The following is a 72,089-nucleotide window of genomic DNA, read 5'->3' as shown; positions in this document are numbered from 1 at the left end:
CGTCAAATCCTCCTTTGGCTGGGTGATCAGCTACATATGTCTTGCAAAGCTTGTCGAGATCGGGAACAAGCCTCTCTCTCTCTTTGATTATGAATGCAAAGAAGACTCTTATAGCAATCTCTCAGACTTCTGACAGTATCATTCTCCCTATGCTCAAAAAATAGCTTGTCAAATGCACCAGAACAAGCTTTTATAGATGGAGGAGGAGGAAGAGATACAATGAATCCAGACATCCATGGGATAAGCATTATCCTTGAAAAGCTATTATGGATAGAGATACGATGAATCTCGACATCCATGAGATTGGCATTATCCTTGAAAAGCCTCATGAGTCGAAAGGAAAAAACTTTCGGGCATGCGTTTGTTAAAAAGCTTTCCCAAACTTGGTTGGCGCGGGTAAGATCGGGGGAAATTCTCTAAAGAGGGCATGCCTGTTGGCGCTCTGTCTCAGAGTCTTACCCGCACCAACCAAGTTTGGGAAAGCTTTTTAACAAACGCACGCCCGAAAGTTTTTTCCTTTCGACTCATGAGGCTTTTCAAGGATAATGCCAATCTCATGGATGTCGAGATTCATCATATCTCTATCCATAATAGCTTTTCGAGGATAATGCTTATCCCATGGATGTCTGCATTCATTGTATCTCTTCCTCCTCCTCCATCTATAAAAGCTTGTTCTGGTGCATTTGACAAGCTAGTTTTTTAGCATAGGGAGAATGATACTGTCATAAGTCTAAGAGATTGTTGTAAGAGTCTTCTTTGCATTCATAATCAAAGAGAGAGAGAGGCTTGTTCCCGATCTCGACAAGCTTTGCAAGACATATGTAGCTGATCACCCAGCCAAAGGAGGATTTGACGTCAGAACTATGGTTGTATACTCCTTTGTTGATTATCAATAATAGATGACTATCATTATGGTTCCATTCTTGTTGTTCATTGTGATGATGTTTGAGTTATATCTTTTCTGACCAATATATAATTGCATCTATTGGATTTTATGCTTGTATTCGTGTCGTTCTTTGCATGTGCAGGTGTCCATTCACGGAGATCGTGAGGATCGTGACCAGCCGGAGCAAAGGAATGGGAGTGTCAACTCTTCTACAACACTAGCGTTGGAATCCAAGTAGGTTCTCATAATCCACCTTTAATTTGCAATTAGGAACTTCTGTGATGGCATTGTTTGATTGTTGCTAGACCCATTTTGGGCTAGTGGGATCGCCTCTATCCACAGAGGGGATTTACCTCTCCAACACCGATAATCAATTATGTCTTTGAATTTGGCCTGTTAAATTCTCTGTTCAGCGCGGCCTGGATATCTGCGTTTCCTGCGTTTGGATGGTCATTAGAACGCTTAATGTACCACATTAGTGCACGATCCTCCAACGCGATTACTAGTGTAACCTTCTTTATATTATCATCCACAACTCCATGTGCTTCCCATACCGCCCTTACTATGAACCAAAATTGATCTGGATCTTCATTCCCTACTCCTCTAAATACAGGCAGTTTGATCGTGCTCGCCATATTGAACTGTGGTGGTGGCGGAGGTGGGGTGGGCAGAGATGGAGGTGAAGATGGTGAGACTGGTGGCGGTGTAGGTGGAGGTGGTAAGCGTGGAATTCGCTACCTTATTAGACTGACCGGGCTTCTCAGAGAAACTTTCGCGAGCTCTTCCTTGCTTTCCCACTGAGGCGAAATCAAGGGGCTATCTTCTATCCTTACGCTACCTTCATTCCTATAGATCCTCGCACTTTGCGTAGCACCAAACATCAATTTATTTGCATAACCCGCTTTTCACACAATAACATCTTAATCCAAGTGTTCAAAGATTTAATGTACTTACCTTGCGGTCCTTTGAGGAAGCGTCATTTCGCCTCGCTGTAGCTGACTGTCGTATCTACCACGAACTCAGTGATAAATCCTCCTATAATTCGATCGAGCCAATGGTCCACAACGTGTGTGACCTTATCTTTCGATGCTTCTAGTTTGTGCACTAATTCTTGAGTCCACATGATTGGTTTGTCGAGCCTACACCTTCCCTGACTGTCTACTAGCTTCGCAATCCACTCATACAACATAGAGGGAAAGGATGCAAAGAAAATTTCATGGATTTCTATATATAAGTAGCACTCCAACCACTGTTCCTTTGATACTCACAGATTCCTGTTTTCCTACAACGCAAACTCGTGAATCTTCTTGTCCAACCACCCTTCAATTTCTTTCTTTATTGGATTCCAGTGACACGACATCAAACATCCCTTATGCATATCCCGGTCTCGACAACGGAACCATTTGTTGGCTTGTTGGGGCCTGACCCAGGTTCAAAGGTGATTTAGTCGAACAAATCCCGATACTACTGGCCCTTTCGACAACAGTCCGTGGAGCACGGACTGAGGTCTCACCCGAAGTAGTATGGGAGGGTGCTAGAACTAGGTTTCCGCACCCTAGGGATGTCCAACGGTATCCAAGTGGTCTGCAGTTTCGCTACGCACATTTATCAGTACCTCACAGCTCGTGATGTTTCCCTCACGCAGCCCTACTCAGGGCCCGAACCGTTTTATTAGCCAAGTTGTTACTCGCAACTCGATACTAGGTGATTAACTGAACTTATTTATACACTTTTAGTTATACTTCACAATATTCACCATTCATATAAGTACGCGCAGTAAATAAACAATATAATTGCAAATGGTATCAAACAGGAAATAACACAAGAACAGATACACGGAATTCAGACAAAACTTCTCTTTATTATTCTTCTTCCTTGGTTACAGACTCGACTCCACCCTACGCACTCAGCTGTAGGGGTCCGCGCACTCAGCTGCAGACTCTACTAGGTCTCTCTCACTCAACTGCAGGGGTCCGTGCACTCAGCTGTGGACTCTACTAGGCCTCTACGCACTCAGCTGCAGAGCCTCTTCCTACTACTATGATCCAAGATACTTAGATTCTTACTCTATGCTTGCTATCTCCTAGACTCCATCTATTTATTCCATTAATCTATTACCTTTTCTTCTTTACAACTTAGAGCCTCACTCTATTTATACAAGCCCATGGTCCGCGGACCATGGGTAGGCCGACACTACATTCAAAAATTAGGGCGGATAGCCCTATGACTCTAACATACAATTGCACTCTGCGCCCGCAATTCGTGGAGTTTTTACAATAATACCAACTCAAAACTTGGGCTTTAACCCCCAAAACATGTTGTTGGGGGGATTCCATGCCCAACACACATAACAACAAATTTAATCTAGGAGTTCACCCTAATATCATGGGCTACGTCTGCTTGAGTTCTTGTCAACCTGACTTGGCTCGTTGAGATTATGGTAAAGCTTTTTTTGCAAGTTCCACACTTAACTCCAAAGGTTTCTGAAATGAACCAATGGGCTTAGAATACCATCTATATCCCTGGTTGTCCTCACTCTGCAAACAAATCTAAGCTTCCTTGGACTTGATTCCTTCAATCAGTGCACTGAGCTGACTTAAGCTTTTGGATGGCACTAACTCCCTCAGAATTCTTCAACTGTCTCTGGAACTTCTTCTTCTGTCTTCAGCACACATCAGACACCTACAATAGACTGATCATTTGATCATTTGCTGTCTGAAACTTCCCTGTAGCTTCTTGGCCCTTAGAAGTCTTCAAATGCTTCTGCAAATCCCTGCAATGGATTCAGAAAGCTCATTACAGTCAGAATTGACTGTTGGATCACTGAGAATGAGCTCTGGTAGCTCCTGCAACTGCCTCCAACCTCTGGTGGCTCTGAACTCCAGAATCAATCTTCTTGGATGGAATTCTCCATGAATATGACTTCTTCAGCTTCAGAAGGCTCTATTTAGTCTAGCAAGCCTCTTGTTTCACTCTCATTGAGTTTCTTTAACTCTCGAGCTCTGCCTCTGTCTCTCTGGACTCCCCTTACTTAAAACTACTCTTTGGGTGCTTTTATGTGATATCTCCACCAATATTGGCGAATGCACCTAACTCCAACTAAACTTAGCGTATCCGCTAAACTTTAGCCACTCCACCAGGCTGACCGTTAGATGTAACTGTTGTCGTAACTGTTGGGCACGTTCATGAAGGGTAAGTCCTTATCGCACTTATATCTGGCGATTAGGGATAATCTTCCATAGAGCTTGCAATCGGGTTAACCCTCAACCGTCGATCTATCCCCGTCCATCCAACGATTGTCGCGTCCTCTGCTGGCCAACTTGCCTGGACGATCTCCGTCGTTGATGTGACCCCACTCAATCCAATGGATGTCGTGCAATCTCACGTAGATTTCATGCACAAAAACCGAGGGCGCACGAGAAAAGAAGTTTTGCTCTGCTACGTGTCGACTGCTGAGTGGAATCACGTGCTCTTGGTAGATTACTGCTTCCAACCTTTCACCCGTGCGATATACCGTTTACTGCTTGGCCGAATATTGCCCACATGCTTAATTCAGAATGTAAATAAAAGGTGCTTTATAAAGGTTTTTGCGCTTAACAAAGGTTTTAGCGCTTAAGGCCAATATTAACCTTTTAACCTCTTAACCTTTGTTCTTAACTGCGGTTAAGGTTCTAGATCAATTTCTGATCACCAGTAAAGACTACATATTAAACCAATGAAGTAGAGTAGGTGTTCATCATAGAGATAGTGAGACTGCATGGTGTTCCAAAGAATATTGTGTCGAACAGGGATGCAAAGTTCACTTCCAAGTTCTTGAAGGAGTTATTTGCAAGCTTGTGTACATAGTTTTCCTTCAATACAACCTGTCATTCATAGACAGATGGACAGGCAAAGAGGGTCAACAAGAACTTGGAGGATATGTTGAGGATGTATGTGATACACCAACAGAGGAAATGGGAGGAGTATCTTCCATTGGTTGAGTTCACATACAACAATGGTTATCAAGAGTCATTGAAGATAAGTCCTTTCAAGGCATTGTATGGGCGGAGTTGTAACACTCCCTTCAGCTGGAGTGATCCAATGAACATGATGCTTATTGTACTGGACATGTTGGCAAAAATGGAGCAGGAAATGCAGGTTCTAAAGAAGAATCTAAAGGCAGCACATGATAGAAAAAATAGTGATGCGGATCAGCATAGGGTGTTCAAGGAGTTTCAGGTTGGGGAGCATGTGTATTTGTGCATCAAGCCCAAGAAAATTTCTTCGAGAATCGGTTCATGTGCCAAGTTGGCACCATGGTATTGTGGGCCTTTTGAGATCCTTGAGAGGATTGGACCAGTGGCATATTGACTTGCACTACCTCCAACAATGAAATTCCATGATGTTTTCCATATTTTATTGCTTAAGAAGTATATAAAGGATGTTGATCATGTTATTGATCTGTTTGTATTGCAGGTGGAGCAAGAAGGAGAGTTCCAGTCAGAGCCTCAGTGCATATTGTAGCAAAAACATCTCATACTCAGGAACAGAGCCATAGAGAAAGTTAAAGTGCAGTGGAAGCAATTTGGGCCTGAAGAAGCTACATGGGAGATGGCGGATCAGATGCGAGCCTTGTATCCTTCATTGTTTGTCAGTTGAGGCAAAGCAGTTTTGGTTTGATGTTGGTATATTTTTGGCATATGTTTTGCTGATGTTTTGGTATATGTATGTATGTATGTGTGTGTGTGTGTGTATATATATATATATATATATGGATGTAAATACTTCCATGAGCTAATTTATAAAGCTCCAATAAGCGATATGGGTGTCATGTTATTATGGTTGTTATATTGTCATGTTGTCATGATGTTTTTCTTTTGAGCAGATCTTTCATTGTAAATACTACAACAAGCTAAGTTATAAAGCTCCATGGGCAGTATGTTTGCTTTTCAGCAGTTTTGCTGAGGTCTTGGCGTGGTTTAATGCTGAGGACGGTGTTCCCCAAGGGGAAGGGTTCTGTAACAACCCTCATGAAAAATTCATTTAATAAAAGTTAATAAAGGAAAAATAAGACCACGGTTAGGGGACACTTATTCCAAGATGAATGTTGGGCAAAGAAATCCTAGTGGGCATCACTAGATGTGTGTTTTGGCTAAGGAAAATTGGAAAAGGCTAAGGAAAACGCATTAAAAGGAAAAAGGCATGTTTGGCACATTTATTTATGAAAATAAAGGAAATTAGGAGAAAAGTAAGGTGAAAGGTCACAAGTTGCATGTGAGGAGGAAATTAAAGGAAAATAATGGAAAATGAAGAAAATAGAGGTCTCATTAATAAAAAGGCTTTTGAGGATCAGTTGGTAACCTTTTTTCAGTTCAAGTTTGGAGCTCTCTCATTATTCTCTCTCTATCTCTCACTCTTGGTCACTTAGAGTTTTCTTGGAGCACTCTAGCTTTGGATCAAGGAAGGAAAAGCAAGAAAAGGGAAAGGAAGGAAAGCAAGGATCAAGGAAAGGAAAGCAGGATCAAGCAACTTCAATGGGAATACTTGCAGGTAACCTTTTGCATGTGTGATTTCCTAGTTGGTTTGGACATGCATGGATTTGCATGTTGTTCTGTGGTTCTCTTGCTATTGGTGGCATGGTTTTTTCGGGTTATAACAATGGTTTTCAACCTAGCCTTGCCTTTTTTCGGATTACATGGTGTTGGGATGTTTATCTCAGGTTGAGATTTGGTTTGCTGGATGTGTTTCGAAATCCGAGGTGGAGGTGGTCTCAAGTTTCATTCCCAAAGGCCTAGGAATCCCTTGATCGGTTTTGGTGGGATACACAGTAAAGCCTGAGGGAGAAGTCTCAGTTTAGGGCCTAGTGATCTGGGTTTGGATTGTGGTAAAGCCTGAGAGACTGGTCTCGGTTTAGGGCCTAGTGATCTGGGATTGGATTGTGGTAAATCTTGAGAGACAAGGAGACGAAAAAGTCCTCAAGGATAGTGATGGATTCCATATGGCATTCCAAGTTCAGTATGGTTGTGATCGGAGAACTAGTTTTGGTGTGATCATGGTTTGGTGAGGGTGGAGGTGGTTTAACCTATGGATTCCCTTGATTGTTATTGGATTGGTTGTTGTATGAGATCTCACATTCATGCTTGGAATATTGCATGAGGGTGATTAGCTGAAAAAGATATTTGGTTTAGCCATGTCTATGGTCGGGTGGTACATTGAAGTCCCGAACCTGGTCGAATTTTCCTATGATTAATAAAAGTTAAGTTCTCTTAATTTTTCACTGGTTTATATGTGGATTTAATGGTTGTCATATCTCTGATATTTATATGGTTTTATGCTGGTTATAAGCATGGTTAAATGACTGGTTCATGTCATGGTTATTTCATGTATTTACTTGTAATTGTTGAATGGATGGATGCAAGACCTAATTGATGATATAATAGTTCAATGGAGAAGGAGGTGATCCTTCTGGTTATGTTTCATAAGTTCTTTCAGTCATTTATGCTTTGTCTTGTATCCTAGACTTGTAGATTGCATTGATGCCAAGTACCTAACAGAAGGTCAGTCCCAGTTGGGGATGCTCAGGCCTAGTCTTAAGGTTGATTTTTGATTTATCAGCATTGTTATCATGTCTTTGATGGATTCTGAAGGTTGTAGCAAGTTTTGGGCAGAGGTCGGGATTCTGGGCTAGAAAAGTGGCTCAAATCTCGGGGTCGCTAGCACAGATCTGTTGATAAAAGTCCACATTCGCTGGCACATAGGCTTATGAGAGTGACTTTGGGTTGCTCGATGTCGTCATTCCTATGACATGAGAGAGACCAAGGGTTAAAAGGCTTAAATCATCAGTGGGACTCAGGGACATCATGTATGAATGGCTGTCATGTATCATGAGGGTGTTGTTGCTAATGTGGATGAGTTTGTTTGATATGTTCAGTCAATTCCATTTCCTTAAGGTCACTAAGGAAGTTGAATCCCTTATAGTAGCCTCTCTCATCGCATGTTTTACCTGGCTGGAAGGTTTCTTGGCTAGACCTGGGAGGAGGGGGCGTTACACATACAATACCTTGTTAGAAAGATTTATCTGAGGATTACAACTTTTGGCTGCAAACCCCTGTTGCATGTAACAAGTTTTCCTATTTAAAAAAAAAAAGCAACATTTAGGGCCTCAAAACAGCGCTGGAAGTTCAAGACCTATAAAACTACCAAAAATAGTAAATTGTGCTATAATTTAGGAAACTGAAAGAAACAATGGTGGGGGTTCAAGTGGAATAGGCAAGTAGCCACTAATATCCACTTAGATTAGTGCACCCCATATGGGGATTGTATGCAAAATTTGTGCCCCTAGGAAGTTGATGTACGAACTAACCACCTTAGGGCCTGAAAACCTTTTGGTGTTTCATCTTGTAGGGTTAGGGTTGTGGACCTCTAGGGTTCTTTCTTTTAGTTAAAAATTCATTCTTTTGACCTCTTGTAATAGATTTTATGAATGTGTATATCCACCATCTCTCTCTCATCCAATATAGCTACCACCATTCTAGCCAGTCTATATTTTATTTAATTTATTAATATAAGTTAGGTTTTCACTATAATATTTTTCTATCTATTATATTTATGTGTGTGTGTGTGTGTGTGTGTGTTTCATTTCCTTTCTTGCATTTGATTTCATTACTTATACAACTTAAATCAATCCCAAAAATAAAATATGATGAAATCGACCAGACTAGAGTTTGATCTCAAAGCATAGGCTTTTAGTAATACATTGCTTTCATGTTGTAAATTGAGCATCATATTTGAAAGTGATAACAAATGGAGACTCAAGTGATGCATTTGGCCCAATTTTGTGATTGACGGGGAAATGTCATGGAACAATTTGAAGTATAGTTGAATTGTGAGGTTAGGTCTAACTTTGAAATCGATGAAGGAATGTAGCAAAAGGGATCACAATAATAAGAGAGAAAGGCTAGATTTGGTAGTAGAAACTACTTTGAGAATCAACAAGATACAGGGAAAAATTTTCATGTTAGGTGGACTAGTTCACAAATTGAACATGATTTTGATATTGGATAACATAAAGAATCAAATGAAATAGAGCATTTGAAAATTAAGCCCAACTTTAAAATCAAATAAACAATTCAAATGGGTTGGTAAAAGAAGACTAATTGCAAAATCAATGCACAATTAATGAAGGGCATAAGAAGCAATTTGACCTGTGATGAAAAGTAGGACCAAGTTATAACAAATCAAAGAAATCGAAAGGGATCCTACATGCTAACCAAACCTAAAGTGGAAGTTTAGAATTGTGAGGTAAATAGAAATCCTAAGTTAATACAATTCTAAAAGAAGCTAAGCACTTGGTCTTAACAAAGAAAAGGGGGTCTCCAAGTTTTACTTAAAACATGGGTCATTGTTTTGTGTTCAACACCTTGTTATCATAATTAATATGTTGATGAGGACATTTGATTACATGTATGTGATTGATATAAAGGTGGGGGTATACTAAAGGTAGGGAGCCTTGGATTTATAGAGATTGTGGAAATCTTCCTAATTAATTCATATGATAACATGTCATGATTGAGTTGGTTAAGAGGTAATAACCATAGTGGATTAGTGTTTACACTCATTTTATGAATTTGAATGCCAAGTATGAGGCCATCCAAGTTTCAAAGTTTCCAATGGTATGTTGTTTTACCTTATCCTTACCCTCAATTATCTTACTTTAACCTTTGTTCTGCAACATAAACTAAGCCTTTCACATATGTTTATGGTTCCTTTCAATGAATTTTTGGATATTGGTTATGTAAGCCTATAATTGATTAAAAAGGTTAAATAGGTTTATGTTTTTCATGTAACTCATTAATCACATTACCTTATGGCTTGACAAGTAATGGTCATTAATTGAAATCAAAGTGGTTGGTACAAGATCTTGATATTCCTGTATTCCCTGCAGTTCCTGCACCAGATTTGGACAACCGACCAATTTGATGAGGATTAGCTCCGAGTGCATTGTGGTTGTCAAGAAGAAATGGCGTGCACTTGTTGTTGAAGACCTGTCTCATTTCCTGTATAGGGTTTGGGGTGTTACGAAGTTTCCAAAGCTGGAGGTCGACTACTAGCTGCTGCGTTTTTCTGTTAGCTATTCAATACGGTCGAGAGCCGATGAAAACATGTATAAGTTAGGGTTCTGCAATAGCATAGGTTAGTGATACTATTGAATACTTTATTAATCTTGTATTTTTGAATATCTGTATTACCACAACACTTTGGGGGTTGGATCCATTGTTTTGTATTGTACACTTGTAGAGACTTTATGTTTTCTTAATAAAAAGGAGTTAATGCTAGTTTTTATATATTGTTCTTATTGTTTATTGTAATGGTAACTCTGCTCATATAAGTTTAGCATTTCCTTAAGAGGGAAACCAGCTGGTTGGCTAGGGCCCAAGCAACCCAGCTCGTTTTCCCAATTTTACAGTTGTGTGTATTAGGTACAGGAATGACTGGTGTGAAGGTTGCTTTTTAATGGTGAGTGTGCAAGATTGGTAATGCTCTTGTGTTTATTTATTTCTCGCCGAGTGATCTCAGATCTGAGGGGTTGCATGTGTTGAGTGTGTTTTAATTTCTGCCAAAGCATTTTTTTTGTATACTTTCTTAAAAGACGACAATATGTCTTTTATGTAAGAAGCTTCCTCTTGAATCGTTTTTGGAGTAATGGTTAGGGTTGCATGGGTTTGATCATTCAAGTTTTATTTAAAGGTCTATTTATTTACAATAAGCATACTCTGATCAAAGCATACATAATGTAACAGTGTAGATTTTTTAATCCTCCTATGTAAACCATTATGTTTAAATCGTATTCCTTGCTTTGATAAATATTTGTAAACTGAAGTTTTAAGTACAAGAATCGTTGGCTATCACTTTTCGGATTTGGTACTGTAAGATAGATTTTTATTTAATGATTGAATTTGTTTATACATATGACATATTCAACACAGTGATCAATGTTTAGAGAGGATATGAGTAAAGAATATTTTAAGTGGTGATCTTTTATTTAAACGTAGGAGTTTACTATTTGAACTAAGATTAATAAAATTTCCCTTTAACTTTTGCAATTAATATTATCGAATTGTAATTTGAATTTGATTTGGGATTTCTTTTGTTATCACATGAGTTGAAGTTTTTGTTTCTATGCTTGTCGATTTCGTGCTTGACAACACAACGTTTTGATTTATAGATTAAGGGATGCAAGATTGTGGAGTGTAGATCTATTCTAGTATAGGAACAGAGTCATACCAATACAGGAACAGAGTGGTTCCAGTGAAGGAACAGACTTGTTCTGAGTACGAGAATAGCATCGTTCCAGTGCAGGAACAAAGTTTTTCTGAGTACGAGAATAGGATAGTTCCAGTACATGAATAAGGGTCTCTTTGGTACATGAAGCAGAATTAATAAAACACGGAACATATACTTACTCCATTTTCTCAATACTAGAACTTAAATACATGAACAAATTTGCTTTCTGAATTATTTCAAGTTTTTATTGAGTGACATGCTTTATTTATTCCAGTAAAGTCTTTTATTATTGTTTGGTTGAATCCAGTTCCTATAGAAATTTTGCAAATTCTCTACAAATGTCGCTCTGAGACCATGTAGAAAATCTGACTGTAGATTAACCCGATAATGCAATATACTAAAGCAAAATACTATAACCTACTTCTACTATCAATTTGCTTTGTGGAAGCTTAAATATTGAGAAAGATCAAGCTGAACACATATAACCAGAAGAAGAAGAATCAATGCACATGAAACACAAAAAATACTCAGGGGAAAGCCTCAGCTAAAAACCCCACTATCTATATTATCATACAAGGTGGAAATACATCAGAATTATACAAAGCCTTAGCTCTCACAGCTAGCCAACTCTCAGTACAATCCTCCTGGATGCTCACAGGCAATCAAAGCTTCTCACAAGCCTTCTCCTTTGCCCTCCAAGCTCCTATTTCCTTGTGTTGTTTCTCCTGGGTGATCCTCCTGTTACCAAGTGGAAAACTCTTAACCAAGTGGAACACTGATCTCACACCCTGTCAGAACTGCGCAATCCTCAAGGAACCTTACCTTGACTGCATGCATGATTTTCCTTTATAGGAAAACACATGCAACTGACAGTACATTGTCCTTGACATTTAGCTCAACTGTGTCTTTCTCAGAATAGACATGCATGAGTTACAGATGAGGGAATATTCAGTTATCTGGAGTACACTAGTTGAGTGCATGCATGCATCAACTGACTGATAACTCACAATTAGTTCCTCAAACAGTTTGGAACTAATTTAACTGGACTTAACTCAGTAAACTGAGTTAACTAATTACAACTCAAATATAACTCAATCTTATCTCCTTAATTAAGGGATAATCTCCTTAATTTAAGGGATAATTGTTGCATGACTTCAAAACGACTTCTAACTTGAATTTCTCCAACTAATTAATCCATAATGAATTAATTAATTATTTCCAAGCAGTTGGTGTGACTAAATTTGATTTTAATTCACAATTTTAATTCAACGACAAATTAAAATTGGAATTTCTGGTTTCTATTTTTATCATTTCTTGTTGCTATTTTCAACAGTTCCAGAGTGGAGTGGTGTCATTTTTTTTGCAAACGCAAGTAAGGATTGAAAGGTTTTCTTGTAATTTATTCTTTCATATTTCGCATGATTTAATTGTAGGAATAGAAGTAGGGTTTGCAGGGTTAAATCCAGAATCTTTTGCATTTCATGTGCTACACCTCAAAGCTTACGTAGCCCTGGTTTGAAAATTAAGTGTTGAGGAATTGAATTGCAATTCTGGCACCCAACATTTTGGCGCCTTTGCCAGGGAGGCATTGAAAGAATTATGGTAAGGCTTGGGTTTGTCTTTTCCTGTAGTATGGGTAAGTCGACTTTAGTTTTTCAAGTGCAGTATGCTTCTATTGCTTGAAGGGATTTCTTTGGAATTGATTTGTGTGTTGTAGACGTATTTTTTAGCTGCAACATTGATTTAGGTTATTACAACAATTTTTTTTTCAATCCTATTTTTATTTTTGGTTGATTTCTTTAAAAAATGTATGACTAGGAGAGGTAGGGGACCGAAGCCCATAAGGGCTAAGGAAACAGTGATAAATTGGAAATATTTCTCATGTTGGGTCTTCTATTGCAAGTAGGAAGTCCAAACAGACGCAAACCCATCTCGCAGGCACTATCCACCTGGACTCAGGAGACAATAGTGCAGGAATTTCACAACTAGCGGGAGGGAAGAAGGAAACTACTTGGGTTACAAAGACAAACTTGAACCAGAATCAAACTTCACACTCTATGGGAAGTGGCTTGTTTAGAGGGAGGAAAATGGCAGATCATGAATACCATGTAGAGGGGACTCGTGAGAATCAGCCAATGGATGAGCAGACTACTTTCAGGTTTCTGATTGTGGATCCACATGCAATAGTCCAAATGAAGAATATTCCACCATATGTCCTTCCACATTTCCATGGTAAAGTGCACGAAGATCCAGATTCCTTTTTATTTGAATTTGATATACTGTGTAGGAGTTATGACTATTCTTCAAATGCCCATAAGCTAAAACTTTTTCCTGCAACTCTCAAGGACTCAGCTTTACTTTGGTTCGTGGGACTAGGAGGGAATACTATAGCTTCTTGGGAACAAATGAAGAGGGTGATTTTAAACCAATATCCATTAGAGGAAATTTTAGCCTAAAAGTCCCTGTAAAATTTTCACGTACATAATATGTAAAGCAATCAAAATCCTTTAAATTTAAAAATATGTACATGTAAATATTTTGGACAAAAAACAAAAAAAACAAAACAAAAATAAAAACAAAAAAACAAAAGAAACAAACAAACAATAACAAGAACAAAACAAAACAAAACAAACAAACAAACTACTTTTTTTAAATGTATTTTTGGCTTATCTCCTTATAGTTTTACTCAAATTTCAAGTGCATACACTCGTTGGATGCGGAATTGAAATCCATTGAAAAAAGTACCCATTGTGTATACCTCTGAGAAGACCCACATTGATAAAAATTGAAGATACATTAAAAAAGTGTGTTCAACATGTTTTTTTAATGTATCTTCAATTTTTATCAATGTCGAAATTCTCAAAAGTATGCACAATGGGTACTCGTTGAATGTGGAATTTAATTATGCATCCAATGAGTGTCTCCACATCAAATTTGAGTAGACCTATAAGGAGATAGGCCAAAATAGAATTTAAAAAGCAGTTTTCTTCTTTTCCATCCAAAACTTAAGACTCTTATTTTATTATTTTCCTATTATTTTATTATTTTTCCATAGGAGGCCACTTTTAGACTAGAATTTCCTCTAATGAGGAATATTGTAAGACAAGAGAAATGCGGGATGAAATTTTCACTATTGCACAAGGAGATGATGAGACCTTAGAAAATTATTTGGAAAGGGTTTTATATATCCTTCAAAGGTCGAAACATAAATTTGATCTAAGCACTATTAGAACCTTGTTTCTACGAGGGCTTATAGATGACTCTAGAAATAATTTGAATTTTTTAGGACAAGAAGACATCGCTCAAAAGACTTTTGATCAAATTTGTGACTTGTGCAAGAAAATTTCATGAAATCAATCTAGATCTCGTAAGGGAATCAGGAACAATTCTAAAAATAGCAAATTTGGATCTATAAATGTTATGATTATTGGTTGGGAAAATAAAATGGATAATATCAAAACTGAAATTATGAATACTGTTAGTAAACAAATAGATCCAAGGAAAATTTTAAGGATGGAAAATTTTCTTCAAGTTTAAAACATTGGCGAATCTCACTAATCCCTAATATGCAAATTATAAATGTTTATTGATATATTTGTAAAATTAATCAAATTTATAATTATTTTATATATAGTCTCTCTATAATGTTGGCGATTTTTAAGGTAAAATAATTTTATATTCTAAAAGTTGGGCGAATCGTCTTTTATAAAATTGGAAATTGGCGAATCTTTTTTGTGGAAAAATCATGGAAAATTAGCCCACTGGGCGAACATTAGCCCCTAAAATTTTCCATGAATAGATCCCTTAAAATTTTAGCAGAAATTAATAGAAGAACAAAAGACATTATCCATTTATTGTCCAAAGTGTAGAAAAAAACATCTTTTACATGAATGTCTTGCAGATTTTAAGAGTGCTAATAATTGTGTAATATGTGCAGGGAAGCATCCTATCGAAGAATACCCTTCTATACTGAGATTAAAAGCAACAATTGAATGAGAGCATTCAGAATCCAAGCCATTGCATGTTATGGGAGTGCGGAAATCATGGCCACAGGTAGGTACAGGTATGATTCCTGAACCTGCACCATATTTTTCTGGTTATAATGCACCACATTATTCCTATCAGAACACAAATTACCCTCAGTCGTAGCAGCATGGGAATCATTTTCAGTATAGGCAATCTCCCCCACCTTGGCAACAAGGATGGAGGGGACCACCACACTCTCATTATTCTTATCCCATGCGTACACAGTCATATCCTACACCATATGCAAAGTATCCGATGACACAACCTACATTGTCAGTAGCTTTACCTCAACAAACTTAGTCTATGCCACCATTTCCATTACCTTGCCTCAACAGACTTAGGTAATGCCACCATTGCCATTACCACCACATTTTTGACCACCTCAATTGCCTACACAACCAATGCCTAACCCAAACAATAAAGTAGTGTAAGTGATTCATTCTATCAAACCACTTCCTTTCCCCATTTATCATATTATGTCAGTTGGGGTCAATGACCTCCAGGTGAGATCGAGAAAGGTAATAAACTAAAAAAAAAACAAAAACAAAAACAATCCATAGTGATCATTAAGGAGAAAACCCCTAATATTTCAAACAATCATGTCACCCTCCAACCTATTCCCACACACTCAGAGCCTTTACCTTCTTCTTCAAACCAACCTCCCTTTCCAGAGAGGTTGGTTATGGATAAAGTTGACCCTCCCCTAAGTATGACTTGACTTCGAAGCTAAGGAATATTTGTATAAATGTCCCTTTTCTATAGGCTATTAAAGAGATTCCCATATGTACCAAGATTGTTAGGAAACTCTGCCTTAAAAAGCCTGGGAGGAAGATAGTTGAACCTCATACTATCGAGTTTGCTGGAAGAGCGGCTAGCTTGATGAAGAGATATGTTCAAATTGAAAAATATACTGATTCCAAAAATTGTTGGCTTGTTGGGGCCTGACCTAGGTTCGGAGTTAATTAGCTAAACGAATCACTGTACTACTGGCCCTTTCGGCAATAGTCCGCGGAGCGCAGACTGAGGTCTCATCCGAAGTAGGATGGAGGGGGTGCTGGAACCAGGTTTCCGCAACCTTGAGATGTCTGAGGGTTTGATTTGGCCCAACTATTAGTCCCTCCGTGCAGGTTACTTCACGCACTTCCCTGTCCCTCACGCCCTGATATACTCGCCTTCACGCAACCCTAACCAGGGGTTGTGGGGTTTCCATGTTGTTGGAGCAGTGCTCTGTACTATTTCCCTAAGTCACACCCGAGATCTTACTTATCTTCTTAAACCAGTTAGTTATCTTCACGTAAATGGGTGCCTTATGTTATATTTATTTATACAACACATTCATATGAGTTCGCGCAACAAATAAATAGTAAAACTTGCAATTCATACCCAATGATACATAAGCTAGGAAAAGATACACAAAAATAAGGTATAACTTATCTTTTATTAATTCTTCCCACAGTTACAAACTCGACCTGCCCTGCACACTCAACTGCAGGGGTCTGCGCACTTAGTTGCAGACTACTAGGCCTCTGTACACTCAGCTGCAGAACCTTCTCCTACTCTACGACCCAAAGACACAACTTACACTTCGACTCAATCACTTCCTTAGACTCATCATGCTATTCTCTTCTTTTCTTCCTTAACTATTTTCTACACTTAGAGCCTCACTCTATTTATACAATCCCATGGTCCGCGGACCATGGGTAGATCTTTCAAACTGACATTACATTACAAAAACAAGGGCAGACAACCCTGTGACTCTATTATGACTTCGCGCTCTGTGCCCACAAATTGCAGAATCTTTACAATGGACTTGGTCAAAACTTGGGCTTTAAGCCCCAAAACATGCCTTGGGGGGGATTCCATGCCCAACAGGCCCCCAACACAAACATCATGACTCACCCTTGAGTCACTCTGTCGGTGCGGAGATCTTCGCGCAGAGTCCTTCCAACTCTGCTCAAACAGCTGCAAGGTCAGCAGTGCACTGAGCAGCTGCCTACTAGATCTCCTGTACCTGTTGTTCTGAGACCGCAATGTCGAAACTACTTCCCTGGATCTGTTCATGCATCCCCTGCATTTATTTAGAGTCCCACGCCTTTTTTTGGCTACTTGGAGTGCGAAGATTGTGCCTCTATCGGTTAGTCAGATAGTCGGGCCACCCGTGTATGGCTTCAATTAGCTGCCATTCACTTTGCCTATGAAAGGTTCTCCATTTAGCTTTACCAGCTGCCCCGCGACTCCATCTGTGACCTCCTTAAAAACATATGGTCCTAGCCAATGCATTCTAAACTTTCCCAGGAATTTATCAAACTTACTATCATATAATAACACTAAATCGTTGACCTTGAAAGTGCGCAAGTTAATATGGTGATCGTGTCAGGCTTTTTCGCACTGCTTTTGTACCTGCTGATGGAAGCCAACCAGGAATCGTTCCTCTTCAAGTTCTTCCAACTGCGCGAGCCTCTCTTTTAGGGCTCTGCAGTCCATCATACCTATGAGCGCTACTATGCACAGACTAGGCACAATATACTCCATTGGCATGAAAACTTCCACACCGTAGACCAATCGGAAAGGTGTATGTCCCGTCAGTTTCTTGCATGTTGTCCTATAAGCCCATAGTACTACAGGAACGCGCAGGTCCCAATCACTCCGCTGCGCATTGCAGACTTTGGTCAACGTAGTCTCCAGTATTTTGTTGAATGCTTCTACTATCCCATTGGCTTGTGGGTGATACGGTGTGCTTTTCTGATGATACACCTGAAACTCTTCTGTTAGCGCGCTGATTGTTTCGTTCAGGAAATGTGTACCACGATCGCTCATCAAGATCTTCGAACATCCAAATCGAGTCAATACGTGTTTGAACAGAAACTTCGCAGCCATGGCGTCCATGCAATCTTTGACCAGTTGCACTTCTTCCCACCGAGTCAGGTACTCTATCGTGGTGATAATATATCTCGTGCCCGTCTTTCCTTAAGGTTTGATAGGTCCTACAAAGTCGATTGCCCACTTTTCAAAGGGTTGTAGCGTCATTTGCAGATTCAAAGGCATCTTGTCCTTTCACGATGGTTTACATGTTCTTTGACATATATCACAAGCCTTATAGTGTGCTTTTGAATCCTGATGAAGGGTTGGACACCACAACCCTGCAAAGAGAATCTTTTGTGTCGTTGCTCACCCTACATAGTGTCCTCCTGCAGTGCCCCCATGTTATTCCACGAGGATTTTACTTCATTCGAATTCAGGTACATACCTTCGCAGTATCTCATCATTACCCATCTTATATAGGTGCCCTGCAATGACAGAAAAATCTGCCGCATGCACCACTAGTTCCTTCTTCTGCTGGACGGAGTTTGCTTTCAACGCAGTTCCCGTCATCAAAAAGTGGATTATATCTTCAAAGTGTCCATTCGCTACGCGCACAACAAAGAGTTCTGCGTCAAGTAATCCTTCCTCTAAACTAGTAGGTTCCTCTCTCGTGTCAATGCACGACAAGTGATCTGGTCCTGCGTTCAGGCGTCCAGGTTTCACAACAACCTCAAAATCATATTCTTGGAACAATAAGAGCCACCTACATATGCCCCCCCCATCGCTTTCCATTGTGGAGTAGTTCTTTTCTGCTTTAGACAACTTGTGACTTGTGAATGCGATAGGGTGATCCAAGCCCTCTCCACCCTCTTGTGTTAGTATCGCGCCCAACACTATACACGATGCGTCAACATGGACATGAAACTCCACATCCCATTTTGGGAAGACCAAGATTGGCGCAAAGGCCAATTTCTCTTTTAGTACATCCAGGCTCTTCATGCAATCATCATTCCAATAGAACGTGACATCCTTTTTCAACAATTTCTCCATCGGCATGGTGATCCGGGCATAACTTTTGATGAATTTCCTGTAATACCCCATATGTCCCTGGGTAACGTGCAGCTGTTTGACACTTCGCGGTGCTTCCAAATTTAGAATTACCACAATCTTTGTTGGGTCTACCATCAGTCCTTGTTTGCAAACCACATGTCCCAACAGGTTCCCAAAGGGAACGGGGAATGTGCACTTCTTGAGGTTCAACGCGATTTGGTGGTGTCAGTAGGTGTCCAGCATCAAATGTAAGCTCGCTACATAGTGCTTAACCAATCCAAATACAATCCAGTAATCTAGATAAACCTATAGGAACTTGTGGATATATTCTTTGAATGCTGCAATAACTATGCGCGAAAAGATGGCCGGCGCGTTCTTCAACCCAAACTGCATAATGGTGTATTGAAAGCAGCCCCATTCAGTCACGAAGTTCGTATTACTCCTATCTTCTGGCGCAATTTTGATCTGATGGTACCTTGAGAATCCGTCAGTGAAAGAATATGCTTCCTGCCCTCTGAAATTTTATAGTACTTCATCTGTGAACATAGTTGGGAATGGGTCATGCATGCATGCATCATTCAATTTTCTGATGTCCATGCATATTCTTATCTCACCCTTCTGCTTCTTTTCTTGTACTACCATAGGGCTTACCCAAAATGATTCTTCTACCGGTTCAATGATTCCAGTTGCGAGCATCTTATCTAGTTCTATGCGGACCTTCTCCTTGTACTTTGGATTCAAGTGGTAAGGCCTCTGCTTAACCGACTTCATGTCAGGCTTTAATGTAATCCACATCATTCCTAAATCTCTAATTATTCCTTTTAAGTCTGTGATCTTGGTGGGGAACAGGTCCTAGTACTCGCGGAGTAACTCAAGGACTTTATCCACCGTCGCGTCATCCCAGTAGTCACCAAGCATTATGTACTAAGGTTTGTCTTCCATACCAATGTTTACCTGCTTTGTTTTTACTGGCGCGGTTATGTCAGGGTCTTCGACCAGTGGCTCTTGAACCTCACGATAGCCTTCAATTTCTAAAATGTTAAATTTCCGCAGATCCTCGTCGTCTTCTTCAATTTTTACGTTATAACACTCCAACGCGCAGCTCAGCTGAGTTTCCCATTCAAGTTGAATCAATTCTATTGGATCCTGGGGTATTTTAAAGATAGATGCTTTTACTGCTTGTAGCACGTCATCAACAGTATCCCACCAATGATCCTCAAATGTGAAGGTTAACAGGAACCCTTCGTGCAAGATATCCCATTCGTTCGTTCCATGGCGAAGCTCCGTCTCTATATACCAGTTCATGGGTATAATATCTAGGGTATGATAGAATAGGTGTACCCACTTAGGTTGTGGTTGATCCCCATAGACCTTTGTCCACTTGGCAAGGTGCGCACACGGATCATCTCGTCTATCATACTTGTCTTTTAATCACATCTGAGGCTTCCCAAACTGCATGCGCATCAATCTCCTACATTTGTGCCAGTCCTCAAAGCTTCCTTAGTGCGTACCCCACCACCTCGAGGGTGTAGCACGCAGTACCCATCTCAAAGCTTCAAATCGTTTCTGCTCCGGCACCTCTTTTTCAAATATGTTTAGGAAGTCATCTACCTCGCTTAACCCATCATATGTAGGTAGATCCCTTACCTCCGTTGATATGCAATGCAACAATCTCATCATCATGTTACAGTTCAGGGTGGTTACCTCGTGTAACCGGTTCTGCCATTGCTCTATTTCTTTGTCAGAATCTGATGTACAGGAGCTTCCGCACTCCCATGAGATTCATCCATCCACGGTTGGATTTACCCAGTCTTGCTCTCACGTGATTATCTTGTAGATGTAGTCCAAGTCGTCATCGCTTTCATAGTCACGCACTGGCTCCGTGTAGAGTGATCCTTCTGCAAGGTCCAACGGTACAACTACGCGCAGAGATTTTTTCTCAAAAATCATCTTGTGCTTCTTCAGATTTATCACCCCATTCATGTCAATGGCCCAATCGATTCCTAATAGCGCAGGGAAGGGATTGTTGTCATCAACAATCTCTATCACTTCAAAATCTGCCATCGTGCTCGCCCCTTCAATATCCACTATGATCCCCTGTAATCTTCCCATAGGTAGGATCTTTTGTTGGTTCACCATTCATAGTTGGATAGGATACCATTGCAGCGTAGGCCTCCCCATGCACTCCCATGTCTGCTTTGGCAAAACATTCGCGTCAGATCCTAGGTCCAGAATCACTCGGTCCATCTCATATTCTCCAATTTGGACGATCAATCACATCTCCCTTCCCATCCTCGTCGCGTGCTTTCCGGTCTTCCGGACTACGCACGATTATCCTGGTGCAGTCCCATCGCATCTATTTATAAGTTCATGCAGTCCCTTTACGACCTTGCTGTCACGCGACAGCTTCATACATGTTTCCAGGAACATCGTGAGCATCGATGGGTCCATTTTCGGCTGTGGTCTGTCTTTACTTCTTGAAGTGGAGGCATTAGCGAAGCTCTTCCTAGCTTCCATGAAGGTTTCCTTAGCACGCTCCAAATCAAACTCTGGTTCTTTCATCGAAGCCTTGCGAACCCAAGTACTATCTTCAGGTTGCTTGCCTTTGTCATCCCCTGTCGTAATTCCACTTCGGAGCACAATATTCACATTAGGGTCTTCCTCGCGTGGCTCAGACCTCATCATTTGCAGGTTCTGAGTCGGGGGAGGTTGGAGCGCTCCTTTATCGCACAGTCGCGCTATTAGTGTGGGGAAATCCTCTGTCTCATGATCAAATAATGTACAATATAGGCATGATGAATGCGTTAGATTCGTACAATCACAGACATAATGTCCCGGCCCTTCGCAATTGTAATATATTAGTTATCCGCGACCTCATCCAGGTCCTCCTCCACCTCGGCCTTGTCCGCGCCCCTGAAATTCGGTTCGCGCCATCCCTGCGTTCTGGTCAAGGGGCCACGTTTCAGCCTGAACTCTGTAGGTGGGAGTCCTATCCATCATCAGTTCATAACTCCTACAGGTTCACTCATCATGTCCCACTGATCTATAGAAATTACAGAACAACTGTTGTGAATTCTGCGTGTATTTCTGTAATAGATGGCAGTTGTTTGTAGCATGTTTTCCCCCTATTTGACAAATAGCGCACCATAATGCAAGCGTCGCGCTAGGTCCTGCTTGTGCCTCTAGTCTCAACAACATTGGTCTTCCTCCCATGAGGTAATTTGCGAACACCGAGCAATGGTCCTTGTCATGTCCCTGACCCTTGCACTTTATGCACCGTACCTCATCACGCACTTTTGGGCGAGTTGTCCTGTCTTATTTCAAACTCTGCATCTCAAGGCACAAGTTTTTCAACTGTGCACGAATCTGCTGAACTCCCAGGTTAGGATACTATATCAAGGTCTCGTGTAGACTCATCGCAATCTCCAAGGCCTTGGCCTAAGTTGTTAGCCTCTGTTGTGAAAGCGCTTTCCTTAGATGCAGCGTTAACGATGCTACAAACCATTCGCGGTGTTGTCCATCCATCAACGTCATGTTAGCTTCGTGAATTGTGCACTTCAGTCTCTGATCCAACTCCCACCGGGTCTTGCCTGGTAGCATTGTGATTTCCTTGAACCCAATGATCAACTGCACCTCTGACTTCGGCCTGCTAAATTCTTTGTTTAGCGCAGTTTGGATATCCGCGATCCCCGCATTCGGATTGTCATTGGAATTATTAATGTACTAGGTCAGCGCGCTATCCTACAGAGCACTGACCAATGTTGCTTTCTTTATATTGTCATCTGTAACTCCATACGCTTCCCATACAACTTTTATCACAAACCAAAACTGATCCGGATCTTCATTTCCTACTCCCTTGAACACTAGTAGCTTTATCGCGCTTGCCATATTAACTTGCGGTGGTGACAGAGGTGGTATGGGTGAAGATGGGGGTGAGGATGGTGAAACTGGTGGTGGTGTGGGTGGGGGTGGTATGCGCGGAATCCTCCGTATTATCAAATTGATTGCACTTCTTGGTGAGACCTTCGCGAGCTCTTCTTCATCCCCTCGCGGAGGTGGAATCAAGGGGCTAGTTTCTAGTTCTGCACTATCTTCATTTTTGTAAATTCTCCCACTTCGCGTAGCCCCAAACATCAATTTATTCGCATAACCTACTTTTCACACAGTAACATTTTAATCCAGATGTTCAAAGACTTAACGTACTTACCTCGCAATCCTTTGAGGAAGCGTCGCTCTGCCTTGCTATAGTTGATTCAAGTATCTACCACAAACTCGGTGATGAATCCTCCTATAATTCGATCGAGCCAGTGGTCAACAGCATGCGCGATCTTATCCTCTGATGCTTCCAATCTGCGCACCAATTCTAGGGTCCAAACAATAGGCTTGTCAAGCTTGCACCTTCCTTTGCTATCTTCTAGCTTCGCGATCCACTCGTATAGCTCAATAGGGAAAGATGCGAAGAATATTTCGTGGATCTCTGTGTACAAGTAGCAGTCTAACCACTCTTCTTTTGATAGTCACGGATTCCTATTTTCCTGTGCCGTGAACTCGTGAATCTTCCTATCCAACTAATCTTAAATTCCTTTATTAGTTGGATTCCAGTGATACGACATCAGACATCTCTATGCAAATCCCGGTCCCAACAATGGAACCATTTGTTGGCTTGTTGGGGCTTGACCCAGGTTCATAGTTAATTAGCCAAACAAATCCCTGTACTACTGGCCCTTTCAGCAACATTCCACGGAGCGCAGACTAAGGTCTCACCCGAAGTAGTATGGGGGGGGATGCTGGAACCAGGTTTCCACACCCTTGAGATCTCTGAGGGTTTGATTTGGTCCAATTGTTGGTCCCTTCGTGCAGGTTACTTCGCGCACTTCCCTATCCCTCGCACCCTGATATACTCGCCTTCGTGCAACCCTAACCAGGGGTTGTGGGGCTTCCACGATACTGGAGCAATGCTCTGTACTATTTCCCTAAGTCACACCTAAGATCTTACTTATCTTCCTACACCAGTTAATTATCTTCGCATAAATGGGTGCCTTATGTTATATTTATTTATACAACACATTCATATGAGTTCGCGCAACAAATAAATAGTAAAACATGCAATTCATACCCAATGATACATAAGACAGGAAAAGATACATAGAAATCGGGTATAACTTCTCTTTTATTAGTTCTTCCCATGGTTACAGACTCGACCTGCCCTGTGCACTCAGCTGCAAACTACTAGGCCTCTGCACACTCAGCTGCAAAGCCTTCTCCTACTCTACGACCCAAAGACACAACTTACACTTCGACTCAATAACTTCCTTAGACTCATCATGCTTTTCTCTTCTTTTATTCCTTAACTATTTTCTACACTTATGGGTAGATCTTTCAAACTGAAATTACATTACAAAACAAGGGCGGACAACCCTATGACTCTATTATGACTTCGCGTTCTGCGCCCACAAATCGTGGAGTCTTTACAATGGACTTGGTCAAAACTTGGGCTTTAAGCCCCAAAACATGCCATGGGGGGATTCCACGCCCAACAAAAACCCAGTTGTCTTTGTTCAAATAAGTGATGTCCTTGTCCCCACTGTGTTGATAGATCTTCAAACGACCATCAATGTTATGAATAAATAGGCAAACCATGGAGCAACTTCGATTGAATCACATTCGTCCTACCCCCATTGTGTTTGAACTTGCTGATAGATCTAAAATTAAGCCAGATGGTGTGTTAGATGATGTAGTTGTCTCGATTGATTCATGGGAGTACCCCGCAGATTTTATTATGTTACAACCAAAGAATCCTATTGGGGGGCACCCTTTGATCTTGGGACGACTGTGGCTTGCCACAACAAATGCTTATATAGGATGCGACTAAGGTGATATGTATATTTCCCATGGGAATTTTAGGAAAAATGTCACCTTGTATCCACTTGCTAGATCTATCTAGGAGCTTCGAGATACTTTGTGGTTGGATTACGATAGAAGTGATGAAGAGACTTAGTCTCTTTCTTCAATCCATCAATATACAGAGTCAACTAAGGAGGGTGAGATCCAAGATTTCCTGAACAACCTAGACATTATGTAGAATTTTGAGTCACTTCATCAAACCTTTAATCCAGGTCTTTAGGAAAATTGTGATCCCCTATCCTTATCTTCATCACTACAAAGTTTAGTATCCACCACAAGTATTATCGAGTTTGATACCACTCTTGTTGAGATTAGTCCAAGAAAATATTTACACATTAGCTCAGACTTGGACCCATCCCAGCAAGAGCAGCTTGTGAGCTTGTTACGAGACCATCTTGGTGCCTTTGCATGGAGTTATAAAGACATGAGGGGCATCCCTCCTGAAACCTGTAATCATAATATCTATATTCTGGAAGGTGCCCAACCTATCCGACAACCTCAAAGGTGAATGAATCCTGCACTACAAAAAATCATTAAAGAAGAATTACAAAAGCTCTTAGATGTCAATTGTATCTATCATGTATCTGATAGTCAGTGGGTCTCTCCATTGGTGATAGTCCCAAATAAGGATGGGAGATGACATATTTGTATTGATTATAGAGAATTAAACAAAACCAATGTCAAGGACTACTTCCCTCTTTCCTTCATCGATCAGGGGCTAGATACCCTTGCCGGTAAAAAGTATTTTTCATTTTTAGATGGCTTTAGTGGTTATAACCAAATAAAAATCTCATCTGAGGATCAAGACAATACCACCTTCACTTGTCCATGGGGGACATTCACTTACTGAGTACTCCCTTTTGGACTTTGTAATGCTCCATCTACCTTTCAGAGGGCAGTCTTGGCAATTTTCTTGACCTTGAGTGTGTAGAAGTTTACATGGATGATTTTTCAGTATTTGGTGATTATTTTCAGGAATTCTTCCAAAATTTAAAGAAAGTACTCACTCAGTTTCAAGAAGCCTACCTCGCTTTGAGTGATAAAGAATACAGATTGATGTGCAAATCGAGGGTGGTTCTTGGCCATCTTATTTCTGATAAGGGTATCCAAGTAGATCGATCCAAAAGAGAAGTTATTTTACATCTTTTTGCACCTAAAACACAAAGGGAAGTAAGAGGATTCCTTGGACATGCGGGTTATTACCGAAGATTCATTAAAAAAATTTCTAGGATAGTGGCCCCTCTTTTTCGATTATTAGCTAAGGAGAGAAAATTCTCTTGGATTGAGGCTTGCCAAAGGGATTTTGAGAATTTGAAGGAAAAATTAGTACAGACACTAGTCTTGAGGGGGCCTAATTGGTCCCTTCCATTTCATATTTCCTCATATGCCTCAAACACTACTATTGGCACAACCTTAGGAGAAGAAAACCAACAATCCTATGCTATTTACTTCATTAGTAAAAACTTGTCATCTACTGAATTGAATTATATAGTAACTAAGAAAGAGTTTCTAGCTGTAGATTTTGCTATTAATAAATTCAAACACTACATTACAGGTAATGAATTATTTATATATACATATCATTCCACCATAAAATATTTGATGAACAAACCTTTGACTAGCGGTAGGATAACTAGATGGCTTCTTTTACTATAGGAATCCAATATTACTATAATCGATAGGCCATGAAAATCAAATGTTGTAGCTGATTATCTTTCTAGATTAGATAATCTTAGCAAAGTAATTCATGTAGATGATTCTTTTCCCAACGAACATCTTTTTGTTGTTTCAAAAAAATTCTCCTTGGTTTGTTGATAAGATAATTATCTTGTCACATGGAAAACACCACTACACCTATCCTCTCTAGAGAGGTGAAAATCATTCAAAAAACTACTTCGTATTCCTGGATTCAGGGAGACCTCTTCTACATAGGACCCGACCTTATTATCCATAGATGTGTGAGAGAAGAGGAAGTGTTTGATATTTTTAAAGTTTCCCATGATAAACCTTGTGGGTGCCATTTTTCTGACAAAAGAACAACATATAAAATTCTCCACGCTGGCTACTTTTGGCCTTCCCTGTTTAGAGATGCCAAACAATATGTTAAGCATTGTGATAGTTGTCAGCGAATGGGCCAACCCGGTCAAACCAATGAAATGCCTTTGTGTCCCCAAGTCATGTTAGAACCCTTTGAAAAATGGGCCATTGATTTTGTAGGACCTATAGCTCCAACATCTTTAAACAAAAGACATATCTTGGTTTGCACATATTTTGTAACAAAATGGGTAGAAGCTAGAGTTGTTCCTTTTGCTACTGAAAACGTTGTTGTTGATTTTTTATTTAATGAAATTTTTACTCGATTTGGTGTTCCAAGGGAAATTGTTACTGATAATGGACCTCAATTTGTTTCTAATATGGTGAAAGGAATTATCGATCAATACAAGATTCAACACAGGAAATCAACACCATACCACCCGCAGGCAAATGGGCAAGTAGAATCCACCAATAAGGTGATCAAGTCCATTCTTACCAAAACAATGAATCTTCATAAGAAAGATTGGGCAAATAGATTACCAAAAGCATTGTGGGCTTACAGAACTACCTGGAGGAATAGCACGGGTCACACACCTTATGATCTGGTGTACGGGAAGCAGGTCCTATTACCGATTGAATTCCAGATTAAAACTTTTAGAACTGCAGTCCAGCTGGGTTTGGATCTCTCAGAAGCACAACAACAACATCTTTTGCAATTGAATGAACTTGATGAAATCAGGAGAGATGTTGTTCAACAAACTATATTGATGTAGCAACATCGTAGAAAATGGAGCAACAATTTAATAAAAAGAAGCAATTCCAGCCAAGTAACGGGGTACTCCTTTATGATTCAAAGTTTAAAATTTTTAAGGGGAAACTTTATACACGTTGGATGGGGCCATATGAGGTAGTTAAAGTTTTCGAGAATGGAGCAGTAGAAATTAAGACCATTGATGGACATGAAGTCGTTTACTTAGTGAATGGGCATAAACTTAAAATATATTTTCAGCCCACCACTAGGGAATATTTCATACAACAGGTTCCGCAACAACCGGATTTGAAGATGGTAGGTGGCGATACTAGCCTACTGTGAATTTTGATTTTCTCTTTTCCTAATAAATAAAAAAATAATTAGAATAAAAGAGGAAAAATAGTAAACACATGACTGTGAAAATTAGCTTGCTAGCGCAATCATGTAAGGGTCTACTTGAAAACCAACTTGTTGGCAGGTGGATCAGTTTTTAAAAAATAAAATGGGACGTTACTTTATCATGATAGATGACTAATTTTTCATTGAGAAGAAGCAGGTTTCCCAAGGACTTCTGGTGGTAGCAAAAAAAACTAGAAGAAATTGAGCCCTTACTAAGTTCAGGGAAAATAGTATGACACATTTTATTCAAGTAACATTGGACTCCCACTACAACTAATTCATCTAGGATACAACATTATTTGGTGGAGACATTTACTGTCTAAGGTAAATACTTTGTCTTTCTTCTCATTCCCTTTTCTTAATTTTCCCTCTAATTCTTCTCTAATTTCCCAAATTGAATGTCCTACCTATTCTTCATAGAATTTCCTGTCCTGATTTCTTTTTTCCCTCTTACCCCTGAAAGATTGTTTCCCTTATTCCCTTGTTCCTATATACCTTTGATGACAATTTACCTTAATATAAGAATCATTAATGACTATCCTTCCCTTTCTTTACAAATACCCCTGTCCCACTTCTTTTTTTTCCCTCATATATTTTTTAGGATCTGATAAATTCTTGGAAACCTTATATGATCAGATCTAGAAATAGGGTGACACCTAAACCTGGCAATAAAAGAACTCCTTAAATTCTGCAATCAATTTGTATGTAATCCAACCTGTTCTTAACAGAGATAATTTCAGAATGAAATTGTTTTATCATAAGTACAAGAATCCTCTCGTGTAATACAAGAATCACATTACAGGAACTACAATGTTTTAGCAGGAATCCCAGTATCCTAGTACAGGAACACATGAATCATGTTGCAATACGATAATTTTATTATGATGTTTAAAGGACCAAATTGGCTTCAATTCTTGTTAGAAATATGATGGTCATATGTGGAAACAATGGCCTCTATATTTATGTTTATATAAAATGACATTATTGTTTCAGCCTAGAAGGAATGATTCGTTAAAGTGCAGGAATTAATATAGGCCTAGGTAACCTTATTATAACAGGTAATACCATTTCCAATAAATTTCATGATGAGGACCGAGTGCATGTGTGAAGGTCATTCCACTCCTTGCCATTTAATTTGAGCCTTTTCTATCCTTTAAACGATTTTACCTCCACCATTTGCGATTTTTCCATCCATTTCTTGAAATCATAATCGTCACAGCCACCACTCCCAATCATCCTTACCCACTTGCCTTGAAGATTATGCTAAATCCATGGCCCTCCTAACTGGATTTTTGTACTGTCAGAGTGACAGTTACCTTAATGGGTGACATAGATTAGATGGGATGTTGTCAGACCGTGAAATGAGTAGTTGAATGCATGTAGTCCGAATTATCAGTTAATTCAGAGATCGTGGGGCATCCAAAAAAATACATCATGCACTTCCCAAACACCAGAGATTATATGTTGTGAGAAGTTTCTTCGGAATTCTCCGATTGAAGGTTTGAATAAGCTAGGGAAATGTAAGTAGGGATAGTGTTTTAATTTCATGGCGCCGGTTCAAATCAAGTCCTGATCTGTAAAATAATTAGAGGGGATGGTGGAATATGAAGGTAGTTTACCCATGTTACAGGAAAATGGATTTCTTTCTTTTCTATATAAATTCGATGGCTACGATTCTACCATTGCTCAAGAATTTTCACTACGCTTTGACAGGAAAACGACCATTGTGTGCTCTCTGCAATTCCAAGTAACAGAGCACTATATCTCACAGGCTACTAAGCTACCAACTACATGGAAAAAGTGGTTTAAGAAAGGTGAGGTAGAGAAGAGTGCATGGTGCAAAATTTTGATAGAAGAAGATTGTGTGGTGGATTGGAAGGTAGAGGTACATGGAAATGAAGTGATCGAGAAGTGGCGACACCTATTGTATATTCTCCATAAATTTCTTACATGCGAAGGGAGGTATTCTTTAACTTACGTGTACCACATCCGATTGCGATGCATTTTGAATCAGGTAAATTAATTAACTTTCCTTACTTTCCATTGGAGAGTTTAGATCAAATGTCCAAGAGTGTACAAAAAAGCCAAAAATATCAAATAGGCTTTAAGCTTTGTCATTATGGCTTGATTAAAATCCTAGTTAAGAAAGGGTTAAAGGACAGGGGAACTATATGGAAAGAATTTATGAAGTCATTCTAAAGTGGGAATACTGTAAAAAGGGCTCAAAGCAGGAGTCAAAAAGAGAGGGGATGTAAAGGGGCCGCTAAATCCAAGGATACCCAACGTCAAGAGGAGAAGCAGATGCCCTTAGGAGGTGACAAGGATGAGAAATCCAAGGCCACTAAACCCCAACCCTCGAAGTAGAAGATGAAATCTAAGACTAGTAAACCCCAGTCAAAGAAGCATAAATTGAAAAAGGATGAAGAGGATAAAATTGAAATGCCAAAACTATCTCGGAGGTTTACACTGGGTATGCTGAAGGGTCAGCATGCTTCTTTGAGCAAAAAGCCACTTACATCGTCTATTGTAGTTGAGGTAATTGAAGACTTTGAGTCTTCTCAGAAAGATTGTGCCTCTCCCGAGAACCCTCTAATGGATACTTTTGAATAAAACACGTTAGTAAAGGATAACCTTTCGATGTTGGTAAAGGCAATAACATTGGGTGCTTCAATTTTTAGCCCAGAATATAAAGAGGATGAGGATGATGTTCCTCGAGCATTTTTTATGAATAAGGTTAAAAAGCAGAAAGTGACTCATGGACAAGAGGTGGAGCAGGAAGTGATGAAAGAATAGATAGAAGAAAACACATGAGGACAATATTCCTCCGGGTCCAGGTGAACAAACTCAGGAACTGGAGAAGGAAGAGAGGAATGATGATGTCCTCCATACATCAGTGGCAGAAGAGATAATAGTGCAAGAAGAGGAAAAAGGAAAATAATAGTGAAGGATTATATCCCTGGTAAGAGGATGAGTCGAACTCAAAAATTAAAGTAACAGGCTTATGAATTGGAAGTCCTAAACATATGCATATTAGACCAAAACACTACATTGAAGAACATGGATGGAGAATTAATAGTGGCAGTGTCCGAATTGAAAATACAAGTAAGGGAATGGAAGTTCCACGCGGTCCACCTGAGAGTTCGTGTTAAGAAGTTGGTCAAGCGCATAAGGAAGGTTTGAGTGAAGAAAGTGAAAGCAAAAGTTTCAGAGATCAACATCCAAATTCAGAAGTGACGATTTTTGGCAAAGGTTAGTGGTTGTGTGAGGACACACAACAAAATGAGTTTGGGGGAATGTTGGTCATTGAAATTGGTTTGTTCTACCTTATCCTTACCCTCAATTATCTTACTTTTACCTCTATTCTACAACCTGAACTAAGCCTTTCACATATGTTTTTGGTTCCTTTTAATGAATTTTTGGATATTGGTTATGTAAGATTATCATTGGTTAAAATGTTAAATAGGTTTATATTTTTTCATGTAATTCATTATTCACATTACCTTATGGCTTGACAAGTAATGGTAATTAATCGAAGTCAAAGTGGTTTGTACATGATCTTGATATTCCTATACTCCCTATGGTTCCTGCACCAGATTCAGACAACCAATTGATTTGATCAGGATTAGCTTCGAGTGCATTGTGGTTGTCAAGAGGAAATGGTGCACACCTGCCATTAAAGACCTGTCTCATTTCCTGTATAGGGTTTGGGGTCTTATGAAGTTTCCAAAGATGGAGGTCGGCTACCAGCTGCTATGTTTTTTTGTTAGCTATTCAATACAGTCGAGAGCTGATGAAAACATGTATAAGTTAGGGTTATGCAATAACATAGGTTAGTGACACTACAGAAGACTTTGGTACTCTTGCATTTTTGAATATTGTATCACCACAACCCTATGGGGGATGGATCCATCGTTTTGTAATGTATACTTGAACAAAATTTCTGTTTTATTAATAAAATGGAGTTAATGCCATTTTTTATATATCATTTTTATTTTTTCTTATAATGGTAACTTTGTTCATAGAAGGTCAATGTTTCCTTAAGAGGGAAATGCGCTGGTTGGCTAGGGCCCAACCAACCCAACTCGTTTTCCCAAATTTACAGTTGTGTGTATTAGGTACAAGAATGATTGGTGTTAAGGTTGTTTTTTAATGGTGAGTGTGCAGTATTGGTAATGCTCTTGTGTTTATTTATTTTTCACTGAGTGATCTCATATCTAAGGGCTTGCATGTGTTGAGTGTGCTTTTATTTCTGTCAAAGCATTTTTTTGTATACTTTCTTAAACACAACAATATGTCTTTTATCTGAGAAGCTTCCTCTTGAATCGTTTCTGGAGTAATGGTTAGGGTTACAGGGTTTGATCATTCAAGTTTTGTTGAAAGGTCTATGTCTTTACAACAAGCATACTCTGATCAAAGCATAAATTTTGTAGCTGTGTAACGATGTTAATCCTCCTGTGTAAAACTTTATGTTTAAATCATATTCCTTGCTTCGATAAATATTTGTAAACTGAAGTTTTAAGTACAGGAATCATTGGCTATCACTTTTCGAATTCAGTACTGTAAGATAGATTCTTATTTAATGATTGAATTTGTTTATACATAGGACATATTCAACATAGTGATCAATGTTCATAGAGGATATGGGTAAAGAATGTTTTAAGTGGTGATCTTTTATTCAAATGCGGGAGTTTATTGTTTTCACTAAGATTAATAAAAAATTCCTTTGACTTTCACAATTAATATTCTCGAATTATAATTTGAATTTGTTTTGGGATTTATTTTGTTATCACCTAAGTTGAAGTTCTCCTTTATGCACTTGTTGATTTCGTCCTTGACAACACAATGTTTTGAGTTATAGATTAAGGGATGCAAGATTGTGGAGTGTAGATCTATTCTGGTACAGGAACAAAGTCATACTAGTACATGAACAAAGTGGTTCCAGTGCAGGAAAAAACTTGTTCTGAGTATGAGAATAGGATCGTTCTAGTGCAGGAACAGACTTGTTCTAAGTATGAGAATAGGATCGTTCTAGTATAGGAATAAGGTCTCTCTGGTACAAGAAGCAGAATTAATAAAACACAGAACATATACTTACTTTGTTTTCTCAGTACTAGAACTTAAATACAGGAACATATTTGCTTTCTGAATTCTTTCGAGTTTTTATTGAGTGACATGCTTTATTTTTGCCGGTAAAGTCTTTGATTATTGTTTCTAAGTGAATCTAGTTTCCAGAGTGGAGTGGTGTCATTTTGTTTGCAAACACAAGTAAGGATTGAAAGGTTTTATTGTAATTTATTCTTTCAAATTCCACATGATTTAATTGTAAGAATAGAAGTAGGGTTTGCAGGGTTAAATCCAAAATATTTGGCATTTCCTGTGTTGTGCCTCAAATCTTACGTAGCCCTAGTTTGATAATTAAGTGTTGAGGAGTTGAATTACAATTCTGACACCCAATATGGTCTCCTTGCTTATGTCATATCTAGTATTGAAACCTTCTCATCAACACTAAGAATACCAAAGGGAAAGGGTTTCCCAAGGCACTATTGAGTAGAGAAAGGAAAGATTGTTTAGCATAGAAAGGGTATATTTGATGATAAAAAAGTTGTTCCATATCCCAATGTAAACAATCTCCTCAAGGTCTCAACACAAGTTAACCTTAACACAAACCCTAAATTAGAGCATAGAGTTAAATAATCGAGTGTGTGGTAGATATACCATCTTATTAGGGCTGAGATTCATTTTAGGAAAGACTGTAGTTGCATTGGGAGCTGCAAAAGTTCCACCCACATTGCATAAGAACATTGGACGATGTGATCTATTAAGAAACCCTTTAACCAAGATAATAAAACCACTAAGGTATTTTCAAATATCCATGATTTATGCTTATGAATCTCCATAACATGGGTCTCTTTAACAAACTAGAAGAGGGAAAAACCTTTTGTTAGACTACATGTAGGTGACATGTAGTGATCCTTAATCCTTAAAATTGAATCATAAGTAATATATTAGAAATTTCCCTTTATTTCATTATCAAACTACCCTTACAGTAGGGCAAAAACATAAAATAATCCACTAATGGAAGGATCAACTTATTTTCACATTCTTTTTAGAGGGGGCAACTTCCCATTGAGCTAAGCTCTAGTACAATATAATTTAATTTATGATACATGAGAGCAACCCATAATTATTTATGGCTAGCTTAATGCAAAATGGATCATTATATAATTTATTAAGTATATTGGCACTTTATAGGTGTAAAAATTAGAGTAATTGGCTTGCAAGGTTTGATCTCAGGGGTAAGTATCACTTTGGTAGTTTGGTGTCCAATTTTTTTTTAAGCTTGTTTAAGGCCTTAAAATACTTTTTTTCAATTCAAACTTAAAAAAAAAATTTCCCCATGCTCTCAACATTGATCTACACATTGAAATATTTCCAAAAATTTGAAAATCACCTGAAGTGAAGTTTGTATGATGAACTTATGCCTCCTTACAATGGATCTATCTTATTGACCACCATAGTATAGACTGGATGCCACGTAAAGCCGTGTTACTCACACAAGTGGAGTTATTCATGTGTATATTTTCAATAAAATTATAAAGGGTCCAAAAGCTAACACTAATTGAGGGTTGAGGCATGCAAAACCCATAACCCTTAACAATTATCAAGCTATGTTAAATGTCAAGCCACTAGGAAAGGAAGGATTCCATTCATATTGTATTTTTTATTATTCCATTATTTAGAAAAGCATCTAGGAGTGGGATATCGAAGCAAATAGAGGAAGTATAATACCTTATAGTAGTCATACTAGCCACATTACCCATGGTAGCCTCATAGTGAGTGCCCCTTTCTTTATATTTGCATTTCATAATTGAGAAGAAAATAACAAAGCACAAGCCTCACCTTCTAGTAGGGAGTTTCCCAAGGTACATATTGTGTTCATTATGTGATGGTGTGCTATTTTCTTAGCTTATTTCACTCCATTTTGACTTTACTTAATATTTCATGCATCGTGCTAGTAACATTAATCTAGATCTTAAGTAAAAAAACTACATAATGGAATTACAAAAACTTATAAAATTTGTTGTGATGAACTATTCCAAAGGAATATCCATGGCAATTTATAGATCATATTGGTTGTTTAAGGCCTTAAACAATCTTTGGAAATTTTTGCACCCTTAAAATGGGTCCTACAAACCAATAACTCCATTTTTTCTACCCAAAATGTACCAAGATAGATGAACAATTATATAGTGATAATTTCAAATCATAGCTAGAAAATCCCAAGAAAAACCAAATGCTAACTACCTTATGGGCCTTCTTTAATGAGACCACATTACATTTATTAAATGCTAGCTACCTAATGGGCCTTCAATGAGGCCACATTACATTTATTCAATGTTAACTACCTAGTGGGCCTTATTTAGTAATAACAATTATAGTGGAACCAATCCTCCTTACATTGAGTGGCCAACACACCAACACTATTATTACTCTAAATTATGGGGTTCCAACCTCCATTACAACCATAGGAGGATCCCATCACTCCATTCCCCTTTGAGAACATTATCCTCAATGCTTTTGATGATGATGTACAACCATAAACCAAGGTCCCATGTATGAGTGTTGATCAGGCAATTGTGGTCTAGGAAACCAGAGTCCCATGTATAAGTGTTGGTCTCAATGTTAAAGTAGTCCAAGAAGCTTGTCAATAAGCCCAAGTCCCATGCGCATGTGTTCATGTTGACTCCCAACATATGTCACCTAAGCTTGATGAATGACTGCTTTTTTTTCTCCATATGCCCACCATGATCATGATTATGCAAATAAATAGAACTATCCATATCCAAAGGACAATCTACATAGATATAAAAGGTTGGGTGTATATGGAAGGAACACCACTTCTAGAAAATATGCAAGCTGAAAACTTGTAGTCATAACCTCTCCCAACTTCCCTTAATGATGTTTAGTTCAAATGGTGAAGTGGGTTCTCCAAGGGGTAATGGAAGTAGTAGTCTTCCCATAAATGACAATTTTCCATATACCATCCATCACAAGCTTCCTCTAAATCACATGAGTTATATATGTCTCCACTATATTCTTCTCTAATGAAAGGATACATCTCACCAATGATATGGATATCCTAACTTCTTGAAAAGTTGTCATCATTCTATCCTAAATCTTTGTACCTAGGTGCAACACATTTTGCAAGTTTTTGTATAGTGTCATTTGATCCTCCCATTGCATGGCCCTCAACATTTCTCATTCTTTTGTTTCAATATGATTTAAAGGTTACAAACTTTAAATGGCTCTATATCACTATTATGACCTCAATCTGAATATGGCATGGAAACCTTCATCCTAATGGCATTGGTCCTACTTTGATATGGTACACAAGTAAAACAAATGTGTGATGTGAAAATTCGATAGTAAGATATTGAATCCTAACTTCAAAGAATTATAAATTCCTCAATACTACTATATGACCCCAATTTTGAATTAACCACCACTTTGCTTCTATTGGTAGTGGTATGGTTAAGATTTGTGAACTCTGTGAAAATATATGCTTTGTAATGCTCATGGCCATAACTAGAAAAATAAAAAGGAAAAATCCATATTAAATCGACAATATCTTTACTTCGTTGTGAGCATTTTTTTTTCAAATCTACATTTTCTAGATCAATTCATATTTGCAATTTATTTCTCTATATTGTGGACATAAATGTTCAAAATGGATCTTTGAGGGGACAACTTTCCAATGAGTGCAGATCCAATACATGATTGACAAGGAGAACTCCATCCTTATTTATAGCTAGCTATAAACACTAAATATAGCGAAATGTTGATTACCAAATAGACGTTTTTAATGAAGCCACATCACATTTATTTAAAAATAACAACCTAACTTTATTTAATAATAACAAATATAGTAGATCCATTCTACCTTACGTTGAAAGACCACCGTACCTACATTATTATTATTCTAAATTATGGATCTTTTGACCGACAATACAACCATAAAAAATCACACCATTACCTACAAAATTTAGAAAACACTAATCACATGACTCCAAAATTAAAAATAATTAAAAATAATATACACCTTACAAAACACTTAACAATGTGAATCCTAAATTAACTCATAAAAATATCAATAACAATTACAAGATTATGGTCCAAATTACCTTATGACACACCCTTAGTACACATTTTTTATTACTATTAATGATGACATTTTAGCATTCTCCCTAATGACAATAAGATTTTCAAATGTTACACCACCATTAAAGGTGGCCAAAAAAGGTAACCTTTACATTAAAACATGAAAATATCACACATATCATATCATTCTACTCAAATAAAATGCAACCCAACTACTACACTAAAATATAAAATTATTATACATATCATAACATTCAACTCAAATAAAATACAACCCAACATGTACAAACGTGATTATTTTAGATATCATTATAGCATTAACCATTATATAAAAAACAAGAACATCGAAAAACTCACGTCTTAAAAATAAAAATAAAAATTATATTCTTTTATATAATAAATAATTATAAATCAATCTGCATTAATCAACAAATAATAATTAATTATTAAATAAAAAATAAGAATAATGAAAATCTCTTATTTTTCCCGCAATGTTCATACACGTTTTATATAATAAAAAAATTAATTAAAAACTAATAATTATAAATCAATTTCCATTAATCAATTAATAATAATAAATTGTAAATCAATTTCTATTAATCAATTAATAATAATAACAAATTATTATTTAGATAGGAATAGCTTAAGTAACTATCTTTATAGGGAAAAATCAATTAAAAAAGTCAATCTTATTTTACAAAATAAAATATTTTTTATATATAATAAAGATTTAGTTTAGATAAAATAATCATTATTATTTTGTAATATAATTTTAAGTAATATTGTGAATTTTTATAGTTTAAAATGCATAATTAAATTTAATACTTTGAAATTTTTTTAAAGCATTCCGATTTTACAACTTAAACTCAAGTTTCTAAAAATTTTTACTAATTTTTATTAAAATTAACACCTATACAACAAAATCACTTAAACATCAACATTAATGATTAAGTTCTACAAAATTACTTAGAGATAAACGTCAATTTATTGTTATTCATAATAAAAGAAATTAAAGTAATACTACATGTAGATCTTGTGGTCAAAGTGAGAGGACTTGCTAGGCCGAGCACTTTGATCCTATAAGTCTGGTCAAACTCAGCCAAATTAGGGCACCTCTATTTCTATCAGGAACATAGCTATTTGAAGAATAGGAGGTCGAGTATATACAACCCACCCCACATAGGGCAGTACAACATCCTTTGACCCGATCTCCCCAACCATATCCACCATGAAGTCAGGACAAGATCCTTTGACCCCAATTTCTCGCAGTATATACCAGAGAGTTTAGAACATTGCACCAATCAGCGGCCCAGGCGTGGGACCCGGTCGTCATTCTCGACCCCAAAATTTAGAGTAAGTTCGTAGAAATCTGCGCTTCACGCTTTCTCAGGCATGTAACGCGTCTACCACTTGGCCCGCTTCTTGTAAATATAATTGGTAAGATTGGGTTGCGTGCTTTGTTTCATAGGAAACTTCATTGGGTCGATAAAGGATATTTAAAAATATATATATATTGTATATCCAGGCTGGGCATCGACGAACGTTTCTTTGTACTTGGGTTTTCTCAGAAATCTGGAGAGGGTATTCTGTTTAGGGCACAAGGGAGTTTATTTGCCTTCGGAAGGAGATAGAAAATGAGTTATTACAATCAACAGCAGCCCCCTGTCGGAGTTCCTCCTCCACAAGGTACACATACTATTCCTCAACTCAATTCAGGCCAGGCTGATTTTTTAGAAAGGAATTGGGGTTTTGATTTTTATTGTATATATGTTCTGGTCTGGATCTGCAACATGCATGTAGATATCTTCTTCTGATTTGATTGATATATCTGGTTCTAAATCTGGTTTACACTCTTTTTGCTTCCTTGGATTGTATATATTGTCTCCTGGTCTGGATCTGCAACATGCACCTAGGTATCTTCTCCAGATTTGATTGATGTATCTGGTTCTGAATCTGCCCTATTTTCTTTTTGCTTCCTCCTTGGATTGGGCACCTGAATGGGTTTTTTTTTCAGGGTTTTTACCTGCACCCAGTGACTTCTTTTTTAAAATTTCCGGCCTGTGTGGTGTCTTCTGGTTTGGGTTTCACACTTTGCCTTTTAGGTATATAATACAATTTTACACAGAACCGCTCCCCGCATCTATGAAACGGGGTTTCAGCGTTTCCATGTTTTTGGGTACTCGGGAACATGTATGAAACGCCCCCAAAGTGAGTGGAACTTTCGAGGAGCGTAGGGTGTTTTTGGGGAACGTTTTAATCATTTTTTAAGGCGTTCCTGAAGCTAGTTTCCTCTTATTCCTTGACAAACTAATTTGAAGAGCATTTAATCCATGTCAATTTAAAAACAGTTGGATCATGTAAACAAATTCCATAGAAGATAGTTCGGTCATGTAATTGGATACTGTAGGCAAGCTGCCAGTAAATGTGACTTTTAGGTAAGCAGAAATTGTGAGACAGTAATGAATTGATAGTATTTGTCCGTGTAGGTGATAGTTTTTGGTTGAATACTGAAGCAATAATGTTGAACCTATTTGTGTCCAGTATATTTTGTATTAGCTCTCCATATAAATAGCACCTGATTGTTATGGTGCTTACGGTGTATTTGTATAGCAGTGGTCCTCGTCTCTTCAGGTTATGGTATTGGGATATCATACCTTTGACGCCCCGTGTAGGAACTGAATACATGCAGCAATTGAGATATGAAGAAATGTATTTGGTTGATGTTGCTAGTAAAATATTATGTTTATATATATAGATGCTATTATTTGTGGTCATGAGTATACTATAAAAGGTTGGAAATCCTTATGTGATACTCCTACATTAGCTAATTCACCATTTCTGTGTCAATGGGGATTTTAAAATGACTTGTTGATTGGCAATGCTAAGTGCTTGATTAAGGCTTAAGCTTACCCCCTGTAATAGCTGATGCTCGATATGTTTTTGATGTCTTTCAGGGTATCCTCCAGAAGGCTATCCTAAGGATGCTTACCCTCCACCAGGTTATCCTCCACAAGGATATCCCCAGGGTTACCCTCCTCAAGGGTATCCTGCACAAGGATATCCTCCACAAGGATATACTCAGGGCTATGGACAACCACCTCCCCAGTATGCTCAGCAGCCACAGCAGAGCAGTGGACCCTCAGTTATAGAAGGATGGTATGCTCAAATGTCTTTCATGCTTATTTAGTTTACTTTCTGGTCATATAATTGCTATATATTTTATCTGAAATAAGTTTATAAACATTTCAGCTTTTATAGAATGCCATATGTACTAATCACCAATGTGTGCCATCAGAGATTAAAATCAGGAACTGATTCATCTATATTGTCAATGCAGTTTGGCTGCCCTCTGCTGCTGTTGCCTTCTCGATGCATGCTTTTAAGCCTGATTATACTAGAAAATAAGCTCTTCAAGTGTCATAATTTATGAGTTTATGGATCATGGAAATGGGGGATTAAAGAGTTCTTTCAATTTTAGTAAAATTCCATTCTTTTGGATTTAAAGACATCTTGGTTTCTTTGTTGTGGAACAAGGATTGCTAACACTTTATTGTTGTGATTGCGGTACATACATATAAAACGAACATTTTGTTAGGAATTGTTGTAACTACTCTGTATTTGATCTGATATCAATCTGATAAGTTGGCAATCTTTTAATTTTTGAGATAGGTCTTCTCAATTTGATTAATTTGAAATACATTATGTTGGAATTTGCACTTTTGAATCTTGATGTGATAACTGCTGAAGTGGGTATTCCCAATATGTGTGTGTAGAGACCCTTTTTACATCTATGAATGAAGTAGGTTGCTTATCCTGAATTATTAGAGTTAAATACCTTAGATTGAAATATGTGTCTCTAATTGTCTATTAACATTGAATAGCTTATATGGTATAGTTTGGTGTTTAAATAGCATTTTTTTCTTTTATTAATATTTTTTTGTTTACGTTGAACCAAAGTTTGTTCGTGGGATGCCTGGGTGCTGCCCCATTCAATTCCAGTGCGATTGGGTGTTTCCTTGAAATTGGGCTTGAATTTTTTTTGAAGTACATGTTGAAACCTAAAGCACTAGCCTTAGTTAGCATGCTTTATCAAACCTTTCATTATGAAATAAAATTAGATGTATCATTCATTTTTTCACGTCTTCAATATTTTTATGATTATAAAGATGAGGGGACCTCGATGTCCCCATGATGCTCCCGGGAGTGTCTCCGCTTGTCCCCTGGATTTATTTCCCCACTCCATCTTGGAAACATGGTAGGACATTGCATTTAGCACTACCTTAACTTGCAGTTTGTTGTTTTTAACCATGCTTGAATTTGGAATTTCATCATGAACAATAAAGAGAAACCTGCAATTATAGAATATGCTCAGACAAGTTATGCAATTAATGGTATCCTATATGACCATAGAAACTTTCTAAGTTTTACGCACTAAAGTCAGCAGGAGCCTTTACAAGGATTCCTGACCGATTGTTTGTTTTCTGTCAAAAAAATTATTTATAATTTGCAAAAAAGCATCTCATCACATTTCCCTCGTCGTACTTTCATCTTGAAAAATGCAGCACCTAATTTTGACTGATGATGCTCCTGAACCTGCAATTTTCTTATGAGCAGTAAAGAGAATTTTAGCAATTAATGGCATCCGCGTGACCCCATAGAAGCATTCTGAATTTTGCGCACTAAAGTTGGAGGAGCTTACCCAACATGCGTTTAATGGACATGCTATGGTGGTCACTCGCCAAAAGGTGTAGACTCTTCCCCATTGTTTGGTGGATACCCAGTACATTCTCTGTAATCTTTCTTCACCAAAGCCATAACTTCTCATACAAGGACCACCTTAAAACTTTGCTAAACAGTAAGTTCACAGCACCATGTTCATGTAAGGGAAAACCTTTTTAGTTGGTTGCATTGGGAGGGAAAAATGTCTGCAAGATGAAAATCTGTTGGGGAAATCTTAAATTTTGTTGGTCCGAGTAGCTTTCTTTTGCTGTCATTGGAATCCTCCTGCCCTTTAATTTTGCATTGCATTGTTAGATATTGCACATAGCCTTCAGATATATTTGGAGTATACAAGCACATTTAATGAGGTATTTATTCACTTATTCATGTTTGATAACTTACAAAATTATAGATAAATCATCCTGCCCTTTACTTTTGCCGTGCATTGTTGAGATATTGCACTTACCTATATGTGCGTGTGGAGTATACATGCACATTTATTTATTAATTCTTGATTTATAACTACAGAGTATTTGTTTAAGAATGTATGGTTGCTAAAAATGAAACGAATGAAGAGTGCGATAGTTGATGCGATAGTTGATACAAACAGTGTATTTGTTTAAGAATACACGGATTCTAAAAATGAGACCCCTTGCAAGCCCCATTGAGTAAGGTAAAGTGAGTTACCAAAGTTGCATTCTTAAGAGGCATTGATAGACCTTTTAGCAAATGGGATTTAGAATACCTTGCTTCTAACATATTAAATCCTAATCTTGCAAAGAATGATTATGCATTAGGCCAATCGAGTCTTGATTCCACCTCACTTAAATCTTTTACGTTATGTTGTTTTTTTTCACTGCTTTACATCTCTATTAATATGTAGAAAATAAACATGCATGATTTTTTTTTGCCAAATTGCCATCAGAGATCAACCACAATTGCAAGGAAAAAACTTAACTAGTCTCCAGATACACAGTCTCCACATATACGGTGACTCTAGACCTCTTATTGATGGGATACAGGGACACAGATTTTGAACCTCCTACTTTATCTGGTTGGATAAGCAGGATCAAACACATTCTGGGCTCTCTCACAGACTATACAATTAATCACATATACCGGGAAGCCAACTGGGCTCCCTCACAGACTATACAATTAATCACATATGCAGGGAAGCCAGCGTGGAAGCTGACAAATTGTCCAAAGGTCTTAGATAGAGGACAATGACATCAACGAGGAGGGACTGATCAACATGCCGTAACAATCATATGCTCTTTTTCTATTTTGTGATTATGATACGCCTGATCTTATACATATGCTTGATAGATGATTAGAAATCCGTTTTCCTCTGTTTTTTCACATGCTACAGTACTAGATTGGGAATTTTCTGGGAACATGTCACGACAAGTACATTATATATTGTTTTATAGACAATATCGGTGTATATTTCAAAGTTATCTTCTCTGCAGCATAGATGATCATAATTTTGATAAATGTATGGTCTTTATCTTTGTATTTTTCCTCTGAAAAAAAGGCAAAAACTTAACCCATCAAAATCAGTCATGCAGGACCACCAAAATTAAAGTTCCATAAAGTGTCTTAATGTCTCAAGCAAAATGCAGTAAACATAAATAATCAGGGCATCATGCCAATGCAAGTGGACAAATCAAGACTCAATAGAAAATTAAAACTAGTGTCAGGAGTGTCTTTGTTCTTGTCAGGAGGTCCCCATCCTTCAGTGATGAGCTCTCATTTGTCATTGCCTTGCTCAGGTTCACTAGGGTGCTTTGGTTATGAAATGGTCAAAGGAACAATTGGAAATAGGAAATTTGTTGCTGTAACAGAACCATAGACCAGAAACCAATCCACAAGCTTAAAACCCGATTTTAGCTGTTTTTACTTTTATTCAGATCAAGTTCAAGGAGAATGCTGTACAGTAGGTATCGAATATTCTTCTGTATCTTTATTTTTATCAACAGTCCTTAACACCTATTGCATGACAGAGAGACAATTTCGACACCCAAATATAACTGATCAGTGATCAAGAAATTAAATCTGATATATAGAATAAACATGGGTGTGCTGAAAGTCTGTCATTAGATGACGATGTCTCATCTTGATAGCATTTAATGTCATTTTAAAGACGTTTTTCACTATGTATATCATAGAACTCGTAAAATTACTCACAAAAAACAATTCAGAAAAATGGTACATGTGGAAGGCATCAAGGTATGTGACCCTCCACTCAAAATAGGTTTCGGGCTCTGAATTGACAACCTTCAGTTAGGCCCTCAGAAATAAGCCAGGTTTCTGGTTTGATGTCTATGACTTCCATTGAAATCAGAGCAAATATTTACCAATCCAGATGTTCATGTCTTAAAGTGAGCCTAATGTTTTGTCTTTTCATTTTCCAATTTCTCCAAATGTTAACAAATCACTAGGGATGGAAAACCCTCTGCAACCGATTATTTACATTAATTTTTCTCCAGCAAAGAAAATGAATAATCGCAAAGTTTGTAACTTTTCCCTTGACATATATCCTGGCTCCTAGTATCCATAAGATAACAAAGCAACCTGATCCCCAGTGAATATCCAAGCCTACTGTGTATTGTGGATAACCTAAGGCTATCCAGAATTGAAGGAAAACCTTAATAAAAACAAAAAAAGGTGCCCACTCCACACTTGGGTTGTAGAAGTCATCAATAAAATACATAAAGCGAGAAGTTGTTATGGTGCGCAATAGGACAATTACAAAACGCTGTGAATGTCTATGGGCGTATTGACAAATGGCGTCTACATTAATATGGTACCCATTATGGCATTTGCTAACTACTTACAGTGGGCGCATCAAGGATGATTAGGGCGATTCTCAAGCGAAAGCGACGAACTAAGGAAAGATTAGTGGACGGATGTGGCAAGGTACCAATCATGGAGTGTCGAACCAATGGTTAGCATGGCTGATTTGTTACGCTTATGAGTAAGAAAGGAAAGAAAGAGAGGACCAATGTTAAAATTTTAGAGCTCATTACATCAGAGTTCATGGACAATGTCCAAGAAATCTACAGCAAAAAAAATGTCCAAGAAATCTAAATAGGTATCTAATAATATCATAGAGAGCATGACCTAGAGCACAAAACCAAGATGGAGATAGCAAGATAGCAACAATAACAGAGTTGTTTAACATTTTAACCATGTGTAAGACAACATATGATTATGAAGATCGTCCAACGACATTGGTAGATGGTCTCCAAGAATGTAGGTCAGTGAGAGGCATAGCAAACATAGAGAGATTTTTATTTTTATTTTGCATTACTTAGTGTCCATGTTGTTGAATCAACTTGGCTATAGGATGAGCAATTATGAGTCATATTGATATTAGAACCAAGTTTGAGAGTGTGGTGCCTTGCTTGAAATCCTTGGTAACAAAGGCTGCTATTTGTTGATTTTCCCATTGGGGTTGTCATGTTATGATTATGGTTATGATTGATTTCTTCAGTGCTGTTTTTAGCATTTTAGTTAATTTTCCCATTTGGGTTTTTAGGGTAAAGGTCATGTTATGATTGTGGTTATGATTGATTTCTTCAGTGCTGTTTTTTGTTTTTAGCATTTCAGTTAGACTTTGGATGTTTTATACTATACACTTTTAGACACAATGAAATAGCAAACATAGAGAAAAATAGTTTTTGCATTACTTAAGATTGATGTCATTGAATCAACTTGGCTATTGGATGAGCGATTATGAAGCATATTGATATTAGAGCCAAGTTTGAACATATTATTGTATGAAGCTTTTGATAAAAATGCTTTGAAAGAATGACTCTGCTATACTATAGATTTAAATTAATCTTTAATTAATGATACTGGAGAAGGGGCATGTGGTAAACTTGTAGAACATTGGAGTGGATCAAGGAAAATCCTCAATGAGACAACCTGACGGGAAGGCCATTAGCGTCACCAAGAATGAGGCTAGCATCACTTGGTGAGCATGTGAGGACTCATGCCATCAAGAAGAGAGAGAAGAGTCTTCAAGTAGCGGGAGTCCAATAGAGCCATTTGCTATAATATATTGCCAATTTTTATTACATAATGGTTTTATAATATAAATTTAATAATTTATATTGTTATTATAATTAAAATGTTAGAGACTATAATTAAGTAAATGTGAATGATGAATATGATGGACTTGCTTAGTAAGAAGACCAAGTGATTAAAGATTACCATAACCATCATTAATAGTCATAAGAATAATATTCAATAATGTTAAATTTATGATAAACCCTAATAATAATAATAATAATTTAATACATAATTATGTGCAACTAGATGTAAAAACAGTTTATGAAATGGCATGGCAATTGATGTGAACTTGGGGTGCCATGTCATTTGTCATGTTTCAATGATACATGCACGCTAATGTGGCAATACTGGTGGAATCTTCAATAAGGTCTAAATTAACACCCCATACTTAGAAATTGATATTTTATATCATTGGAAAGCTCTTGATGAAATGGGATTCAAATTGGAAGAATGAAGCATAAATTTATGACCCCCACATCCTTAGGGTAACTTAGGAGGTTGAGTGTGTTCTAATGTGATATCAAAGTAGTGGTGCAACACAATGAGTAGATGTGCAAAAATAGACATCTTATTGTTAGAAATCATCAAGTGAGACTAACAAAGGATCAATTGTCTTTGCAAAGAAGATTGATAGTAGTAAAGTTTAGGGAAGCTTCACATATCAAAGCTATGGTTCAACAGAATGATTGAATGGGCCACAATAGATCATTGAGATTTTATTGTTAGAAATCCAAAAGTGAGATTGAGAGAGGATTTTCTAGCTCAACATAGAGATAGACATTAGTGAAGTTTAGGGAAGCTTCACATATTAAAGTAGTGGATCAACATGAGCCCTATGGTGCCAAAGATAGACCACAAAGATATAATTGCGAGAGTAATGGATCTAGTATTTAGTATGGATTAGAGGTAAATCACACAACAAAAGTTCAAGAGAAAGGAGTACATCATTGGGGTTGCGTGGCATGGGAAATAGGATTGTTGGGTACAACAAAAAGGCAATGCTACGAGTTTTGCAATATGTGTGATATATATCTATTAAGAGATTGAAAATAGACCATTGGATGCATTGAATGATGAAATTCAATAGAATGTTGATTGCCAAAGTTGTGAATTATACAATTAGGATGTTGAGTACATTACCCTTGAACATCTTAATGGAATAATAATTGCAGAAGGTAAAAAACAACTAATATCCTTGAATGAACAAAGAGATTTTGCAAGAAGGATGTTAAGGGTCATTTGTTTATTTTGTGTTATTTGGAATAAACGACTTATTGTTGTTTGGTGCCATATGGAAGGTGTAAGATCTCATGAGGCAAGGTGATATTGAATTTATTAAATGTACATGAATAGTGAGGAAAAAGGTATAGATAATGCACAAGCATGATAGTGTGCATGTTTGAATGCATAGGATGAATGCTTGTTTATGAATATTCACCTAAAGTGGGTAGGTAAACAATTGAAAAGATAGAATTAATACTAAATCAGGGAATTGAGATCATCTCAGGGGTTGTTGGCTATTGCAACTAGGAAAAGTTGCATGTTGATCTAGTCACATATGAATGGACTACAATAAAACTCTAAGAAGGCAGAGTTATGAAATGAAGATAACATCTTAGAATTCTAATATTATTGAGTTAGATTTCAATTATTGGCTATGTATTTGATTGGTATGCTAGATACTAATTCAACTTTGTGAAGTATCTTTGTTATGAAGAATGATGGGCTGGATGTAGGAGGAAATGACAAACCCAATTGGCAATAATTGCTCAAGGGAATGCAACAAAGTTGTTGTGAATTCCAGGCTATGCAAAGGAATTAGAAGGGGAAAAGCCCTTGACTTTTTTCCTTGTTGAGGTTTTATTAGGGATGTAGGAGTTATCTTTGATAATGTAGTAATAAGCTCCTTCCAATATATGTTGTGTACAACCAAAAACGATTGAATTAATAGTTGCAATAATTCTAAGATCATTTTAGGGTGTTGTTATAGATGCTATAATGAAAGGTCTTGATACATGAGTACTTGCAATTATTTCATTGATTGAAAGGATCAAATTGTGGATGGAATGGAAATGAATGTACGCCCATAAAGAAAGCTAGTACTAGTAACCCTATACAAGATCCAAACATTATGGGAAAGACCACATATTGTGCACTATTGTATTCGGATGAAATAATTTTGACATATAAGATTTTTTATTGGAATTATTATTGATCATATCTCACAAAACCTTTACGCATGTCATATAGGTAAGATGAAAGGTCTATCTAGAAAGGATATATTTTGGTTGTTGAGATGGAATGGAGAATATTAGTCTTAATAATTAAAATCGGGCCACCTATCAAACTGTGGTTCAAATCAGAACCAGGCCAAATTAGATTCAATATATTGAAATTGAAAAAGTACATAAAATAATTGATTTCTAATGAAAAATATATATTATTAAGATTTCAAACCATGATTCCAAACGATTAAAGACAAAATATGCAAGTTTTCTCATCTATCACCATGTAATGGTGCAAATATCAAAATGGGAAAAGTGTAAATAGTGCTACTAGTTTCATCATCAAATTCAAATTGAGCATGTTGTCAAGCAAAGTTAGAGAGATTCTTTGAAATCACTTGAAATGCTGCCCTAATCAGTGCATTGCACATCCATTCATTTCTAGCACAAATTTTGTATGCTTGAATTTCTAAATTAAACATAGTAATTTGTTGTATGCAACCCAAAATGGAGAGGGAATAAATTTAAATAACAATTGCTTCTTCAAAATCCTCATTTTGCCAACGTTATCTTCATGGGAATTAATCGTTACATACAAGCATAAAACCGAAATCCATCTTGTAGATTCAATTTCCACTGTTATAGTAAACTATGTCACAAAATCAACTTTGTTCTATGTCTTATGAAAATATAAACCATGAACTTAATTACATAGATATTAGTCCATACTAATTTCTAATGATGTTATGAAACTGGACATCCTTAACATGAAATATCTTAATTTTTCTACCATCCTTGCCCTAATGATGCTATGAAATTTCCAAACTTGACATCATTACCCTAAACTAGATTTTTCAAATGGTTCAATGTCTGAGGGTCACTGACTGACCAGTTTAACTAGTTACTCTTTCAAATCGACTGATTTTTAAAACTATGGAGTTCATATATGCCTTGAACTTTACTAAGCTAAATATTCTTGAAAGATGTTCTAGGTTTATAATATTGTTAACAAAAATAAAGAATTAATGCAGGATGAAGCTTTGGATGAATTCATGAAACTTCCCTCGAGAAACTAAATACAAAATTGTGTCAAGAAGGGTAGATTGAGGTGAATAACAATCATGATTGACTTGATTGGATTGATGAGAACAATGGGGTTGTAGACCCCATAATTGTAAACGATTCAATGGGGAGGTTGAGTCCCTTGGAATCCTTGGGCAATATCTAATTTAGCTTTCTTTGGGGTGAGAAAGATAGATTTTGTAAACAATTCAAGCACAATAATGCTGGTAATCATGAGGAAATAATGATTGAATTGTGATGCATATATGCTAGGGAAATACCTAATAATGGTTGTTGATTATAAACACACAGTAGCACATGCATTGTGATTGGTTTAATAGTTGACATTGTGATCTTGATTGTGCATAGGAAAAGATTCAAATTGTTCTCAATAATTTGATATTAAAGACCACCTCTTAGAAATGGGATTGAAGGCAACAAAAGTGCCTTTAACCATTGAAAAATTTGAGAACAATGAAAATAGGATGCTTGTCAAGATGGCTAAGGTAGGAGTCATGGACTCCCAAGACAATATGAGTTGGTAATGTGCCATTAATAGTAAGGATTACAACTATGCAAGCTTGAAATCTGACATGCCCAATAGCAACGGGTAATCTAAAGGAGTTGGGTCAAAATTCCTTTAGAATTAATAATATTAATTAATTAATTATATTAGATATTAAATGTCCATCCATAATGGTCCTCTTCTTATTTCCATATCTATTTAATTATTAACATTAAATCATTAACGTTCAATTGATAATTTCCTCTTTAATGGTCTTAATCCAATTCTTTATCTATTTATACTCGACTTGGCATTATTCGTACCATTTTCTAAGCTTTTTGTCGCTAAAGATGGGTGAAGTGTTCACTCGAAACATCAAACACCACAACGAAATAACACAGTGTTCCAAAAACTCCTATCATCAAATTTTATATCTTTAATGGCATGTTTTATAATTGAGTGTATAGTCCAGGCCCGGATGGGTTCAATGTAGACTTCTTCAAAGCCTGCTGGAAAACAGTCAAACAGGATATCCTTGAGGTGGTGGAAGACTCAAGAAGATCCAAGACGGTTCTGAAGGCTCTTAATGCCTCCTTCATAGCTTTGATCCCAAAACATGAAAAAGCCATGCCTCCGGATGGTTTCAGATCCATAGCTTTATGTAATGTGGTGTACAAAATTATTTCCAAAGTTATATCCAACAGACTCAAGCCCCTTTTACCAGCTCTCATTTTAGAGGAGAAAACTGGCTATGTGGAAGGAAGACAGATCCTCAATAACATCATCCAAGCTCACGAAGTGGTACACTCTCTCAAAAGCAACATGCAAGCTGGTATGATCATTCAGCTGGACCTAGTGAAAGCTTATGATAAGCTAAGTTGGTCTTATATAAGGAAAGTACTAAAAGCCTATGGCTTCGACCACAACTGGATAAGATGGGTCATGGCACTTGTTTCCACGACCAGTTTTTCCATCCTACTTAAGTATGTCCTAAGCCTAGGGTGTTTTGTCTAACAGTGGTTCTTTATTTGCTTTAATCAACTCTGAATCTCCAAAAATAGAAATTGACTGGACTCCCATTTGTTTTGTTGTTTGCAGAGCAATGATCAAGGATTCATATTCTGCCACATTATTTTTTTCCTCGAACTCCAATTTAAAAGAAAAAGGGAACATATTACCTCCAGGTGCAATTAGAAGGAAACCAACACCTGTTCCTTCTTTAGAATAGGCTCCATCAAAGAAGCACTTCCACACCCCTTCTGTTTGCAGCTCTGTATTTACACTGGCTGAAGTAAGTTGCCTCTGGTTATCTTTAGCCAACTCTGCATTGTCATGCAACACGAAGCAAGAAAAGTCATCTTTCTCTTGGATATATACAGGTGAATTACTTGCTCCGTTCTTTGTGATTGTCTTTACAAATCTTGTTTCTCTGTACAACCTCCTTTCTTCTCCACCAAAAATTGGTATGACAGCATAAGTAAAATCTAGCTTCAAAACACCACCCAATTTAGCCCCCCATGACCTAGATAGCAACATTCCAAACCTAGCAGGGATATCTGCTACCACTACATCCATTACCAAGCTTCTAGCTAGGATCTGGGCTAGTGACACCACCATATCTTTAATGACCCCCAGACACTTGACTTTATTTGAATCAAAAGAATACAAGTCTCTGTAAGGTTTAGTAACTTGTAGGTTTAGTTGTTTCATCATTGATAATGGCATAAGGTTATGTGAAGCTCCTCAATCAAACATACAATTATGCAAGAGGAAATCATGAATCAATAAAGAAATGTAAAAAAGAGGTGTTGAAGAATCTACCTCCTCCACATGTAGACCAAAATCCACTACTGGTTTATCTTCTTGCAGATTCACAGTGTCATTTACATTCACATTCTCTCTTAGATTGATAAACTCAGCAACTCTCTCTGATAAACTAGTGTTTTGACCAATTCTGTGAGGGGCACTTGAATTATGATTTTTTCTAATTCTTTAGTAAGACTAAACACATGAACCTATTTAGTATTCCTTTCATTTTCATCTTCACTTCTCTTCATCGCTAAAACCTCTTGTGGAATGGAAACAAGTTTTTCTAAAGGATTTTTTTCACTTCTATCTTGAGAAGACTCACCTTGAAGTATTTGAGTCTTGCTATTTGTATTCTGCTATTGCTTTCCTTTATTCAATTGTTTTGTAGGCTGTGGTTCTTGTGGAGTCGCCTTCTGTAAGGGAGCTAGAACTTGCTGCTCACCTTCATTTTCTTGACTTCTAGATCTTTTCCTTGATCTCAAGTCATATTTCTTATGTAATTCTGCCTGCATAAAATCATAAAACTGCTTCCAATACTCATCAATTTCGTTCTCATCATAAATGGCATCTGTTTTAGCATATTCATATTCTTCTCCCTCAACACCTAGTTTATCTTCATCTACTGCATACAATGTGGAAATTTGATCATCATGGTCCCTGGAATGCTCTGGTACTTCATCAGGATCTCCCTCTAAATACAGTGGTGCTTGAACCCGATCTTGGTCTTTTCTCCTTCTGCAAAATTTGCAGAGGTTGTCTTCCATATTGAGGATTAAAGTTTCTGCTCTGTTGTGCTTGCCTCTGAGAATTCTTACTCTCCAATTCTAATTTAATCAATTTATTTGACAAATTTTTAATTACATTACTCATATCCTCTAATGTTTGACTTTGAGAGGATTCCACTTTAGCCTTTCCCTTATCTTGGATAAGTTGTGTCTTTGGTGTTTTACCTGCAACCACCAGATTTGCTTCTATTTCTAAGGCATTAGTTTGGATTTGATCAAGGGTTGTGGATCTTCTCTCCCTCAATGTGAATCCAAAATCTGACTCAAAAGCCCCTGCAAAAGTTATTTTTGCACCAGCAGGAGGGGGCTTAATCTCCACTGGAAGACTATTGTACAATTTATTAACTCTTCTGATGGATTCAAAAAAACTTTCATCATATTTGTTCTTAGTAGCATTAAACTCTGTGAGTGAATACCCATGGTCTCTTTTCTCTCCCCATCTTTGGGTGAACAAGCACTCCATCTCTTCCCATGTAGGAATAGAGTTATTAGGAATCCCTTTAAACCATTTTCTTGCTTCTCCATCCAAGGATTGCACAAAAAGCCTTAAAATAACATCCATATGTTCAACATTTAGATTTTCTGCAAAATTACAAAATACTGCTATATGATTCTCCGCTGTTTGTTCATCCTCCCATGTGAAACGAGGAAGAATCTTCAAGTATTCTTGTGGCATTTGATTCAAATGTTGTGGCAATTGAATAGGTGCATACCTATTCATCAAGAATGCAGGTGCTGCCATGTTTTCTCCTGAACTTACTGAACCTTGAGTACTAGCAGATGTAGAACCTGACTGAGGAGTAAATGGAGTATGAAAAGGTGGCAAGGTAGTTATAGGTTCAGGTTGAATAACTATAGCAGATACTGAGAAAGAAACAGACTCTAAAGATTGTTCTTGATAGTTGGGTTCTTGAAATGAAGTAGATGTAAAAGGTGACTCTTGGTCAATAAAAGGTGAATTTTTGGATGAAAGATGTGTTGAACTGCTGCCTCGTGCAGACAGTGTAGGACTTGGTGTAAATGGAGTTTTTGGCCTTCCAACCCTCTTGGAAACTAGCCTCTCAGGTCTGAAAGGGCTTGAACTTTTTGCTGTGAGGTATCTGACCTTGTATGGGGCCTCTTTGGAGCCAGAGTTATTGCTTTCTATTCAATACAACCAAATATTTCCTCCTCACTGAACAACCAGAGGAAAATATTAAAAACCCAGGGAATAGTGTTTCTTGACTTCTCTCCCCGGCAACGGCGCCAATTAATGTTGTCCCTTAAGAAACCAATTTCCTGGCTGTGTAGAAATTGTGCTTAAGACATTAATGTTTATTGTTTATGTCACTTAGTTGTATGTTGTATTCTCAAATGAAGGACCTGAAAGACCTGGTTTTAAACCCTAAATACTTAGGTGACATGAAAGTCTCAGAATGCCATTTGATTGCTGAATATAAATGCTGAATGAAGAATGCTTAGAGAAGTCAGAGACAATATGTTGTTTTACGCAAAAACTATTATTTGTGACACTTAGGGAACTTAAAGACAATATGATGTTTTACACAGAAACTATTATCTGTAACTTAGAAGAATTGCAGAGGTAGGAACTTCAAGTATAAGAGCGCTCTTTTAAGGAAATTTAACTTCATTCACATAAGCAAACAAAGACCTGCAACTTCATTACCATACTTAAAGGAAAGAAGACATATGATGACACATAACAGAGAAGTTACGAAATCATACCCAACAATGTGTGGAAAATTTTTTATTCTTTCATTAATCAATAGTTTTATCAAGAATACAGTGGCCTAGTCTCCAGGTTCTTCAAAATTCCCCCCCTTTTTCTACAATTTTGCCTCTTTTTATACATCATATGACAGTTGATAATCACCAAAACTGTCAAACTGCTTAACTATCTCCTAACTATGTAAAGTAAAAGTCATTACAGAATATTACATTAGAGGGTAAAAGACACCTCATTCTCAAGAAAACAAAACAAAAAGAAGTAACAGAAATTAGAAAATTGATGATGGTTGATCGTTGTTCAAGTCTGTGGCTTGACTGCTAATGAAGTCTCTCTGTAGATGTTCTGATAATAGTTAAATTGTTTTAACACAACAAACTTCATCTTTACAAAACTCTGTGCGTAAACTTGGGCCCACGTATGTATCAGAAATGTTCTGATTGGCTAAAACATAAAGAAACCCTTATGGCCCACATATATATCGAGAGTGCTCCGATTGGCGGAAACACAAAGAAACCCAACCAATCACCGTTCCTTTGGAATTTTGGTCATCCGCCTCTATTTCTAGTTATTCTGCTAAAACAACGGAATTGGTTGATTCACGCAGAATATGGCTTACCATGGAACTAAAAAGAATTTAGACTCTGGTTCATAAACTTATCGTGTCCACCTTTTCCACAGACCTTTTCCTTCCCCAAGGACTCGATATGGAAACAAAATTGTAATTTAAAGATTTCTCAGGTCCGAAATTTATAATAAATTTCGTGCACTTTTCGACATGATATCCGTCGGATCTCGTCGCTTCTTGATGAGCGGTTGTGATTAATCCAAACTTCAATGGATTAAATCACATTCTATAAGCCATCGCGTCCATTTTTTGAATTAAACATCGTCCATGTTAACCACGCGACTACCGTCGGATCTGCATTCTTCAAGCGAACGACCCTGATCAACTGAGGTTTTAACTCCATTTTATAATTTCTCACGTCCGATTTAGAATTAACCCTCGTGCTTGTTAACCACGCAACCACCGTCGGATCTGTTGCCTATCGATCAGACGGCTCAGACCTTCTGCCGAGTTTCTCACATTCAAAAGCCATCAGTAAAATAAAACAACTCATTTCTTTTAAATTTCCACATTTTCTCTTATTTCCATTATAACATAATATTTGATTTTTTTCCTTTTTGCGATAAAACTGAAAATAAAATTATAAGGACAATAGATGCTACAACATAATCCATGGAGATGGATTCCCATGGTCAACTAGGAGTAGGTAGAAGAGTATATATGCCTTGCTTCTTGATGGTTGATTTGGCAATGGCGCAGGCAATGTAAGATTTAATGTACCTCGCAACATCTTGACGAAGGTTCAACCAATAAAAATACTTTTGCAGTACTGCCACTATTTTCTCTACTCCAAAATGTCCAATGACCAAACTATAGTGCGCCTCCCAAATCATCTTGGCATGCTCGCTTGAAGGAACATAGATGTGTCCCATGTGGCATAACAATACATCTTGGAGGTGAAAATTTTGAACTTGCTTACCTTCCAGGAGTGTCTAGTATGTGCTGCCAAATTCTAGATCACTCTCGTAAAGATGCGACCACCCCGACGACTCATGCCCACAAGAGTCGAGGACAATGATCAGCACCATGACTGGTGGTCGGATGAGGCAGTCTGCAACATTATTGGAGCTTCCTTTCTTGTACTTAATGTTCAAATGTAATTTTTGCAGGTATGTGGACCATTTCTGATGGCGATCATTTTGAAACTTTCCTTGTATCTGTATGAACTGCAGGGGTTGGTGGTCTGTGTGGATGACCGTTTCCTTCCCCATAATTTAATGCTTCCATTGAAAACAAGTCTGCGTAATGGAATACACTTCTTTAACATAAGTGGGATACTTTCAAATTATGTCTGAAAGTGTCTCACTGTGGTAAGCCATTGATACCTAGTTGAGTAAGAACTGCACCAATAGCATAGTCGGAAGCGTCTGTCTCAATCTCAAATGGTTGTTGCAGGTCTGGTAATGTGAGCACTGGTGTAGAGAAGATGCGATGCTTCAACTCAGAAAATTCCTTTTTGTTGGGTTTCAGACCAAAAAAACTTTGCTTTATCTCCGTCCTTGGTGACTTGACTTAAAGGCCAAGTGATATGAGAGAACCCCAACACGAACCTATGGTAGAAATCGACAAGACCCAGAAAGTTGTGGAGCTCTGTTAGAGTGGTTGGGGTTGGCCAATCCCGAATGACCTTTATCTTGGTTGGGTCCACATGCACACCCTTCTCATCAATGATGTACCCCAGATATTGAACATGGGTAATGCGAAAGTGCATTTCTCCAATTTGGCACACAGCTTGTGTTGTCGTAGGGTTTGAAGGACCTGTCAAATATAGCGGAGGTGCTCTTCCCAACCCTGGTTTCAAAATCAAGATGTCATCCAAGATGGTTTCATTGTCGAAGGGTTGCAAGATGTCATCCATCAATCTCATGAAAGTTGCGGAGGCATTTGTCAACCCGAAAGGCATGGCCAACCATTCGAAAATGCCCTCCTTGGATTTGAAGGCAATCTTCCATACATCGGAGGTTTCTATAAGCACCTGGGGATAACCAGACTTCAAATCTGTAGAAAATGTTGTAGATTCACAAGCTCATGCAATTTACTAAAGCACGGGACAAGAATATACTTCTAGTTTCAATCAACGGAAGCCAATAGATTGATGAAAACAATATGAACAAGAAGAAGATAAATGAATGGCACATAACACAATAAGTATTCGGGGAACGCCTTAGTTTCAAACCCACACTATCTTTATTGCATTAAATTATAAATCCGAGATGATAATACAATGCTTGTTCTCACAAGAACAATCCCAACACTCACTATGATCAATCTCCCTGCTCACAAGCAAGCTCAAGCCAATCTCTAGACTCTTTTGCTGCTCTCCAAGCCCCTGGTTCCTTACACAATTCCTATGAGAATTAACCCATATTTAATGTGGGAAATCCTTCCTCAAAATTGCGCAATCCATTAGGTCCTCTTCTTGATTGCATGCATGATATTTACAACTCAGTAAATAATACAATTGATAATACATTGTCCCTGCACTCTAGTCTCAATTGGGTCTTTCTCAGAATCGACATGCATGAGTTTCTCATGAGGGAATCTTCAGTTAACTAGAATGACACTTGTGGATGCACTAGTGCACCAACTGACTATTAACTCTATTAGTTCCACAAACAGTTTGGAACTAATCTAACTAAACATAACTTAGTAAACTGAGTAATCTAAATACAACTCATAAATAAACTCATCCAAGACCCCTAAAACTTAGGGAGAACATATACATGACTTCTAAAATACTTCCAACTCGAAATTCCTAAGTTAACTAAGTCAACTTAACTTTATTAACTATTACAAGTTGCTATGAGAAAATCATTACAATTTTAATTCACAATTTAATTCAAGGACAAATTAAATTGGAATTTCTAGATTCTATTTTTAACATTTCTTGTTGCTAGTTTCAACACTCCCTCTCAACAAGACAGGAACTCAACTCGATCCTGATCATGAACTTTTGGTATGTTCTACATGCAACACTTCTATCTAGTGTTGTTTCTCCAGCAACACCAGAAACAAAAACAAAAAAAAACGTCCGACTTGAATCAATATGATGCATCTGTCATCAAAGTCTCTGACTGCTATTTCCTCTGTTGACTCAAAACTTTGTGCTTCTGTTGACTCTGCCTTTCTACACTGTTGTTAACCATTCTCTGCGCTCTTTAGTATCTGACTTCTCTAGCCTTTTTCACTATGATCTTTGCCTGCATCAATCGCCACTGATTCCTCCCGCTACTATGTACTTTTGGGCTCCCATAGCAAGGTACGATCCATAAGATAAAACCTCTCAACGGACCCTTCCCAATTTCAACCCTCTTGGGACTAGCACTTCACATCGCCCCACCTCACACCTGGAGGTATGGCTGCATGTGCTCCCTCTGCCAACTTCTCTCAAAATTTCCCCCTATTGGAGGTCTCTGCATGAGTGGATGCTTCCACTTTGTCTCCTTTCAACTTCTCTAGTTGTGGCTGCTCCACAAATTCCTTAAGCTGCTTCATAGGCTTCTTCTGGGCCTGCATGTTGAGAGGTAATTTACTCTCCCTCTCAACCACCAAGTCTCTAACCTTTGCCTTGCTCCTCAAAGCTTTGCATGCATCTTGTACCTTAAGAGCATATATGTTCTTGACCCGTGCACCGATTTGTTCCACTTGTCCTGTGGCAATGTGTCTAAGGAAAGCTTTTCCCTCACTAAAAATCACATCATAGCCACGGTCTTCCAATACCGCGACTGAAACAAGATTATTCTTTAGTCCTAGAACATACATCACATATGTGATCCTGAGAGGGGAGCCAAACTCCCTCTGAAAGGTAACCATATCGATCCTGGTGGCTCTATACCTCTTGTCATCTCCAAACTCTATGCTCTGCTTGAGGTCTTTCTCCTCAAAATCACTAAAGAGATCTTTGTTCCCCATCATATGGAATAAGGCACCGCTATCAAGATACCACACGCCTCCCATGACAGTGTTGGTCATGCATGAAATGAGAGTGAAATCAAGTTCAAATTATGAAGTTAGAGCTTCACCTGCTGCAACCACTGTAGGCTCCTTCTTTCTTGTTTTCTTTTGTGGGAAGTTCTTGGCATAGTGCTCATGCTCGTGACAGTGAAAACACTTGAATTTCGTCAAGTCCATCTTTCCACCATCCTCACCTTGGGACTTCTTTCCCTTGGCCTTCTTTTCCTTAGTCGCTAAGGCAAAATCCTCTTCCACTTCCTTCGAAGAGGTCCCATCTCTGGCATTCCGTCGAAACTCCTCTTCTACCAAATCCGACCACAATCGTTCCCAATCTAACAGCTTCTCCCTCCCATTGACATAGTCCTGATAACTATGCCAACTCTTGGGAAGTCCTAGAAGAGCTAGGCTCACCATATAATCCTTGACAACACTAATTCCAACACTTCCAAGCTCATCTCTACAACGAGTGAACTTGGTCAAGTAATTTTGGATCAAGTCGCCTGCCCTCATCTTGATTTTTCGAAGTTTATCTTTCAGTTCCAACTTCCTATGGTCACTGTCGTTCTAGAAAAGGTTTGTCAATGCTTTCCACATAGCATACGAAGTCTCCTTCCCATGAAGACTCAAGAAAATGTGGTCTCGAACTCCCTCAATGATTATCCCCCTTTCCCTTGCCACACGCTTCTTCTATTCGGCCAGATCTTTTGCATCTGATGTTGGTGGCTTAGGAATGTATCGATCAATGAATTCCTTCAAGCCATTATCCTCCAACATGACCTCCATCCTATCCTTTCGGGTTATATAATTCGAGTTTCCATCCAAGGCATACTCGAGTCGTAAACCGTAGAACGCCATCTACCGATCCTGAAGTATGTAATGCAAATTCGAATTTCACATATAACCCTAAACTCAAAAACTTAGAAATCTCCTCTAGTATATTGAATTAAGCTCCGATACCATGTAGAAAATCCTGTAGATTCACAAGCTCATGCAATTTGCTAAAGAACAAGACGAGAATCTACTTCTACTTTCAACTAGCGAAAGCCAATAGATCGATGAAAACAATATGAACAATAAGAAGATAAATCAATGGCACATAACACAATAAGTATCCGAGGAAAGCCTTAGTTGAAAACCACCACTATCTGTATTGCATTAAATCAGAAATCCAAGATGATAATACAATGCTTGTTCTCACAAGAACAATCCCAGCACTCAGTATGATCAATCTCCCTACTCAAAAGAAAGCTCAAGCCAATATTTAGCCTCCTCTATTGCTCTCCAAGCCCCTGATTCCTTACACCATTCCTATGAGAATTAACCCATATTTAATGTGGGAAATCCTTCCTGAAAACTACACAATCCATTATTGATCCAAGATTTTTTTGCTATGGATGCGTTATTAAATTACATATAACAAAGCACTTAAAAACTGTGGAATATAAGCATATAAAAAGAAGATAAAAGAGATAATCACGCATGAGATCAAGACATAGATAATTGATTATGGAGTTCATCCAATTTGGACTACATCTTCGGGCCCTGCTCAATAGTGGGGAGGCCTTCATTCATTAAATGTCATGAAAAGAGAAGAAGTATAAGAAAATTTTACATAAACACCCTTATACCTCCAATCTGGAATATATATATGACAAATGGAGAGGCCAACTCTAGAAACAGATAGCACCGCTGACTTTGTAGCGAAAAACTGTGCAGAATCGCCTATCCAAACGCCCAATTCTGATAAAAGGGCTTTTTGCACCTTCTCAGAACCTTCTGATTTCTGAGTAAGGTTCCGGCCACCTGCCAGGATCAGGTGCCATTGCTCTTCTTTGTAAATATACGCTACTCTCTGCTGCTCCACCTCCTCTCACTTTGCGGATAGCCCACTTTAGATTATGGTGGGCAGGATCCTTAACAATCCGGGCAGTTTTAACAAAATGACAAGTTTAGTAGGTTGTTTCAACAATCGGCATGTTAGTCTGAAGACAACTCGTGGGTGTTTGCATTCTTAACATATAAAATGCATTGGAAAACAGTTCCTACATACTATTTTCTACTTAACTCCTTAACCGCACATTAATCCTTAAACCGACGGTTTTAACATAGAGAATTAACGCTTTAATCCTTAAATTGGAAGATAGACCTTTATCCTTGGCGATAAGCGATCTGTGATAAAGGTGGACCCGACGACCTATCAACTACAATACATAATCTATCGGATCCGATAAAACATCACAAAATCGTAATTGATCAGAGCCAGGGGTAATACTATATATATGAGACTCTGCACTCAGTGATGTGCAATGTGCAATAAAAGGCAGACTCGTCAAAACTTATTAACTGAAACCCATAACTTTTCGGATCTGAGAAAAGACTTCACAAATCGCAATCGGCCACATTTCACACATTGGTGCATAGACCCTATACCTGAGCGATGACCAATTAGCAAGAAAGGTGGACCCGTTGGAACTATTAAACTGCAGTGTATAACTGTGTCGCGTCTGCAGGCCTTTTAGTGTATTGCAGTTGGCAGGGCCGAGGGTGATTCTCCATAACGGGTCGATGCACAGTGTGAACTAACAGACTTGACGGGTTTAAAAACCACAACCTATAACTGTATCACATCCGGGATTCATCAACATATCACAATCAGCGGAGTCGGGGATAATACAGATAACGGGGCGTTGTTCCTTGCGATGTGTGATATGCGATTATCGCATCACACCCTTTCATGCTTGGGGTTGATTTGTAAGCACCAACCTGCCTTCGACCTGCGATTGCGATATCGCAATCGCAACCCGGTATGCTAGGGGCCGATTCTTTAACCGTGGACTTTTGACTTCTGTGATCAGTGAACTGTCCTTCTGTGCACCCCAACCTTGCGAATCGAGGTCTTTTCTCAACTTCCAATGGTTGATTTATGCCTTGGCCATTAACACCAAGTCCTTCTTCGTCCTTGTACATCATCTTGGTAAGGAGTCTCATGTTTGTCCCTATAATGGGTACCTTCACATTTCCAACAGAAATTATACCATGTGAAGATGAAACTAAAGAGAATCAACATCTTTTAGCTCCACTATCACTTTGGAAATAACTGATGAGGGCTTTTCATCATCTGTTGTTGATGGTTCGGTGGTTGTTTTGGCGCATTCCCCAACCTCCTTCATGACATACCCAATTCCTGCATGTCGGGGTAATTCCTCTACTTGGATGGAGTTTATGATGCCCTAGTCATTAATGTCGAGGCCCTTCCCCTGATACCCCATTCTCTTTAACATATTGGACCTGATTCCTGTAGTATGGTTTTCAATGTTATGTAACCAGCTCACAAAATATAAGAAAATATAGATCAATGGCTTCAAAATCAGCCTCTTCGAGGGGGCAACCTCCTTTACATTACATAAATGAACAATTCTTGGATGATACAAATGATAAAACCTCATTTCTATATATAGGAGTCTAAGGGGTCACAATATAATCAAAGTCGACATAACCATAATAATATAAGGGCACAACAATGAAAATAGTGGGATTCTATGGGGCACAATAATAACAATATGGGGACAATAGGGGCATAACAATAACAATAAGGGTTACAATGACAATAGTAATGGGGGAATCACTAGTATTATAGGGACCTAACATGCCCCTCTCCTTCAAAAAAGTGTTGTCCTCAACGCTTGAGTAGTTTTGGATGCTTCTGTATAAAATTTTCATCCTCCCATGTGGAATCTTCAGCGGGTAAGTTTTTCCACTTGATGAGATACTCTGAAATTGATCGATTTCGTAGCTGTCAAGTTCTTGTTTCTGTGACTGCTTCAAGTTCCAATATGATTTTTACTTCCTCATCAAGTTTTGGCAATATTGTTTGAACTAGGAGCTTCTCAGCTACAACCTTCTTTAAGCATGAAACATGGAAAACTGGGGCACTTGGGAAGCTGCAAGAAGCTCCAATTTGTATGCCATAGTACCAATATTTTGCAACACCTTGTATGGACCATAGTACTTTGGTGATAATTTATTATCCTTCTTAGCTTGCTTGAGGGACATTTGTTTATATGGTTGTAGCCGTAGGAATACCCAGTCACCTACATCAAAAATTCTTTCGCTATGATGTTGATTTGCCTATTGTTTCATTCTATTCTGCAGAAAAGTGAGGTTATCCTTTAAGAGTTGGAGAACTTGTTGTTGATGCTTGATGTGATCTTACACTGCTTGAACCTTAGAATTTTCTCTTAAATATGATGTGATGGATGGTGGATGATATCCATAAAGTGCCATAAATGGGGTCATTTTTGCTGCAGTATGGAAGGAAGTGTTATACCACCATTCAGCCAGAGGCAACCATTTGACCCATTGTGTATGTTTATCAGATACAAAACAATACATATATCATTCCAAACATTTGTTTACTATCTCAGTTTGCCCATCACATTGATGATGATAAGATGATCTATGAGCTAATTGAGTACCAAGACAAGAAAATAATTTTGTCCAAAAATTTCCAATGAAAATGGGATCTCTGTTGCTTACAATAATCTTTAGGTTTCCATGCAGCTTTTGAATTGTTTCCATAAATGCAGTAGAAATTGTACTGGCTTTAAATGGATGAGATAATGCACAAAAGTGTGCATACTTGGTAAATATGTCAACTACCACCATGATTACACTCTTTCCTTTGGACTTGGGTAAACCTGTGATAAAATCCATTGAAACCTCCTCCCAACGTTGGCTTGGAATGGATAAATGTTGTAATAGACATGGGGTCTTAATAGTTTCAACTTTATTTTCTTGGAAAACCAAACATTCCGCAACAAAATTTTGAATATCTGATTTAAGGCCATCCCAAAAAATTTCCTTCTTAACCCTGTGGTAAGTTTTTAAAAACCCTGAGTGCCCTCCTAAGGAAGAGGTGTGCAATTCCATAAGAATCTTTTGTTTGAGTTGGGAATTCTTACATAGCTATAAGTGATATTTGTACCATAACGAATCATTTTTCCAGTTAAATGTATCAGATGTACTAGGATATTGTTGTTAGTTTTGAATGAGTGCCCACACTTCTTTGTTATTCTTCCATTCATCCCTTGCTTCGTTTATCCAATCTGGTTGGTTAATAGAAATGGCACAAATCAATGCTTCAACATCTTCATCCTTTCTTGAGAGTGCATCTGCCACAACAATTTGCTTCCCTTTTTTGTAGATGATTTCAAAGTCACAATCCTACATCTTTGTGACCCATTTTTGCTTCTCTTCTGAAGATAATCTTTGTTCTAAAAAGTATTTAAGACTATGATGATCCGTTTTTACCTTGAAGTGTCTTCCCATTAGGTAGAGTCACCATTTCTTAGTTCATGTAGTATTTCCAACATTTCCTTCTCATAAATAGCTTTGTGTAAATACTTTCCTTTGATTGGACGAATTTCCAAAGCAATGGGTCTTTCATTAAAACAACACCAATTCCATTTCCTGAGGCATCACATTCCACAATAAAGGTTTTTGTGAAGTCTGACGTAGCTAAGACCAGTGCCTAGCACATTGCCTCCTTAATATGTTCAAAGGCCTTCGTTGCTTCTAGAGTCCATGAAAATTCATCTTTCTTCAATAATTTTCTTAGAGGTGCTGCTATTCTCCCATAAGTATTAAAAAACTTGCGATAATACCCTGTCAACCCGAGAAATCCTCGCAGATGCTTTATGGATGTGGGGTTTTTCCATTCCTTGCTAGCTTTAATTTTTCTAGGGTCTACCTTAACACCTTCAAGAGATATAATATGCCCCAGATATACCACCTCTTGTACTCCAAAGAAACATTTGGAGCTTTTTTCATATAATTGTTTCTCCTCCCATACATTGAGCACCCTATCAACATGTTGAACATGATCCTTCCAAGAATTGTTGTAGATTAGTATATCAACAAAAAATACTAACACAAATTTTCTAGGGAAGAGTTTGAAAATGGAATTCATCAAACCTTGTGTTGTCACTCAGGTTGTTCCCCAAAAGTTGTAAGAAAAGGGAATACGGCCGAGGTAACCACATACCAATCTTTTAGATGCAGGTTCTAGCCAATCTGCATCCAGAGAGGGCTCTCTCTTTATGATTTAGCTTTGTTTTTGAGGTATACGAGGCTAGTTATGAAGTACAAGGGTTTGTTTGATTTTTGGATGGTGATATTCGGTAGAACAGGGGTGTAAATCTGAGAATTTCAGTCCATTGGGCTAATGGAGTCCATGAGGATGAACTGCTGGATATGGTTTCTTTGACAGAGGGGGTACTACAGAGCAAGGTAATCAATCATGGAACAATTTGTAAGCTGGAATCAGATGGCATGGGGTCAGTGGGTGAAGGGCAATTAAGAATCCTTCATCATGCTGACAGAGGGAATGTTAATGATTATTGCCAGGGAGCAGTTAAGAATTCCCTAGCTAATATTAAAGATGCAAGAACCAGGGGAAGAATTCCTGCTTATGCTAATTCTGAAGAAAACATTAATAATAACAGAGATTGAACTCAGAGTGCTTGCAAACAAATTCTGAGCTATTCTTTTTCCCTATCATTCAGATCATGAAACATATATGATATAGTAAACACATAAATTGAAAACACAAGTAAGAGAGACTTATTGATCCACAAAATGATTCATGAATTCTGTAACATAGTCCTCTGCCATCAATTCCACATCCAGAGAGTTTAGCAACAACACATTCCAACAGCTTTTTTATTCAAAAGATTTTCAGAGTTATAGCGCAGTTCCAGAAATGTATCACCAACCCCTAATACTTCGCTTGGGGAGGTATTTGTACAAAAATGTTTTACAAAAAATCTCAAAGAGATAATATCTAGTAATAACTTCTTCTACCTACTTTATAGGAGAAGTAAATGATCTTGAAAATAGTGAGAAATAAATGAAGAAGTAAATGTTGTTGCGCTAGCTGCTCAATTGGTAAGATATGTTGACTATAAGCTCGGTGAGTCTGCTGGTGGCTGCTTCCACTGATATTCCGCACTGCTGGCTTAGCTTTCTCGGGCGTATCTATTTTTGATTTGATAGACTGTCGCCCCGCAAGACTCTCATCCGTTCTTTTTCTCTGCTTTATGATATTTGTTGTATCCTGGGAAAAACAAAAGTTTGAAACCCACCTACAGGATTTCCAACATGCTTTGCCACCACTGCTCTTCTGGTAACTAATGTCTTAGCAGCTTTCTCAAAGTCTTATCGGCGTCTGTGTACCTGTAGAAGTTAGGCTGGACTGTAAAAAGATGTTTCACTTCATACTCAATATAGAAGAATTTTTCTAAGTTGTGGTAGAGAGTTTGGCCAGATGGAAGGGCTTTCTCTGCTGAAGTACTTGATGATGCATTTAGTTGATCAGTAGCATGTTTATTCAACCTATGCTGGTACTCAGCTTGTCTCAATAGGCGTTCATTGTTTCCCACCAGACTTGGCAAGCCCCTTTCATGCAAAACTACAAATCTTTCTATAAAAGAGTCTATCTCCACCTGCATATCCTGGCTCTTCCTCTACAAAGTCTGCATCAGGGTTCTCATGGTCAGAACTCTTTTGATTGTTAGAATGGTGGCTGTCCTGTCTCTGATGTTCAGTGCTGCTAGTTCTTCGCCGGTTTTAGTATTCAAAAAATTTATTAACCTGTTGGCCTGTTCGGGCATATGTCCCAATAAATTTCTGGCCCTTTGAATTTCCACCTGGGCTGCTGCTATCAAGTCAATTTACTCATATATAATTTGAATATATCTCTACACATTACTAATGGATTCACTGATGTTAGCCCACAAAATGCCCTTAATTTCTCCTAGAGGCTTATCTAAAGAGAGGTCATTTTCCAATGTTTTCACTTTGTTCTCTAATGCCTTCACCTCTCTTGTCTTTTTTGCCACAGTTATTTTATATTTGTCATAACTTACTTTTAACTTTGTCAATTTCTCTTTGGCCTCTTTTAATTCTGATACTTGGAGTTTTAAATCCTCCATAGCCTTTATCAACTCCTTAGTGGTCATGGTAGTGCTGCTGCTTGCTGCTGAAGTACCTGTTGTTGATGCTGGGTCAGTGGGAGGCACTGCTGTTGTAAATGTAGGAGGAGCAATTGTGACTCTTAGAGTTATTTTAGATGGCTGGGAGGTCGACACTCCCTGATTTTCTTGTAATGATTTCTCCAACTCCTGCTCTGTCTTACTTAATCTTTGATTCATTCTCATCAGCAAGTCCATCATGTCCTCCTCTAGTTTTTGCTGCACAACCTCTGTAGTTTGTGGGTGCATAGTAATAGGCAGCTTCAATTGTTTCCTGAGGGCAGCAATGTCCTCCTTCTTCTTCATCAATGCTTTTATTCCTTTGGCATCCTTGGGATCATGTCCCAGCTCAATGATAATATCTTCCAAGGACTTTATCCTGGTGTCCTTGGCTAAAGAAGATGCCTTTTCCAGATCCAGTTGGGCAGATGTGTTGTTTAATGAGTTCTGCAATTTGTGAGCTAACATTGCCTTATCTGCCAATGTAGAGTAGACCATCTCCCCAGTTTTCTTATGCAGCTCAATCTGGTCCATAGGATGAATGTCTTTGGCAAGGACCTCCAGATTTTTCCTGATGTAGTCAGTTGCTGACTGTGGCTGCTGCACTTTAGGCTTAAAGTGGCTCAAGATCATTTTTCCTTCTTTAATGTCATATGCAGACATTAACCTTTGCTAGTTGGCGGGGGTCATCTTGAGAAATTGGTCATAAAATTGCAGCCTCAATGGATCATTTCTAGCCTTAATCTCTATGAATGTTCTTTTGACATCTGAGGCCTGCTTGCTTGATGGTCTTGTGGATGAAACTTCCACACTATGCTTCCTTTCTAGGTCCTGCCTATGAGAGCTGGTGGATGTTTCTACCACTGGGGATGTCTGTGGGCTAGTTTCCCTCTCACCTCTTGGAATTTCCATGGTTTCGTCAATAATTTCATCTTCAGGTAGAGGATTTATTATTTGCCTTTTTGCCCCTGGTTGCTCTGCTAGTCCACTTACAGGTGTGGTCTCTTCTCTGTCCCGTTTCCTGCCCTTTTCTTCATTTAAAGGAATCTGTAATGTTGGTATCTCTGGTGCTTTGGTCTGGGCAGGAGGAATTTTCCCTTGGCCCTGTTCCTTTGATGATGTTGGCTGATCTGTCATTATGTGTTGCTCTGCATCCAACACTTCTTTGCCTTTAGATGTCCCTGTAGTTGGTGTAGTGCTTTCTTGGGCAGGTTGCTGTGAAGTTCCAACAGATGATGTACCCACTCCGGTTTGCTGAGGCAGTTTGAAAGACACCTGTCCAAAAGAGTCCAGGTCAAGAGTATTTTCTAGATTTTTCATAGCTTGTTCCATTTTTTCTTCCTCAGTAAGCTCTTCTATCAATGTGCCCTCTACCCACTCATCCTGATTAGAAAATTGCTCTATTTCAGGGATCCTACAATGTTTGTAAGCTGATAGCCTGTTTTTTACTTTTCTTTCAGTGATAAAGCCATTTGGGTCATAGGGTACCCACCAAAAGCTCCTCTTTAATTTGAGTTGTTCACCCAATATCTTGTCAGCATCTTGCCATGCTTCCTTTTTGTTAATGATGAAGGGGCCTAACTGGTTTCTTAATTTCAGCTGAGCTTTTTTCTTGGCACCATAAAAATGAGTCAAATCTGAATTGATAAATTGCCTGAAATATTCTAGAGCAAACAGTCTCATAGGCACATATTTTGGCAGCTTGTAAGGGCACAACTCACAGCCATATATCCTGATCTCAATGTGATTCTGGTAGAAGTACCAGTCACCTATTTTATAGCTTTTGGAGAGCTGTAAAATTTTCTGCATATCACCAGAGAGTCTGGGAGGAGGAGTTCTCATCAGCAGAGAGGAGACTGGATGTATAAACAAATCAATGAATTCACAGTAAGTGTAAGGATAGTTATGGACTTCTTGGAATACTGAGGTCCAAAAGATCACAAACCTCCTTTCTCCTTTAGAATCCAATTTTCTGATGGGAAACTGAAAACTGTCTGTTTGATAGTATAAGAACAGATGATATATATAAGAGGTATACTTAAAGACTCCTTCTCTGTCTAGATTCAAGAATTGGTCATGGATCTTGTTGACAATGAAAGTAGCATAGTTATATTTGACAACAGGGGGCTGTGCCGGAGTAAACATGGATAACAAAGCTAAGATGGTCTCATCAACATATTCACTTGTCTTAAATCTCGGGACATAGGTTATCATATAAATAATGAATCTTCCAGCTTCATTGAACCAGACATGGTGAAAGGGAGGTGGCTCTTTGGGCTGGAAATCTGGTCTCACAAATGTTTGAACAACCCGAGTTATCTCTGCATTGGTCAGTTTAGAGCCCTGCTCAAGCAAGAATCCCATAGAAATACGAGCCAGAGGCTGAGTAGGTTTGAAGTGTAGCATTTCATTTATGGACTCAGGGGTTATATGAAAGAGAACAGTTCCAGATGGAGTCATAATTGCTCTTTTGACAGGTTCATAATTGGCACAACACAGGCGGATTACATCTGGGAATACATTTATTGAGGGGAGATAGTACCTGGGCAAATTGGATTCCCATATCCCATAAAAATCAGTTTTACTTAGGTGACTGTTCCTAATTTCACAGAATGCTTGGAGGTGGTTTTTGTAACCAGTTAAGTCTTGTATTTGAAAATCCCTATCAGCCAAGGGCAACCACTCCAGGTCCTTATGAGGAGCATTAAGGGGAGCAATGTTGAGGGCCACCGGAGCCTCCATTTTCGGTTTTTTGGTGCTTTTGAACTGGGGGTGGGGCTTTTGCAGCAAAAATAGGCAAAACAACAATTATGGGGCTTTTCTCCGGGAATTTCAGACCAAAGTCGATTTGAATTTAGCTCACTGGGTGAAATTTACAGAGAAAAACGAAGTCTGCAGGGTTTTTGGTAAAAATGGGCGAAGAGCAGTGGTTCTGGTGCGCCTTTTCGAAGGTGGTATGGCGAATTGAACTCGAATTTGGGTCCTTTGGAAAATTTTGCAGAGGAAAGCTAAAAAAACACAGTTTTGGGAGGTGAAATGGGTAAATACCTGTGTTTTTGGACGCGCCCGGGAGTAATTTGCAGGTTTGGACGACGAATTTGCAGAGTGGGATGCCGGATTAGGCTGGTCGGGTGGCGGACTAGAGCTCTAGTAGCAGCTTTGATGAAATTCACATGCACCGGTCTCGTGAAAGCAACCAATAGAAATGAGCGAAAACGACACTTTTCACGGGTTTTTGACAAAAATTGGTTTGGCGGGCTTTTGGCACCTTTTTTAGATGACATCAGCATGATGTAATGGCTTGTCGCATAGCGGGGTGACGTGGCTATGTCGTCACGGATGAGGTGGTGATGACGTTAGTGGGGAGGCAGCGGGGGCGGTAAGCGGTTTTGGCCCCGCACCGCTTTAGGACTGAGGTGGTTTTGGAGGGGAGGGTAGTGGGGGCTGCGGGAGGGCGCCACGCGTCCCTTGGTACGGCGGGAATACCAACATTCCCCGGGCGCTAATCGTCGGACGCGGAGGGGGTTGCGATATGGATCTAGGCCGTTGGATGGTCGGGCCCAGATCCGACGGCAGGCGGTGAATGGGATATGGCAGAGGCTACGGTGCGGGGCCCATCAATTAAATCAACGTATTTTACTGTGGGCGGGTATGACCTTTGGTTATCGGGGTTGCAGGGGTTAAGTTAATTAATGAACCGGATTTTGATTAACTCTTTTAAATGGCGCGGCAATGGATTATTAAAAGGTTTCAAATAAACCTTTTAATTCCTTTTGTATAATAACATATGGCTTATAGTTTAGCCGGGGGCGGGATATTAGATTTTTCGGGATTTTTCATATATTTATATAATACGGGGAGGGAAAAATATTATATAGGAATTATATAACAAAGTTAAGGGTTAATATGAAAGATATGTTCAAACAAAAGCACTAAGTTGAAAAGTGAAAAACTTAGGCTTAGGGAAATGAAAGGGCGCCAAGCCATGAAGTTGGAAAACTTAGCATAATGGAAGAAAAGCATTTTTACACAAGAAATGTGGCTTCAAAGCAAGAATGTTATACTTCTTAGGTTTTTCATGAAATGGAGTGTTTTTAAGAGCATTGAGCAGATCCCAACATCTTTAGGGGGGAGGTTAGTGAGTGATTTTGGGAAAAGTATGGAGGGAAGTTAGACATGCATCACCTGATTTGTAGCCAGATCATTGCCATTGTGCTTATGATATCAAATGAGATGAATCACCTTTGAAAGACAAAATTGCTCATAAACCTGCTTCTGCAACATCAAAACTGCCTACCCAGCCTATTAGACCTAACATTTTTCTTCCTTTTTTTCTTGGGTGCATTTAAACTAGCAAACCCTTACTCTTTTCTTTTCTTTTAACTGCCATCCTATCTAAGTCTGCCCTTATTTCTTCCAGGGGCTCAAATTTAGCTGTTGAGCACCTTTGCTTCTCTACCTAACTACTTATCTGCCAAGCTTGAACTGTTTGGACAGATTTTATTCTCTATCTCTAAAACAGGAAATTTAAACATGAACTGGCCAAGATTAAGCTGTTTGGCCATCCATCAACTGTGGCAAGAGTCAACTAAGTAGTGGAATTTTGGACTAGCACACTTTCCTGGCCTTCTTTATTTGGGGTTCATTTCCTTTTCTTTCTTGACCAATTCATTCTTTTTGCCCTTTGATCTTTCTTTTAGGGCATACCCTCTTTTCATTTTTTGATTTTTTGATTTTTTCAAAATATGGAACCTTTGCAGCATGGAAAGGATGAACATATTTGAGACTTTACCAATCAATCATGAAATATGACACCTATTGGTATATGAGCATAACACTGGCTCCACTTGGGGATGGCTTTTCCTAGTGAAAAGCCAAGAACAACAGGTCAGAGGGCCTTATGTATAATTCTTGTTGTATTATGAAATTTTCTCTTTGCTGTAAGTAAACAAAACTGTACCTCTGCAACCTATATACATTTCTCATTAGCTCATTCAAACAATTGCAGCACTGTTTTGGGATAGTTTGTCTGAATGTTTTTTTCTCATATTTACAACTCTCAAATATTCTTCTTCAATTCTTCTGATAAACTAAAAAGGTAATACAAAAAGGGTGGCATAGTTCCTTGACATTTTCTCAAAATTTCCTACATCTTCCTTCCTATCTTATTGCTGTAATAAACTGCAGAAAGTAAACATTTTTATGTACAAGTTAGAGTCCCAACATCTCAACAAACTGGATCAAAATAATGCTTCAGCATCTGACCATTGACTGGCCCATATTCTTCTTCTGTAC

At 38.1% G+C, this 72,089-nt stretch overlaps 1 protein-coding gene across 2 annotated transcripts; it reads left to right on the top strand.

Annotated features, from left to right (window-relative positions):
* Positions 1-38,566: 38,566 nt before the first annotated feature.
* On the top strand, positions 38,567-40,938 carry WIH2 (proline-rich family protein). 2 transcript variants are annotated; one of them, XM_089374905.1, is made up of 4 exons: positions 38,567-38,711; positions 38,800-38,960; positions 40,229-40,430; positions 40,612-40,938. In XM_089374905.1, the coding sequence occupies exons 2-4, from the start codon at positions 38,909-38,911 to the stop codon at positions 40,655-40,657; spliced, it is 300 nt and encodes a 99-aa protein (XP_089231031.1). In that variant the 5' UTR covers positions 38,567-38,711; positions 38,800-38,908; the 3' UTR covers positions 40,658-40,938. The 2 variants fall into 2 exon arrangements, with proteins under 2 accessions (XP_089231031.1, XP_089231032.1); XM_089374906.1 differs by having other exon boundaries at positions 38,591-38,711; positions 38,843-38,960.
* Positions 40,939-72,089: the final 31,151 nt, after the last annotated feature.

This window comes from Pinus tabuliformis, chromosome 8 (assembly GCF_031772625.1).
Source record: "Pinus tabuliformis cultivar Carrire ecotype Pingquan chromosome 8, CPIR1, whole genome shotgun sequence".
In the NCBI taxonomy this organism is placed as follows: Eukaryota; Viridiplantae; Streptophyta; class Pinopsida; order Pinales; family Pinaceae; genus Pinus; species Pinus tabuliformis.
This window is presented reverse-complemented; position numbering and strand designations above follow the sequence as displayed.

Bases quoted from the DNA above. Each gene is read 5' to 3' on its own strand.
- WIH2 (XM_089374905.1), top strand. From the start codon at position 38,909: ATGAGTTATTACAATCAACAGCAGCCCCCTGTCGGAGTTCCTCCTCCA. The intron at 38,961-40,228 runs GTACACATACTA...GATGTCTTTCAG, and splicing joins CGGAGTTCCTCCTCCACAAG to GGTATCCTCCAGAAGGCTAT. The intron at 40,431-40,611 runs GTATGCTCAAAT...TTGTCAATGCAG, and splicing joins CCCTCAGTTATAGAAGGATG to TTTGGCTGCCCTCTGCTGCT.